Source organism: Uloborus diversus, chromosome 4 (assembly GCF_026930045.1).
Source record: "Uloborus diversus isolate 005 chromosome 4, Udiv.v.3.1, whole genome shotgun sequence".
NCBI classification, from domain to species: Eukaryota; Metazoa; Arthropoda; class Arachnida; order Araneae; family Uloboridae; genus Uloborus; species Uloborus diversus.
Genome location: NC_072734.1, coordinates 150,926,775 through 150,998,863, shown reverse-complemented (window position 1 = coordinate 150,998,863; position 72,089 = coordinate 150,926,775). Strand labels below are relative to the sequence as shown.

The following is a 72,089-nucleotide window of genomic DNA, read 5'->3' as shown; positions in this document are numbered from 1 at the left end:
CTCATTACTCTCAATTTTTTGCCTAGAAACTTGAAATTTTGGCTATAAGATACTCTTTACCATAGTACACTGTGTACCAAATATAAACATTTTTGATTAATTATTTCATAATTCCGACCGAAGAGCTTAAAGATATGAAAAAATAATAATGTTACAACATCATATATTGCTTTAATTAAATATTGAGTATAATTTTTCAGTATTTCAAAATTAAAGATATAAAATGTTTGAAAAGTCACTTTAAAATTTTAAGTGAAGAGAGGGAGTACTAAAATCGTTTGTTGATGAGTCTTAAAAATCATAGCCGGAACCTGGTTTTACGTAATGTTACTTTTAAGTAATTTATTCTCAACTACTACAATGTACGCAAACATTTTCCGTTAAATTTGCCGATTGATTTTCGTCGTCTAAATGAAAAGTGTATAGTAAAATTTTGATTTTTTTTTTTTTTAATTCTTTGAAATGGTGAAAATTTTGATATAAGACTTGATTAGATCGCTTATAAGGCACCACGCCCAAGTTATGAAAACTTTGTGCCAGTTCTGTGACGAAGAGCATGCAAGCCTGATTTCATGTATTAATACATTTTAATGCATTATTACATTTTTTCACATTTTTGAGATGTCTCTGTTTTGTCGTGCTGAGCACGAAAATGATCTGTTGCTGGGATGAAAAGGTGAAATTGCTCATAAAAGTTTAACGCCTGATTTACTTGATTCAAATACCACTTTTCAGAAAATGTTTTTCAGAAAAGTAAGTTCAGAAAAGTAACTGTAAATTTGGAAGGAAAAAAAGATTTACTTTTGTTTGAAAATTTTTCTTCGAAAGAAGATATAAATGTTTCTAATTAAGATTTATAAGTTGTGTATTAATGTTTAAATAAAATCTTCAGATTCCGAAAAACTGTTGAAAACATTAATTTGAAGAGTTTTTTTTTTTTTCAAAACTAAGGGGAAAAAAAACTTGTAGTTACCTACTTATAGTTTTCATCATATGATGAAAACTTATGTAATTTAGGTAAAATATATTACAAAGAACCTGGCGAAAATAACTCTATTTTTCAACCAAAAAAAATAAAAACGTGGATTCGACTTTTATGCTTTAGTAGGACAGTTCTGTCGCCCGTAAACGATATTCCAAAACTTCCAACAGGCATAAATGCCGCCTATTAGCTCTCTCGTAGAAGTCACTTTATTAACATTTTTGTGCAATAGTGTCTTCATTAATAATTTAAGAAAAAATCTAGTCTCTACGGCCAAAAATAATAAGTTAGAAGTTTTATCAAACGTGTACTCGTTAACTGCATGAAAGGAGAAAATATTTCCCAATTTTACCTCGGTCTAATAAATAAACTCGTTTGGAAAACTTCAAAGAGATTGCCGCGAATCGAAAAAGTTTGGAAACCGACGAGATACTCTCGTACATTCTTTTACGCAACTACAAACAAGGTCTGATTAACCTGTGAAGTTAGGGTCAAAGCAGCTTTCGACCCCCCTCCCCCCCTTCCTTTTTTGGAAATGTCTCAATTCTACGTACCTTTAAACCAAATTCACTATTGCAAAAAATAAATGTGTAAGCCCCTTACACATTTGTCTTTAACAACAACAAAAAAAAAACATATTTCGGGGGTGTCGCCCCCTCCCCCCAACTACAGCACATAAAATATTATAAAAGCACAGTTGAACTCGCGTTTAACGAGCACAAAGGGACCGCGACATTTGTTCGTTACAACAGACTGCTCGTAAAAAAAATTAAAAAAAAAAAACAGTTCGTGAAAAGAATCTTTAAAATTCATCATAGTTGTCTTTTTTCTTTTTAATCACTGTGTTCCAAAGAAATTGGTTACTTTTCTTTGAATTGAGCTTCTTGAACTTCTTCGAACTGTCTGAATGTCTCTTTATGTCATTTGTTTTTCAGAAATACAGTAGACCCTCGTTTTACGCGGGTTTATTTTACGCGGTTTCGATTATACGCCGTTTAGGATTTGACACCTTTATTTTATTTTACGCGGATGAGTTTCGGTTTTACGCGGATATGGCAAAGCAAACATAACATTTTCCCTTCTTTCAAAATCCCAACTCCTAAAAATTGCAGATTACGCGTAATCAACTGCATTTTGGCGTGATGATAACCGAACTTGGGCCACTGGAGACATCTTGTGCAATTGGTTCGAGAGCTTTTTCTAGAAGCAAAGCTATTAAACTCGCATAGTTCAGAACTCACTGGAAGAAGAGCTCTTAGGAGTGACAATGGAGGCCAAAACCAACGAGGATACAGACTTCGGTGACACACAGCCAAAAACGTTCACATTGAAACTTTTGAGCCATTCCTAGACAATAGAAATGTTTCTTATTTGTTAGTGAAGGAAGATTCTATCATGGAAATAACGCAAGTGATTATGAATGCGTTAATGCTTTGCAAAGAATTAGATAAAAATTCTTAATGACTAAACTGATCTGGGAGCAAATAGAAATTTTATGAATCGCAAAAATATTGCTCGCTTTAAGTGGCATTTTTCTCGTTAAAAGCGAGTTATGCAGTCAAACTTAACATTGTACCAACCAAGTATTTCTGATTTCTTCGCTAAATCCGGGCTCTCGTTAAATCAGGGCCCGTTATAAGAGTTCGACTTCATTGTAAAAGAGTGAGACAAAATTACATATTTTCTTAAATTGTCCCAAAGTTGGAACTTTTTAAAAATCTTTCAAAAACTTTATTGAATTTGTTCTCATGTTTACATTTCCCTCAGAAAACATTTAAAAACAGAAACTTAATTTTTTACCACTTTTGTTTTTTGGCCCTCGGGGAAAATTCTGAGGCTAAATTTGAAAGCTGTCCAAGTAGCATTTTCTCCTAAATTTTTGTCCTCACAAAATCTCGTCAACCATAACATTACCCGAGCTCCGCTATATCCTTTTGTCCAACACTATAGTACTGCATTTATATATTATACTTTAAGTAATCGTCAAATTTTGCCAGGTTCCAATAAGTTGTAAACATCAACTTTATATTACATAACTTTTAAATGCGATAATTGTCTAAGTCTGTAGAAACTAGGGAATTTGCGAATAAAGACTAAAATTTTGTGAAATAATTTTTTGCAATGCTCAAATTCAAAATCTTTTAGCAACAAATTTAGTGACCTAATATTTTGGTGCCCTGGGACCGTGCTCCATGCCTCAATCTGGCCTTGATGAAACCCCAAAATTTTATTACTCGCGCACTCCACAATTTAACAAATTAAGTAGAATAGTTTTCCAATGATTTTTTATTTTTATTACAACTAAAGCAGTACAGTAAGCAGCATGCAACGCACATTTTAATCCGTGTATGAAAACGTTAAAAGACCTTTAAATGCAAAAGTCTAATTTTTCTGGGGTGTAAACCCCCCCCCCCCCCCCCCAGTTTACGGGTTAAGGGGAAAGCGGTTGTATACTTCATAATTATTAGTGTGATAAAATTGGTAAGTCTCAAAATGATAAAGCAGAAAAAACAACTCTCCGAATAACTTAACATTTTGTCTTCTAATTAAAAGAAAGTAAATTCCATAATTTTGCATTATAGATTTTCTAGAATTTGTATTCTGTAATATTGTTCCTGTGCATTTCCTGTTTTCTGAGGAAACTTTTGCTTGTAACAGCTTCAGAAACGTTATTTAAAATCAAGCTCTATCGTGTAAAACAAGAAAGATCCGCAATTATTTGTGAGGTAAATTGGAAATTTGTGCATAAATTTCACGTTACCACTACGTGAATGATACATTCTGGAAATATCCTCCTGTCTCGTTTTTGAAGAAATTTCAGTTTAAATCAGGGTATTCATGTCATCAAAGAAATCATCTGAAATTTCAAATTAACTCTTTAAATTCTAAGATCAGGTTAGTGATTTTAAAAAAAATAAAATGGAATAACATAAAGACAAAATCACAATGGCTGGAGTACTATGTTTTTAATTTTAAATTGCACAGCATAGAAAATAAACATTATTCAATTCTCACCTAATCATTCTTGTGTTCATATAAGCAGTGATACTTGGATATTGCTTACCAGAGGAGGGTTGCACTTCATATTGAGATTTTTCTCGTGGGCCAAATCATGTATAAACTTTCAAAAATTTTCTGGATAAGATGGAAAACATGGTTGCGAAGATTTATCATTACTTGATACTTATTTTATCCATACGAAGTTTGCATCTGTTTTCCTGGCACTAATTTCAAAATGTCTCAAACGTGTAATTGTGACTTATCTTGGTTTTAGATTTGTAACATTCAACAAAACTGACCGGAGGTGACAAGTTACCGGATCCAGTTCAGCATTGTCACAGTAAAGCTTTTCCCTGCATGTTGAACATTACCAAAACACATTCTCAAATTAGCATGCCGTGGTGCGAGTTTTATTGTTGAAACACGCGCGTTACTCGATCATTAGCATTATATATGTATGAAGATTACAAAAGCAATGCTTTTACTCTAGCAAAAAAGTCAATGGGTAAAATGTCACAATAAGAAACTTATATCCAGCAAGTGAAATGCATAATGATTTTTTCCTACCTAGTAATATCGAACAAAACTGCGCAGTAATTAAGCAATGAATGGAAATTAAGAAGTCAACAAATCAAAGGGGTGGGTGAGGGGATAATTTGTAGTTAAGTTTAAAAAACACAATACAGCTGATGAAAAAGTGGAAGTAACTAAATTTACGTAACCAATCATAAGGGGGGATCTGGATTCAACTCGGTGAAAATACACTTTCTTGTTTAATTTTCATGGAATCCTATTCAAAACCCTTAACTACCCCAACGTTCGTTGTATTAATTTAAAATATCATTACGGTTTTAATTGCCTTTTTTTTCCAGGTTCTGACACTTTCTGCATCCAAAGTAGAAAATATTCCTCAACTTGATGTGACTTGTGACGTTACTGGAATTTACTTGCTTCTTACTTTCGAGAAACCATTTGAGGGAGTCGTATATTCGCTGAATCACTTCAATGACGAACAGTGCAGGTAATGAATGTCAAAATATAAAATAAAAGAGCGATTCTGGAAAACATGTCATGTGCGTAACGCTAAGTTTTTAATTTTTTTCCAGCTAGCCAAAGCCTTTAAAAAAGGATGCTTTTGGGAATAATACATGCTTTAATATACTATCAAAGCACAAGAGTTTATCCCACATTTAATTAATAATTACTTTAATAAAATAAAACACTTAGCGTTACTCGCGGGACATTTTTTCGAGAATCGCCCAAAACTATTTTTTTTCTGAGAGATTTCTCAGTCAAGGAACAGTTTCTGACAGATTGTGAAAACTTTGAATTTGTCAGAAACAAATTCTTTTTGAAGCATTCTATTTAGTTCTTTTCTAATTTCCGTGATCCGTAGTAGGCTACTCAGTATTTGTAAAAGTTACAATTTTGTATTAATTTCAGTATCCTTTCAAATTTTTCATTCATAATGTCATACAAAGAGAACTTAAGTAAATCTCAATATTTTAAGTTATGCCACAATATATGCAGCAATCAAAATAAAATATCTATGCAGTAGGGAATGTGTGCATTCTAATAGGAAAGACAAGATATATTGTATTTAAAAAATACTCTATTCAAAAACGGAAAGTGCTTTAAAACAGATAAAATGACGATGAAAGAAAAAAAAACTTTTCAAACCAATTGATTTAAATGTCTTCGATTGAAGAAATCAAGTTTAATATGATTTAAAGAATAATAACCGCATCTATACATTTTAAGTAGCACTCAATATTCTAAAAATGTGCAGAAAAATAACAAGTAAAAAAATTTATCCAAAAAAAATTGGCAGAAAAATAGTTTAATGTGAAAGAATACGATTATAGTTATTAGTAGAGACGCGACCCCCCCCCCCCCCTTTAGCTTTTAAAATTTTCATGGGTCACCAGGGATTAAAACAGCTCTCGGAAGCTTAAGTAAAGCCTTCTGACACCTTTTCAAGAAATGGCGAAGGATCATACGACTCGCTACCTGGGGCACCAGGAAGGAGGTCACGGGAGGCCACCGTTACTTCTCAAAATTTTCCTTAAACAGCAATTTTGGAGACAACAGCAATATTGCTGATTTTAAGTGCTCGAATGTTTTTTTTCTCTTAGATGTTCGTATGTGTGCACAGTATATTAGGGCGTATCGAAAAAATCGAACTTTTCCAGATCCTTTAGCGGTAGTGCGGAAAAGTTGTGAACTGCTATCATTAAATTGAGAGAGAAATCTTAAAATTCTGGATTGATATCTTCTGTCGCCTCAATGGGCCGAAAGTTTCAAAAAGGATCGTCTCACCCAAGAACAAAAATGCTGCTTAAGTCATCCTGTACAGCATTTGTTACGTATCCGTGAAAGCTGTAAGATATATCAAAACTGGAACGAATTTTCAGGTTTAACATGCTCACTGTACGTGGAACCAGACTCCGATACAATTGTCATGTGCTTCTACAACTGTTCTTTGAAACGCTTGCGCTCGAGGGTTTCTGATATTAAATCAATCTCTGGAGGATCTGTCCATCGCAATAAAATCCAGATAAAGTGGAATAATGCAAAACGGTGAGCTTCTCACTGTTTTGCATTGAAAAAGGGTTACCTGAAACACGTGTCTATGGAATCCTCAATTTGTGCTATCTAAAGTTGCTATTTTTTATTTTACCAACTGGAGCGTTTCACATTTTTGGCAAGTTTGCCTTGATTGTGCATTATGCAAGCAGTAAACAGTTATGCAATAAAGTACAAAAATGCATCAAAATTTCCAAAATTTGATGCCGATGAGGCGGTAGAAGATGCTAAACGGCGGTAGAAGATACATAACTCTAAATATTTTTATACTTAAAGTTGTTGAAAATAAGCAACTTTTAAGCGTTAGCACAAACTGATCGACATTACCTGGTATTATTTATTAATTTTTGAAACTTTAATCATTTTTTGTCCAATTTTTGAATTTTTCCGCCCATTAAGGCGACAGAAGATATCAATCTAGAAGTTTAAGATTTCTCACACATTTCAATGTTGGCAACTCGCAACTTTTCAGCACTATTGCTAAGACATCTGGGAAGTTCCGATTTTTTCGATACGCCCTACTGTATACTCAAGAGCAGCTTGGTAAAACAGAATTGAGCAGTAGGAGGATAAATATTAAGTAGAGTCAAGGAATAGATATTTAAGAGCATGCTTACGACATTATATATGCTGGCAAAAAAAGATTGATTTTGGACGAACTCGTCTACTTGGGTAGCAAGCGAAAGAATTCTTGGATCCAATGTAATTGAAATGAAATTTCTTAGTTAAAAATCTAACAAAACTACGGAAAGAACAAATCAGATCAATCGAGGGCATCCAGAGCGGAAGTATTTCTGCTTAAATATACTCGGGAACATAAACAAACGCAGGGGAAAAAACACAAGAGTTCAACGAGATCCATAGCAGACATAAAAAAAAAGTACGAAACAAAATCGCACGTTAATAGAGGTCATCCATACTGGAAGTAATTTTTCTATAAAGTCAAATGGGATCAAACAAGCTGCACCACCGCAACCACCAACAAAATAGCTCAGCGCGGAAACTAGTTCGTAAACAAGTGTATGATCAGCCCTATAAAAGTCTGATTTCTTTTATTTTTTTTACAACAGATCAGCATCATCAAGCTCGGGAAACACTCAACTTCTACTCCAATTGCCAATCGATAATTGCGGCAACGTTGTAACAGGAAGCAGAACTCAGTCCATATCGAACACCATTGTAGTTCAACAACACAGCCTACTTCAAACTATGCACGATTTCACTCAAGGTATAATGTGTGATGTGTTTCATCCAACGAAACGAGTCTTCATACCAAAGATTTCTAAAAATGGACCTCAAGAACTAAAGTTTCACGAATTGGAAATTTGGGCAGATTTTAAGCTGGACTTAGATGGAATATCCACAGATAAAGTAAGCCTCGGAACTCGAATTTTATTTGTAATCCACGTTAAAGACGGTGGTGTCCATAATGGGATGAGTGTCCAAAATTGCTTGGCGCACGATCGTGACCCAATCAACAATGCTTCCAAAATAGCCAGTCTTAATAATGAATATGGTTGCCCAATTCCCCTTTCTATTATTGGCAGATTCAACTTTACCAAAGAAACCCATAATGTTTCAGACATAATGGCTTACGCAGAGATAAAAGCTTTCAAATTTCCAACGCAAGGAAGTCTCTTTCTCACTTGTAGTGTAAAGTTGTGCAAATATGATTGTTCTAATACTTGCAGTGAAAGGGAATTGTCTCTAACAGCTCCAAGAAATCTGGCTAAAAGATCCATCAAAGGAAGCCTTCCATTGATTAGAAGTTTGGAAAAAAGGAATAGCTTGATGAAAGCGACAATACTTGCTCTAAATTCAGCCCTCATAAACAGCAGGAGGGGGGAAATGGTTAGCAGTAATCAATTGGAAAAGAGGATCTTCGATTCCTCATTCGAGAACAGTAACTATTACGACATCGAAACTGAAACATATTATGACGATTTGATTTCCTCAACGTTAAGCGATAATGCCGACTTTCTCGAAGAAATTGATACTCCTACCACAGACTCTGACATCGGCGTCTCTGTGAACAAGATGTCTACAGAATTTCAATCTGAAACACTCCCTGTTGAAAATTTAATTCTGAGAAAGGAAAGAAATTTGATTAATGCGCCAAAAGACATTAGTACTGAAGAAGACTTAAACGACATCATTTATTTTAATGTAACCAAATCCTTTTCTGTTGCATCGCCAATTGCGGTCCCTCAAGATACTGTTCCAGATTACGTTTTGATAGAAGATACCGATTCTGACTGTGTTCCAAAAATAAGGTTCTCTTTAGTTACGGGAATACTATCGGCCATGTTGTTTTGTTTACTTCTTACTTGTTTTGCAATGATGCTACACATACGCAAAGAAAGAAAGAGACATCTCATCGATAACTTTTCATTGTACAACTTTTATTAATCGCACGATATGAAATTTCGTTTATCGATCATTTTAATTGTTGGAAGTTTATGAACTTGACAATCTGCTTCAAGCATTGTGACGTTTTTGAATTTGTACATTTTTACCACAAACTTAGCTTAAAAGCTAAATAAAATTATTTACAAAATTTTTTGAAAAACTTTATCTACACATTTTATGTAGAAAACTTATGATCTTGAGTTGGGCATTTTTTGAGCAATCACGAATTGCTTATTATTTTCACTTGATAGTTGAATGACGTTCGTCTTTTTTATTTTATTATGCTTTTAATGCAGTCGTTCATGTGCCTCGGAATAGAATTATTTATAAAAGACCTCCTCTATAATTTAAACAATCTGTTAATCAACAGTACCCAGCACATATCCAGCTCCTGGCATTCATTGAATTTTGCAATCTTGAATTCAAATCATGGTTGCGATAAAATCAATTAGTAGAAACAAGAAGCCCAACGAGTAGGGTTCTATCGCAACTCGTTATTGCGAAAAACATAGTTTGAACTCTGAGATCGAAAGTTCAAATTGTTTTTTTTAAACAATCGTTCATCTTAAAAATGTTTATCAATAAATTAAGTACGTTCTTTGTGATTTACAAAATGTTTTTCTCCCGACCATATCGCGTCTTATACATCGACGCCATTCTGATATGTTAAAGCAATATTAAAAAAATTAATTGTTCTTCACACAGAGGAACATTTAAAAGGTCGTTAAGGAAGAGCAGGAGTCGTAAAACAAAATTTTAATTTTGGAGCTCAAATGAGATTTTTTTTACCCCTTTTGTATAAAAGGGGGTGATATGAAATTTAATCATCAATTCTTTTAACATATTTTTGAATTTTCCAATGGTATCTCAATATTTTTGCTTTTGAATTTCAACAAGACATTAAGACATTCATTAAGATATAGTTTTACCCCCCCCCCCCCCCTTTAAAAAGTTCTGTTTAGATTAAGCCTAGAATGAACGCAAACGATTTGTAACCATGGCGACAAAAATTTACCCTCTTAATGAACATTAAAACAATGAGCTGAACTTTTTCTCGTTATGGTAACCTGAAAAATCAGAGGCATCAACCTCGGTCCGAAACTTGATAAGAAATTCGCGATTGCTCAATAAAATCGAAATATACCATATCTCATAGACTAACATTAACACAATCCTAGAATTTTAAGGCCTCGGACTCCTCTTAAAGTGGTTAAAAAAATATATGTTAAAAAAAAAAGTTTCTCCTAGATAACGGGACACCTCAAGATTTTTAGACTTGTGGATAGTAATATGATGAATTGAATTTTAGCTTCCTATTTCAACTGATAGAGGGTGCTCAACCCCCTTCCCCAAACTTCATACGTATATGGGGAGGGGTTCAAAAAAGCACATTAAACTGAAAAAACAATGCTACATATCATAATATACACTAGTAATAGCTATATTATATATGTAAATAGCTATTTACAAAAAAATAGCTAGGGAAATTAAATATTTCTAATATTGTAGCATTTTCTATACTACGGCCAATGTTAAATTAAGGTGTCATTGAGCACCCTCTTAAAATTTGAGTAAGAAGCTAAAACTTTTACCACGTAATACTATTAGTAAGTCTAAAAAAAAAAGGTATGTCCTGGACTTCAGCTCGAAAAAGAAAATTTTTGAACCACCCTACACTCCAAAATGACTTCACTGTTACGTCTCAGTCCACAACTTTGGCAGAAATGACTTAGACTTTTGCAATTTGAAGTCTTCAACTTTCCGACTCCTTTATCCAAAAATCAGACACTCTTACTCCGGGAATTTTAGAACCACCGACTCTGAAAGCACCGGCAGAGTTGTGGATTTAGAAGGGGAAATGACAGACTCGAACTCCTTTACCAAAAAATCAGCCAGATTTTTTGACTCGGGCTCCGACGCCTCAGCCCTAATTTTGACTGTGAAATAATGATTTTTTTTATTGTCATTCTAAGGTTTGAATTTATTTATTCTATTATTAAAGGACTCGGTTATTCTATTTTATTTCCAGTTATGTTTTAACAGAAATAGCTGTGCTGACGATTTTTTTACAATGCAAAAGATTTAAGTGGACAATTTTTTATTTTGAAAATTATCATTTTTGGCAAACCGAGGAAAAATAAAATCATACCCTCTTATATTTTACCCGGAAGAAAGGGCTTACCAAACTATTTTTTTCTTTCTAATCTACACTAATAATATAAAGCTTAAGAGCTTGTTTGTTTGAACGCGTTTTTTGATATTTGTTTAATCTCAAAAACTACTAGTTGGAATTGGGAAAATTCTTTTTGTGTTGAATAGTCCATTTACTGAGGAAGGCTATATAGCATTACGCTATGATTAATAGGAGTGGAGCAGCAATAAATTGTAATTAATTATATTTTATAATGCATTTTTTATTGCATCAATAGGTCGAATATTTGTTGTCGGGATAACTCAGTCGGTAAAGCACTTGGCCAGCAACCCTAGTGCTTCGGGTTTAAACTCGGCTACGGGCGGGAATATTTTCAGGGTTTAATACTGGTTCATTTGCCCCAGCACTTTTTTCTTCAACAAAGATTGCCTCAACGATAAGATTTCAATTTCAAAACATTCTGGGTGAAGTTACCCGAACATTGACGTCACTACATACCGTTAAAAATTTCAGTCTTAAAACTTCAATTTTGAAAATTTTCCGGGAAAAACAAAGATGACCAAAATTTGCGTTATAAAGACTCCAGTCTAAGGAAAAAAAAGAAGAGAACCCCCCCCTCGCTAGCGTAAAACTGCGTTTTTAAGACTAAAGTTTAGAGAAAATAAATCCGTAGATCTTTTTAAGTCTCCAAAGGAAGTTCAAGACTGAGTTCTTAGGATTTCATCAGTTAAAAAGAAAAAAAAAGAAAAATTAATTTGAATTTTGTCATTTTGAATTCAAATTATGTTTTTCGCAATCACGAGTGTGTATGTAGGCGTGTGCGCCTGTGTGTGGAGGGTTTGTGTGTAGGGGGTATGTGTATATGTGTAGGTATGTGTGTTTGTGTCTGTGTGCAGGCATGAGTGTTGGGTAGGTGTATGTGTTTGTGTATGTGTGTAGGTGTATGTATGTATGTGTGTAGGCATGTGTGTTTGTGTATGTGTGTAGGTGTATGTATGTGTGTAGGCATGTGTGTTTGTGTCTGTGTGCAGGGTATGAATGTGTGGGTAGTTGTGTGTGGGTGCGTGTGTGGGGGGGATGTGTATGTGTGTGTAGGTATATGCATTTGTGTCTGTGTGCAGGCATGAGTGCGTGGGTAGTTGTGTATAGGTGTGTGCTGTATAGGTGTGTGCTGTGTATGTGTAGGTGTCTGTATGTATGTATGCGTGTGTGTATGTATGTGTTTGAGTGTGTGTATGTGCTTGTGTAGGTGTATGTATATGTGTAGGCATGTGTGTATGTGTGTAGGTGTATGTATATGTGTTGGCATGTGTGTTTGTGTCTGTGTGCAGGCATGAGTGTGTGGGTAGTTGTGTGTATGTGAGTGTGTGTTTGTGTGTGTATGTGTGTAGGTGTGTGGGTGTGGTATGCGTATGTGTGCGTAGGCATATGCGTTTGTGTCTGTGTGCAGGCATGAGTGTGTGGGTAGTTGTGTGTTGGTGTATGTGTGTGTGTGTGTGTGTGTGTGTGTGTACGTGCATGTATACGTGTAAGTGTAGAATATTGACGCAACCTGGAGACGGTTTTCGCTACAGGAGCAGCATCGTCAGGCGGCCGGTCGACGGTGGTGCTGCAGAGGGTACTGGTGGGAAAATAAAATCATAGGATCGCCAAAAACAGTCAAGTGAGAACAATAAGCAATCGTGATTGCTCAAAAAAAAAAAAATACTGGGAGAACTTCCGAACCCTATCGTTCCTCCTTCTGAAATAACGTATTAAAGGACGTTCAAAAAATGTTTTAAACTTTGCAAAATTTCAGGGAGAGAACCCCAAACCCCTTGCTATAAGTTTACTAAAGATGACTTTAATTTGCGTCTATAAGATATCAGTTTACGATTTTTTTCCGGAAAGAGCCTTCCTTTACCTTACATTGCCAAAGATAGTCCAAACTTTTTTTTAAATTATTATTATTAATTTGTTTTTATTTAAAAAAAGAAACATTAGGGGGACAACCCTGGAAACTCCTCTCCATATTAAAAACGTTGACAAAAACTTTACTAAACCGACGTTTGTAAAACTACAATTTCGAAATATTTACGCGAGAGAACATCGTCCCCCCCCCCCCCCTCTCCAGTCACTTAAGATAGCCTAAAATGGTCTTTAACTTCCTTAGAAAAATTTGCCCTCGCTCTTATAAGCTCCACCAGCTCAATGAGCTCCACTCGCCCCATCGTTTGCTCACCGTTAGTTGCCAAGCCAACCCACCGGTTTCTACCGTTAGCCATCGTTGGTCAACTATCTCCCCACCGTGCTTGCTTGCGACAGACGAAACTGCAGTCTCTGGATGTGACCCGGCTGTCTGGCATATTGCATGTGATTCTGCGTTGACCCTGGCTTGGGAGGAACAATACCTTATTGCTAATACCCATGCTTTGGCTTCAATTTTTGAGTCAAACTCCAGCTCGTATGTTGCTAACGAGCTTTTTTCCTGTATTCAGCTTCTCCGCTACTCAATCCAGTGCCGGATCCAGACGTTCTTGTTGGGAGGGACGATTGATTAATGCACTCTAGGGGGTGATGGGGGGGAGGGTGACTAATGAAAATAAAATTTTAAACTTGAGGAAATGAAGCATGATGGGTTTTTTCCGAATAATGTATCTTTTCCAAAGAATATGAATGAAAGTTATAAGTGTTTCGAGTACCACACACACAAGAATAAAAAATTTAATTCACTAAAAAAATTCAAATAGAATTTTACTTCCATAACTCAAAATAATAATGTAAGAAATGAAATCCAGAAAAAAGCTCTGAAAAATATACGGAACAATGATTAAAGAAACTGAAAGTAAAAAAAGCGCAAAAATATATTAGAAAAAAAAAAAAAAAAAGATTTATCTGTGTTACTATTATTTTTCTTTTTTTGTGTGTGCACCGGAAGCGGAAAGGAGGGGGGGGGGGGTGCGTAAAGTTTGCAATTTTTCCGGAGGGGTCTGCGGTGATTTGATGTTTGAGAACTTCTGATTTAGACTATTTGTTGGTAAATAAGAAAAAGGGAGGCTTGGTTAGGTTGGAGGTCCCCTTCGGAATTTTTTTTTAAATTTAAGGATATATTTTAGAAAAAAAAAACAAACAATTGTTTGCCATCTTTGGTTTCTTGAAGCGAAAAGATGAGATTCAGAAATTCTACCCAGTCGTTTCTTGATATTAGAGCTTCAAAAACGCAATTTTAGATATCTTTAGTGATGCTAAAAACTAGGGGTTTCGGGGTGATCCCTCCGGAAAAAATTTCGAAATTGAAGTCCTAAAAACCCAATGAGGAACCTGCATGCATTTTTTTTATTTTTTAAAATGAAAATTTAAGCCATTTTATAACGATAGACACCGGTTTCAGTTCATTCGGACTGCTAGTTATTTTTTAATTAATTTTTAAAGTCTCCCGATTAGCCCCGCCCTCTTAGTTTCCCCATCTCCGGTGATGACGTCAAGATTCATTCCCGCTCCTCGCTCCTCTAGCACTGGACGCACGTGCGTGTATAGAACATCGCTATCATTCTCAAGATGGCTCCACGCACAAACTGCCGAACTACAAGTACTAGATTGTATCTCATTGCAAATATTCAGAATCGTACATAACAAGTTGAATATTTTTAGAGTACAAAGAGATAAAAATAGTGCAAGCCATCAACACTATTAAAAAGAGAGAGAGAGAAAACTAAACTGTGTTATTCACTCTTCTGTTGCAAAAGTTACTTAACAGAAAATAACAGAATTGTATATTAATTATATAAAATTGTTCTACTTTTTACAAAAGCTATCCCTGATAACTTCTCCTTTTTTTTTTTTTTTTTTTTTTTTTTTTTTTTAATTCTTCGAATTGAAACGAGTTTATTTTCTTTGAGGATAGAATGTTATTTTTCATGTATTGATTTATTTCATTTTGCTCTGCTTCAACTATTGCATTCAAAACAATTATTGAAATCAAAAGTCTCGATTTCAATTTTGAGTAATTTTTAAGATTTAAAAAAAATGAAGAGGCTTTTTGTATGATTTGCATCTCTAGTCTGCAAAATTCATGAATAAAAATAACAATGAATAAATAAAATACTTTAGGAGCAAACAATAAAAATGAGGAAGAAACGTATTGAAGAAATGATAAAATTCTCAAAAATTTTAAATTTAAAATCATATTTCCTTTTTACTTAAAAACATATTGAAAGAAGTAGAAAATTCGAAAGAATTACAATAAAGATTAATATAGTTTTCCTTTATTAATTTGTATTACTTTCCTCTGCTCTAACTTCTGCGTCCAAAACCCGGGTAGTACGAAGAAGTGACGTTACACCCCCCCCCCCCCGCCCCTCCATGCGACCAGAAAAAGTAAGCCGTTTCGTTGTAACTTCAATGCACTATAGACGAACGTCTTCGTAATTTAATTGTTAATGAATAAAAATCTGAATTATATAGGTAGTTAATATTAAAAAAGCAGCAAATGAAACTTTTATTTATATGTATAAAGTGTTAGCTTTTCAAAAACAATTTTCGAAAAAAAGGAATACTGTTAAAAAACTAAATTATATTTATCTGTAAAATGTCACTACATCAGATAAAAAAAGAAGCAATCAAAAATTAATTCACTACGCATTTAAATCCATCTGAAAACATGTATAAGCATTTAAAAGCACAGAAATAATGATTATTAATTGACGTAACACATTACGTGTTATTTTTCAGATCAATAATATCAATTTGAACTGGCCAAAAAAAAAAAAAAAATATAAAGAGAATGGAGTTGTTTCCGAAATTTATAAGAAATATTTTTTCCTGAAAGAGCATGCTTAAAAACATAGGATTTGACCATTTTTAAAATAATTTGCCAAAGTTTAATATTCTTAAAAATTATTTTAATCGGTGCGCAGATTCAATTTCCTTTTTTTACACTTCTGCACATGACATCACAAGTGATGAAATATCATTCACTGATGCCATTACCGCAGAGCACAATATTTAATTCGCTTCTGAATTATCATAAACTGGAAACGTGCTAGACAGCAAGCGTAAACATTCAGCGCGCCAAAGTTCATCACTTTTGATGTTATAAAGACTACGCCTTGTTTTAAAAATCGGACGTTTTGAAATATTAATTAAAAATTTAACGTTTTAAAAATAAAAGATTTTCCCGGCTCCGTGTTATTTCTTTTTCGTTCTATAAACTTCAGTTATTAAAAGTAGTACTTTTGACTGATGGAAACAACCTCATTAGGAAAAAAAAGCGCGTAAATTTGACAAACAAAGATAGAAAACAGTAAAGTTGATATCTGCTTAATGTTATAAAGTATTAAACTAAGAAGGTTTATTCCCCCATATTCCATGCGGGGAGAGGTATCTGCCTAGCTTGACACTCGCAATTTGTTTGATATCTTCTTAATTTATTTTTTGAGTGTCATTATTTTTCATGGCTAAAATGGCAAGTAGTGTTAATTTGCTCTGCCTCATTAATGATCACAAATACTGTTTAATGAATGTCAGCATCTTTTGCAAGCTGTGACAGTCACTCAGGCCTGATTAAGGCACATGTCTACTAGGCCCTGGGCCTGGGGTCAATCCTCCTAAGGGACTTCAAATTTTTAAAAAACCAATGACAGCATTAAAAAATCATGTATTTTTGTGAAAAAAAAATCATCAATCATGCTTTAAGTAAATGTTAAACATTATTTTGCGTTGACTCAATGTGATAGAATAGAGGGGGGGGGGGGGGCTTCCAAAGCATTGTAGGTCTTGGCCTCAATTTTAGTTAATCAGGCCCTGCAGTCACTGGCACTGGTATAGTTTGTAAAATTCTGAGTGGTATTCATAAATATGGAAATAAATCTTTCATTTTTGTTTTCTTTATTAATTTTTAAATTTTACTTTAAAGTGATTTTATTTTGAATTAGTTAATGATGTACAGCTCAAAATGAATTTTTCAAAGGGAGGGGGGGGGGTTGTGAATAAACCGTAAGCCCATGACATATAGAGGGTCAATAAATGCTCTGTATTTAATTTATTGTGTAAACAATTTGAAGTAATTTACTTGTGAATAAAATATTGATGTTCAATTCAAAGTAAGTTTTCTTGTTGTCGGAATTTCGGGGGTTGAGGGTGGGTGATTCAGCTAAGATATACACCTCTTCCTCTTCTGAAGATCAAAATAAGAGCACATTTGTTTTCAACAAACAACGGCAAACCACGCTGCGCTCCTATCCCCTTCGTTTCGACTCCTTTGGAACCGGTTCTATTGTAACCCAGGGACTGAATCTTGACGTTGTGCATGCTCCTCCTCTTTTTGTGTCACGTGAGCTTCGTTCCGTTTTTAGCTAATTTTAAGCTGTAATTTTGAAGAATCCAAGTTGATTTTTTAAAAACTGAGTTGATTTTTGGGAGTTTTAAGTAAACCCCCAGGAACTTTTCGATCAGAGAGTTCCAAATACGCTGTTTTAGACGATCTTTGAATGATGTTGAAAGATGAGGAAAGAATGACACGGGGTCTCCTCTCCGGAAATTTTTTGAAATTAAAGTCTTGAAAACGCAGTCGTAAGCAATCTTTTATGACGTAGGGAGGAGGAACGGGGTTCTCGGAACTTTTCCTCAGAAATTGTTAGAAATTGGAGCCTTGAAATGCGATGGTTGGCCATCTTTGATAGTGTCAAGGAAAAGGATGGGGTCAGGAGCGATTCCTAGACTTTTCAATATTGAAGAATCAAAAACGTTTAGTGGATCTTCATTGATGTTAGGAGCATAGGCGGATTTATTCCGAAATATTTGGGGGTGCAACAATAACAGGGATCTCTGGAGGGGGGTGGGGTATTCCCGGAATAACAAGGCAATGGCGAAATCAGAAAATAATTTTAGGGCGGGACACACTTTTAAGTCTAAAAAACGCGTGTAAACCATATTTAGTAAGATTAGGGTATGGGCAATTCTTAACATTTCAAACTGCAGAAAAAAGTCTTAAACGAAAGTCGATATTAGAAGCAATGGGTGAATCTAGCTTCTGGTTTGGAATTTGATTCACGCGCCAGAAAAAATTTGAAATAGTTTTGAAAAGGCAGTTTTACAGTTCTTGGTGATATTTTAGAGTCAAGAAAGGTACGTGTGGCTCCAAGGCTATTTTTAGAATTTTTAGTCTTATAATTGTGATTATAGTCCATATTTATACTTTGGGTTATGAATGAGACTTATAGACTGCCTCCAATCGATTTTTTTTAAAAGCGGATAGAAATACGTAACCCCCTCCCCTCCTCCACGCTACCTCTTTAACTTTTCATTATTATAGTTCCAAAAAATGCTACGGAGGACAATTTTTGATGCTGTTACCGGACGGGGTGTTCTACAGCTCTCCCCTGGAAATTTTTTGAAATTGAAGTCCTAAATATGAAGTTCTGCAATAATCCATGATATTGAAAAAAAAAGGATTCTCCACTTAAATATTTCGAAATAGTAGTTTTCAAAACCAAAATATTAACACTCTTTGATGATAATAGAGAAAGGGGGGTCAGAGGCCTTTGTTCGAATATTTTCCAAAATTAAAGTCTTAAACACATGAGTGTAAGACCATATTTGGTAACGTTAGGGACACTGCAGTTTTTCAAAACTGAAGCTCCAAAAACGCAATTTTAAACGATTTTCGATGTATTTAGGTGATTAGAAGATCTTCCTTGGAAATTTTGCGAAAGTGAAGCCCAAGAAACGAAATTTGAGGTACTCTGTAATAACTTTAACTAGAGGAAGGGCTTTGGAGAAGAAACATTTTGATGACTAATAGAAAAAATGAAAACGAAATAGAAAAAAAAGGGAGGGGGAGATATGAAAGAAAGAGGATTGTGCGAGAAGGCACACAATCCACCGCCAATAATCTGAATCTGTTGAAAAATTTATATGTCAATATTTCTTTTTGAAAGAGAAATTAAGATTTTTTTCCCAACATTCTTTTTTTTTTTCCTAAAATAACTGCATTTTCCTAAAATGAGATCTTTTCTTCTCTTCAATAATAAAGAATATTTTTTTTAAACATCTACTCAGCATTTTGTGGGGAGGGTCACCAGTCTTGTGCCGCTTCCTCCCCTGGATGCACGACTGCAGCAAAATGTCCGGAAGTCCTCCTTCAAAATTTTTTGATTATTTACCTTAAAATTGTTGGTTTTCGGTTGATTTCTGTGTAGATTTTATTGATCAAGTTTCTTGCAATAGCCATGTTTTTTTTTTTTTTTTTTTTTTTGGACTTTATTAGCCATTGTTGTTTTAAAATAGAAGAATTTGTATTGATATACGAATAAATACCCAATTACAGAACATGCAATTATTCTATACAATAACACAGCACTGAACAATAAATTGTTTGAGAAGTTTCTTTATTTGCATGAAATTATTCATTAGGTTTTTTTTTTTTTTCCAAATGGATAAAATTACTTTAATTCTTAATATGAGCACAGTTATGTTTTTCTTGCACTAGCGACGTGTGGTGATACACTGGATTCAAGTAAATTTACTAGTATAGCAGCTATGAATTTTTTCCCCCAACTGCGTTTCTGAGTGAAATATACTAAACTAATTTTTTTTCAAAACCCAACCAAAATTTTTGGGGGTGCGGCGCACCCCCTGGCACCCCCGTAAATCTGCCTATGGTTAGGAGAAGGGCTCGTGATTGGGGGCTCTCCCCCGGAATTTTTTCAGAATTGAAGTTTTAAAAATGTAGTTAAAGTGCCTCATCAACGACATTTTCGAAAAAATTTCCGATTCCGCCGATTTTTTTGAAATTGAAGCTCTAAAAATTCAAAATTTTGGCGATCTTCGATGACATTTGGAGAGAGGGGGATGAAGGACTCTCCCCTGGAAAATTTTTGGAATTAAAGTCGTAAAAATATAACTGTAGGTGATTTTTTGTGATGTGTTGGGGAAGTTTGGTGACTTTTTCCCGGAATTTTTTCGAATTTACAAGCTTTTTTTTGGGGGGGGGGGGAGATCATCCCAATTAATTTTAACTAATACCTTCTACAATGAATATTACAATTGCAAATACGTTACATTTGTATATTTAAAGCGTAATTAACTTCCTATGGGCTTATTTTTTTTACGTGGAAATGTAAAAAAAAAGAAGGAACCATTTCCACCGTTCTTTCCTCTGTCTTTTTTTTTTTTTTCCATATTTATGTACTCCGCATCTGGCAACAGTCCAAAGTTATTGTTATTCTTTTCTTTTTGACACATTTCGCAACTTTTTGAAGGCCGTAGCTCTGTCAATTCTTTCAAACTGTTTTAGAAATAACTTCGCGACAGTTAATTTAAATTTTGTTTTTGTATAATTTAGTTTTGTTCCAAAGCATGGCCCAAAGAAGAGCACTACATTTTGTTTTCAAAATTGGTGATCGGAAAGAAACAATCAAATTTTACACTGAAATTCTTGGCATGAAGGTAAACTGATCTTTTCAATATAAATAAATAATACTACAATTCCTGTCCCTCTGTTTAAGGTTCATGACTTTTAAATTTTATTTTTGCAGCAGATCTCACAGTTCAAACTGATATTTTATTTTGTTTCTTTCTACCGAGTAGCACTTTGGACGCGTAGGCGAGTACCGAGTACTCGGCCTTTCATTACTCGGCGGAGTACCGAGTACTAATTATGTTTTAAGAAGAACCACAGACACACACTTAATGAATTTCGAACTTATTGGAATAGTAGTATAGACCTCCATCTTCATAAAATAGTTCTTAAAACAAAATTCTTGCTGAAATTTAATCGCGCAGAATTTAAAAGATTTTGTTTGTGTCAAAAATTTTACAAAAAAGCTATTTTTGAAATTAAAAATGAGCAAATATATAAAAGGTATGATTAATCAATTTGGAATTAAAACATATTATATCAATCTATTATAGTTCTAGTTCCCCAAAATTTTTAAAACAAAATAAAGCAACATTAAAAGCATAAATGTGCCGACACGTGTTTCTGCATTACAAGGAACATCTTTTTCACTGCATAAAATGTGAATGAATGCAAAGACGTCCGACAAAAAAATTCAACTTTTGTGGGATGTCTTTTAATTGATAAGCTCACATTTTGTGCATTGAAAAATGCATTCCTTGCAAGGGCGCCCATATGCAAAATCATAAGGGAGGGGGGGCCTCAAAAATGTTCCCCATGGTTTAGCAGAATATTTTCTCCATGGAAACCAACTTCAGTACAGATTAGAGATATTAAATTTGACATTTTTAATAACTTATTCATTAATGGCTGGAAAAGAAATTTTTATACATTTTTGCAAAGAAAAAAGCACTAAAAGCAAGGAAGTTCTCATTTCTATATGGGCACCATTGATCAGGGTTGTTTGGTTTAAACCACGTTGGTTTAAACCATGGTTTAAACCAATTGGTTTTTTTAAAAAAACCATGCGGTTTTTTTGAAAAATGGTTTTTTTTAAAAAAAAGCCAAAAAAAATTCCATTTTACAGGTTTACATTGATTTTCCCACACATACTATTGAATAAGAAACAAATTAGGATTGAAAAAAGCTTCAAAGCTAGTCTTTTTGTTCAAGGCTTTCAACTAAATGAATTTTTTCTAAAGACTGTTGGAGAAAACAACGGTTCTTTTGGTTTAAAGTAGTGATGTGGATCGGGTAAATACCCAGCGGGTAGGTAAATATTTTTTGGGTATTTACCCGGGTATTTACCCAAGGCCTGGGTAAATACCCAAAAACTGGGTATTTTATAAAAAATGCAAAAAAGTGAATGAGAAATTTTTTTTTTAAATCTAAATATGAAATAATTGGTGAAACTGATATATACATATGTATTACACAGTTTATAATTTTTTTTATTGAAAGACTTGATGAAATCATGAAAGAAACATATCGTGAACCAAAGAATCTTTCTTTTCAATGTCATAATTGGAGAAGTATAAACAATTCATTATGAACTTCAGGATTTCAAAATCACAATCTAGGTTAGTCATATCCAAAAAGAAAAAAAATTAAGCATGAGGGATGTTTGGAAGAATAAACTGAAAAGTTATTAAGACACTGTGGTGTTATTTATTTTATTGATATTGAAGTGATAACATGGAAAATATAGAAACAATTTTCACATTAATAAGCAAAAAAAAAGCAAAAATTTTCTTTTCTGTTGCCTTGCTCATTTGCATTTGCTCCCCTGTAGGGTGGGAAGGTAAATATTTTTTTGGGTATTTATCCGAAGGCAATGTAAATCCCCTAGTAATTGCTCATTTTTCAAAATTTTTTTAGGTAGTATTAAAAGATGACTATTTTCTTTTTTAAACATAAACCCTAAAATAAAAGATTAAAAATTTTAAATGTTTATGTATATTATGTGTGTGTATATATATACATATATATGTGTGTGATACAGAATACACCTGAACAATTGAACTAAGTTTGGAGGAAATTTCTGCATAAGATATAGGTAAATAAATAGTAATAATAAATTGAGCAACATTTCGTTACATTTTGGTGTCATGCAGGGACATATTACTGGATTATAAAAGACTAGGACCTTAAAAAATTGATGTTTGCTTTTTTGGTAACCAGTTAAGCTTTTTTCTTTTTGTAGAATGGCTTTTTATATCTGAAATTTGACTATCAACATTGATTACGCGTATCCAACACATTTAATGTGAATATCATATTAGATTGCTAAGCTGTTTCACACAATAATTCTTTAAATATGTGATCAAAATACAATTTTTGGGCAAAAATTTATTGTTTTGTATATGGTTGGTTGTATATATACATAATGGAATATATACAGAAAAGTATTTTAGTTGAATATAAATTTTTGAAATAAATACCCGGGTATTTACCCATTTTGGGTATTTACCCGGGTATATACCCTAGGTATTTACCCCTAAAAATAAATACCCGGGTATTTTACATCACTAGTTTAAAGCAAAATATTTTTAATCTGTTACAAACAAAAACTGTAAAAATACATTTATAAATAAATATACAGGGTGTCCAAAAAGTCCTTGACACATTTAACCTAAAGTACCATTGTTATGTGTCGAGGACTTTTCAGACACCCTGTATATGTAATGTATTCAACTCATTTCAGGAATATGTGTATAAATCATTTTACAATTACATAAAATCAACTTTACACCACAATAACATATGCATAAAATACATAGCAACTTTTACGTTATAAATTAATATTATTTTTATGTTATTTAGTACTTTGAACAAAGAGCAAGTTTTGAAGCTTTTCCAGAGCCTAATCATTTTTTGAGTTATGAATGATATCTAAATGGCGAAAATATATGCACTGCACTTTTCTGAAGCTGGTTTTAGTAATGTTGAAGACTTTTAAAGACAGTTGCATTGCATTTTTCTAATTCTTTTTCCTGGCTTTTCCACCACTCAGTCACTGTTGCAGAAGCTATAACGTTTTTGGCAAAAAATTTATTTGTTCTAAAGAGTTTGCATTTAATATTTTTTGAACTTCAATGCTGGATGCAACATGTATGCCAGTAAATAAGCTGTAATTTAAGCCATGTTACACCAATTTTTGTATTTTTGATTTGGTTCTCTGTTTTTAGCGATAGTCGATATCCTTTCCAAGTCTTTCCAAAATAAGAATGGAGTCGAATATAGAGCAGTGCTTTTTTTTAAAACTTTGTCAGTACAACAGCAATCGATTTTTTGACTGTTCAATCATGTACTGTTGTACATTTTGCTTTACTTCAATATTTGCGACATTGTGTATATAAAAATTAGCGTTATGTAAGATCAGAAAGAAAAAATATGAAAATTGTTCTTTTGAAAAGATTATGCTTAAAAATATAACTTTTACCTTTATTCGATAATTATCCATATTATGTTGGTTTTATAAAGTTTTTTTCTTGGATCTTCATTGTATTTTATCTTAACCCGCATCACAACCACTTCTTGAAGTATTTTGTATCATAAAGGGTCTATATATACATGCATACTAATATGTTTATCAAGTCAAACATTTCAATCAATATTTCCCCGCAGAAAGCTATTTTAATTATTTAATTTAGTTACAAGATTTTTTTCTTATCTCTTTAATTAATCAAGAAATTAGGTATAATGTGACTATTGAATAACTGTTAATTACATGGAACCTTAATTACCTTCCGAAAATTAATTGTTTTTCTCGCAAATAGTATTTAAACCAAAATAACCCGGTTTAAACCAAAAAAACCTTGTTTAAACCAAAAAACCCGGGTTTTTTTTTGGTTTTTTTTGAAAAAACCCAGTTTTTTTACCAATCCTGCCCTTGATTCCTTGTAATGCCAATACACATCAAGTCTGCAGTGTTCCTGCCCATTTGTGCTTTTAACGTTATTTTGTTTGCTTTTATTTTTTAAGCAAAGATATTTTTATATTTCTTATTAATAACTTTTTGTTTGTAGCAAAAAACCATATAATAATTAAATAATTTCATATTTTCTATACTTACCTTTTTTACTCCATTTTTAATAAATAAGTTTATTAACTTTGGAGACATTAAAACGAAGATTTACTCCATTGAAGCATAACAAACTTCAATATTCTCAAAATTTAAGTTTGACTTGTAAACCTGAATTGTAAATTATTGTAGTAGATTATATGCTTGTCATTTTTTATTAATTGTAAAATCTGTCTTGAACAATATTTAATATTTTACAACTACTTGATATTGACCGAGTATCTCTTCAAAATGTGGCCGAGTAGTTATCGAGTACTGGGTACGTCTCTATTTCTTTCCATTTCATGCTCTTACTTGAATGAAAAATGAAATTAAACATCTAACTGATTAAATTTCTTTTAGTGACGCATCAGAAAACAAAACCATATTCATTAAAAAGTTTATTTATATGTGATACAGTTATGAATGAAAATTAATATGAACTGGTATATTTTTATTAAAAGATTTTGCTGAATTTTTTAATCTGGAAGATGTTTATTACCTTTAAATTTATATTTTAGGTACTGAGGCATGAAGAATTTGATGAAGGATGTAAAGCTAGTTGTAATGGGTAAATGTTCTTTTTTGTCATCATAGATTGGTTGTAGTTTAAGAGAATGCTATAGTACTATTTGGTACTATTAGTCAAAATATCCACTATATATAAAATGTAGGCTATGTTGAAGTGTAACAGCAGTTTTATGGTAAAACTCAAAATATTTATAAATTCAATATTAAAAGTTTGAATTGTTTTATATTGGTGGAGTCTGGATGTTGGACCAATTTCAATTGCTATTTTAATATTTTTGTAAGATTTTTTTTAGTTCATTTTATGACAAGGAGTTGGTTCTAGTGGTTCTTTTAAGAAATTGCATATGTAATCACTAAAGTTAAATGAAGTTATACAACACTAGCTTTATGATAGCTATATTATATTATGTAATATTTTTTTAAGTTTACTAAATTGGAATTTTTTACATAGTCCTTATGATGGAAAATGGAGTAAGACTATGATTGGATATGGGCCTGAAGATAATCACTTCGTCGCAGAATTGACATACAATTATGGCATCAAATCTTACAAGCTAGGAAATGATTTTATGGTACTCTCCTTTTTATATTAATTGTTATTTTTTATACTTTTGATCAGAATCATCTTAGACTGATTTTATCAAAAGCTTTAATTTATTCTCTTATTCTGGTTAATTATCTTTATGAATCTTGAATGCATTAATGCAAATACAATATCAAAATCACGTTAAAATTTAATAGCAAATGCTTTATGTATTCTATATCATGTGTGCAATAATATCCAATATCTATGTTAGTAGATAGAGACAAACAGCAATGTCAATTTCAAGGAGCTTTCACTTTGAAGGTCCTCTTAAACTGCTCCTCCAAATGCTACCTTCTGCTATCAAAAGAGAACTAAAAGTTACTAATACAGTTATACAAAAGAGACAATCAGCAACAAGCTCCAGACCTAGCTAGGCTGGCCTTAGTCAATTTTTCAATCCCTGATGAAGATCGTTAGCTCTTTTTAAACTTCACTCCATTGTAACTGTAAGTAACAACTGCTTCCTGTAAACAATTAAAAATGCCTGCAACTGAAATGAAGTAATTTTTCCCAATTTCAAGCTTAAGGATTTTAAGAGCATTAAATAATGTGCCCTGGTTTTGCTATTTTGTTTGCCATCAGTTCCCCTTTTGATAAATTTAAATAACTAGATTGTCTCCTCTGTTTCTTCAAGACACATTTTAATTTTAGTATGAATCTCACCATCCCACTCTAAATTTCAGTTCCCGTTGATTTAATGCATAGTTATTCTTTTAGAAATACAGAGATATGGTAATTGTATTTTGGTAAAAAAGAAAAATGTTGACTAAAAATATGTAGGCAAAAAATAGATTTCCAAATTGAACCTTGCTTTAAGATACAGTATTATACAGTGTATTGAACAAATGGATTATGTTTACTTCAAAGAATGTCTTGATTTTCAAATATTATGTTTTAAAATATTTTATTGAAAGATCTAACACAACATAAATATGGACAGCTTTTTGTACAGATTAGTTATAAAAGTTAAAATGGGTACAAAAAGAAAAAAAAAAATACCTCAAAATAAATAAATAAATAAAGGTTTTTATTTCTTCAAAATGACCTTTTTTTATGCTAACAACTGGTCATCGGTTCGTTTTTACATAAGTTACTTTAAATTTTGTATGTTCTGAAAAATGTTTTAAAGACATGGAATTTTTGATTTTTAGGGCATTACAATAAATTCAAGTGAAGCTATTAAGAATGCTCGAAAGCATAACTGGAATGTAAAAGAAGAAGATGGGTTAAATGTTGTAGAAGCTCCTGGAGGTTATAAATATTATCTTGTAGATAAGCCTTCCAACAATGGTAATTAAATGAAATTACTCATTTTTTAATTTGAACTCATGCAATGAATGTTAGATTTTTGTTTTATTAGGCAGGGGTCGATCCAGCGCGAAATTAGGGCCGCTTTGCGGCCCCTTCACAAAATTCCGCATGGCAAAAGCGGCCCCTTTCACAAAATTCTGCGTCGCAAAAGCGGCCCCATTCACAAAATTCCCCATCGCAAAAACGGCCCCATTCACAAAATTCCGCGTCGTAAAAGCAGCCCTTCACAAAAATTTATAAAAAGGCAGCCTTTTCACAATATTTTTTAACCGCAAATGTGTACGCATCTACGCGGAAGCCTACCCCTCTTCCACCTTCCCCCATCTTATCTTTTTGCCTGCTGCGTGAGGTGTTTTTACTTGAGAGCGTCAGAGGGGGGGGGGGGGGGACAAGAGAGGGACGCTTGTGATTGGTGGCTAGCGAAAATCCAAGAAAAATAATGAGCACGTGATAAAGAATTGATTCGATGATTTTCTGCTGTTCCACGAGTGCGAATTGAAGACTGACTCATTTCACGCCACGGCAAATTAATCGCCTATATTCTGTTGGTTTGATTTGCTTCAATGACCAAATACTTCTGAATTAAATATTCCTTTGAATCATTGTAACTTTCAATTGTGTCTTAGTTACACGCATCCTTCCTTTATCCATATTATTTTGCCAAATTATGCACTTTTAATTCTCAAAAGTAGTTTCAAATTGAAACCTTGCCAGTTGCAGATCTTCTAGTTTTTTTCCTCTTTCTTTTTTTTTTTTAATTTTTTTAAAAATATTCACCCGTTTTTTTTCAATTTGTTCCTATTTTCTTCAGTTTATTTTGAAAAAGTTTAAGGTTCATAGTTGGGGGGGGGTTATCTTACGGAACGAACGAGCAAAATTTCTGAAAATTATTCCCGAACGAAGGTTAAAAAGAACACTCGAAAAGCTTATATTTTCCTTTTTTAATCAATTGCATAGAAATTCGCATTGAATACTGACGCATGCTGATGCAAATCGTATTGTCTGGCAATTAATTAAATCCTGTTAGAGTATGAGTTACTACACGGGAAACGCCGAACAACCGATTGGCGAAAATCCCTGTAGTTTGTAGTTGATACTGTTCGTTCTCGAAAGTTCATTTGACACGATTGCATTTAACGAAAAAAAAAGGTGTGGTTAGGCCAGGGGTACCCACTTTTTCTCATATTCTTTAGTTTAAAGCAGCGTTTCTTGATCTTTTTTTGAATCTCGGACCGGTAGAACTTCGTCAAAAAATTTCACGGACCGGTAGAAATTTTTTTTTTTTTTTTTTCACTAAAATAAACTAATATGTTTTGTCTTTTTTTTTTTTTTAAACAAATGCCAGAAAGAAAACCCTTCTACTTAAAGTAAACTTACAAAAGTTAATTTTAAGATTTTTTTAAATAACTTACACACTTTGAATGTAAAAATAAGCGCAGCTAATTTGTGTAAATTTTCATAAGCGAATGAATCTTATAGAGAAACCACAAAACGTATGCAAAGTAATGGATATATTAATGCATAAAATATCGTATAAAAATAGGAATAAAATTAAAATAAGGAAATTTTATTTTATTGGAAATGGGTATAATTCTTCGAAGACCGGTCAAATTTTTTCGCGGACCGGTGCCTACGGAGAATTGCTGGTTTAAAATGCATTATTCATTTTTTCTTTCCTGCTATTTTTCTTGTAGACTGTACGCGTAAGAGCAAAAGATAACTTCCAAAGTCACGCTAGTTTGAGCGTACAGCATACAATAAACCAAAAGAATAACGGTATTATTTTTTTTGTAGTTTAATTCCTAGATTCCTTCTTTTATTGATAAAATACAATGCCAGCTGAAAAATATCGTCGGTCATTCTATTTAATCTTGCTGTCTTCTTAAAATAAATATGAAACTTCCAGATGAGCAATTTCGCAATTTTTTAACGCATGTCCGCTAATGGTGAGCAACGGGAACAGCGCGCAAAGGAAGTTTTATTGAGTGGGATTTTATTAAAAAGTGGCGGGAATCGCGTAATCTGCAGACGATAAATTTAAAAAATGTGGTAATTGTATATTATTCCAGTTCGTTTTCTTTCTCGGTATTAATTTTTCTTTTGCAACAGATCGTCTGCGATCCTGGAGCGCAGACGATATTTTTCGTAGTTAGCTTGTTCGCGCCTTCGCGTGTTTAAGAGGACATTTTTTAGGCGCATCAAAGAATAAATTGATATTCTATTCAATTATAATTTGTGTGCGAGCGGATAATAGATAATTTTAGCGGATAATGGAGCGCTGGAGATAGCAGCCGCAATAATCTCAGTTTGGAGAGATTGCTTGTTCGTTGAAAATTATTCTTCAAGAAATTAAAATATGAAACGAGGACGTCTGCAATGGGAGGTACCTCCCGAAATTGTGCGTATTATGTTAAAAAATTTCGCTCTTCGAACGTTCGGTCCCAAAATATTGTGAATTTCTTCAAGTCAGCAATTAACAACCCCGATAAAATTGCTACCACCGCTTCATCATGCAGTAACAATAACGCAAATGTTCCCGTTTTGGAGGGCTCGGGAAATGCGGTAAAAGATAGTACATCAAATGACAGTGAGGCAGTTCGCGAAAGTATAACGATTTTTGAGCAGAAAATACTGGAAGTGAATCTGGAGCAACTTCAACTGATGATGATATTGAGATTGAGCCATCAAATAATGATTCAAGCATTGTATTTGAGAGTACAAATGGAAATAAGAAGCATGCAATAAATAAAAAGTACATTGCAAATTATGAAAAGGTGTATAGCTGGCTTTACTATAGTTATTCAGCTAAGGGTTTTTTGTGCAAAATATGTTCATCTTTCATGAATGTTAGTGATTTGAACAAACCTTGAGTAAATATTGGAGTTGATATCAAGAAGAGCTGTCACCCTATAGAGTTTTAAAAAAAACATGAGTGCAGCAAAAATCACAGAGAGGCTGTCAATATACAAAAATCTAGTGCTAAAGAAGGAATTCTCAAAAAAATCTGAAAGTGAAGAGATTGGAAATGAAGCAAAAAAAAAAAAAAAAAAAAAAAAACAGAAAATTGATTGGTAAGTTTATTCAAATTTTGTACTTATAATCATGAAGCAATGGGCCATTTTTGAGAATTTTGAATCTCTAGTTAGATTTTTGGGGGTAAATTTAGATGAAAATGAAATGAAAAAACATTTGCTAACTTGTGGTAAGAATGCCACGTATTTATCCCACATTTCAGTTCAAAACATTTATCTTTGAAAATACCAAAATTCCGTTGTTTTCAGGAAAATCCTAAATTTTACTTTGATTACGTAATATATATTTAGTATTAATTTGTGTTGAGTTTCGAAATCCAATTCTAAAATAACTTTACTAAAAATAAAATTCTTTTATATGCTGTTTTTATATTTCTATTTCTTTCGAAGATCTTGATTTCCTTACATGCGTCATGGTAAATGAATTTTTCGCATTTTTGATGTTGACTGTACCTTGTTAAGTGGCAAACAAATAAAATTTCTTTATATATTTATTAACATCATTAAATTGCAAAGTTTTAAACGAAATACCTACTCTGTAAGAACGTCAAATGTCAAAAAATTAAACGCTGAATGCTGGTGCAGTATTATTTTGGGTTTTAATTACTTTTAAGTTTTTCAAACACATACATTCTTCTGTGTTAAGAAATATGTGATATCTTTGAGTCTGTTCATATTGTATTTATTGGGAGTTATCATTACGTTCAGCAGCATGTGCAATTTTCATTGATCTAAAAGTATTTGAGAGGGGCAAACAGTAAATCTGTTATGAGACTTTCACCTTAAGAAAGTGTGCCTTGCATATGTATATTTGTAAAAAACAATAAATGTAATGTGTGTCAAATTACGAATAAAATGTTAAGGGTCTTACTTCCCCCCTCCCCCAGCGCATTTTCTCTAGACGGCTTTCAGGTATTCTTCAAGAACTTGCAATCACCCCTGAAACCTGTCTAATGCTTTTCTATAACGATACGACAGCTAAAAATGCTTTTATATAATCTTTTCCAAGAAAAAAATCACAAGAAGTTCTTTTTTACAAAAATAAAGAAAATTCTCAAAAATATTTTGCTTTTTCACAAAAATAAAGAAAATTCACAAAAATATTTTGCTTTTTCACAAAAATAAAGAAAATTCACAAAAATATTTTGCTTTTTCACAAAATGGGGACCCAAAAAATAAAACCTGGATCGACCCCTGTTAGGAGAATCTTTCAATAAGTTTAAATTAATAAAAAAAAAATTTCTAAAGTAATTAAGGGGACATTTTTAAGTGAAATATGTGAAAGAATCGTTAAGCTAAATGCTCTCACTAAATTTCATATACTGAATAAAATGACGACTTAAAATGAAAATTTCACTATGTAACTTAATTAAAAGTGTTTTCTGGCCACTTGTTGTAATTTTTTTTTTTTTTTTGAATTTACAGGTCTGCAATTACGTAAAGAGTTCATTAAAAATCCTCATTTTTTCAAATGCCTTTAAAGTCTGTTAAACGAAAAAGTGGAAGCTCTCCTTTTCAGGGAACGTAGTGCTCAGTGATACTAACAAACTGTGGAAAAAATGAAAATTTTTGAAATTGACATATTTCAGAAAAATCAAAAACATTATTTTAAACTGTTTTTTTTTTTTACAAAAGACTGTGGGAAAAAAAACTAAAGCACATATTTCAAAATGTTGCCTATTTTTTTAAACAAGAAAAAATATCCTTTTAAATAAAACAAACCGCAACAAAATATGTTCTACCATTCCTCAGATAATGTACTTTAAAGATTTTGACGAAAATCCCAAGTGAAAATCATGACAGGACTGCCATCTTTGGTGTCCTGTATCTCGGCCTAGGAATTTTTTTGGGCGAAAAAAAAAAAAAAATTTAACGTATGTTAAATTCAAAACAATCCAAGACCATCATGTGACAGTCCTTGTTGAATTGACATGGATTCTACCAGAAGCAAAATATTTCAGGGAATGCTAACTAATTAAATCTTTTTTTAAAGTAACAGCTGTTCATTGGGCTAACATTATATTTCCATACTATTTTCTCGTTCTCTAACATATTCAATTTTAAAGATTGTCTATCCCTTGAATGTAGACATTTTTCTTTAAATGTACATTTCACAATTCCCAACAAGAGATGTAGCAAGCAATAACTGCCATATCGTTGCCTCAGAGCAACAGTAGGATATCTTAATGTCATTCCTGGGATTAGGTGTCTTACTTACTCTGAGGCGACGATATAATTTATGCATTCATTTAGTTTGGACAAAATCTATTTCTTTCTTAGTCTTTAATAGTTGATTTCATCCTAATATATGTGTAGGGGAAGTTGGGGCATGCTGGTCCACTTTTCTAGTTTTATATTTTTATCTCACTTAAAAAAAAAATGTCTGATATTTTACCATAACATAAATTACATATTTCTCATCATCTAAGATTATTTTTAAAAAATCATCATGTTTTTTTTTTTAAATCTAATTTTTACCTGAACCATTGAAAGTAGACCAAGGTGCCCAGTGTCTGGGGTACATTAGTCGTTGGTACAACCCTATGGGGCGCCTCAAACCATGTTGCACAAGAAATTGTTACAAAATTGCTGATAATTATTGTTTAATTTTGTAAAAAAGAATTTTTTTTCTTCTGTTTTAAATGAAAAGCGTGAATTTTTGGGGTCAATAAGACCTGCTAAATTAATTTACTGAATTCAAAAATTATCTTAGAGTGTAAAAAGAAACAAGGTTACAACTCTTTGAAAAAATGACAAAATTACTAAATATTATTTAAAAAAAAAAAGCTTCTTGCTGTTAACATTTATGATTTTAAGTGAAATTTAATACATATTTTAGTTAACTAAAGCTATTTTAATGAATATTTGTCAGTGATAGCCTGTCGATTCCTGGAACAGGCAGTATTCGGACGGAAAAAGGCTATATCAGGCAGCAAGAAGCAAAGGGATGTAAGTGACAAAATAAAAAATTTGGAGATAATCAGTACAAATAGTTGGTGAACCTCTCCTCTGTCTTGGGGCAAGAGATGGTACTAGTAGCTCTAGTAGGTGCTACTATTCAACATGATTAAAAAAAAAATCAATGAAAGCCTACCTAGAACCGGAACTTTAAATGTGTTTTACTCATAACAAGGAAATGTCCACTTACATCCCTTTGTTTCTCACTGCCTCATATGTACTTGACATGTTCTGTATCCTCACCAAAATGTTATTAAAGAAAAATGAAGTCCATGTCGGGGAATGTGGGGTAAAGAGAAATAGTTAAGATTACTTAAAATTTTCAAAATGAACAAACTGGAAATTTGTTTTAAAAATTACAATAAATATAAAGAGAATGATGCATTTTATAATAAAACTTGCACGAAGACATCATTTTCAATTTTTGGCAGTAAATTTGTCTCTAAAAACAGTGGATAATTTTTATTATTTTTTTTTCTGTGGAGCTAAGTGAAAAATAAAATATTTTAAGGAACAGTTTCCATCCAATTTTTCTTAATATTTTTTATCAAATGAATCAGTAAACAAAAGAATAAGAATAAATGAATAAGTAATGAAATGATAAACTGTAAAAAAGAAGTAATAAATATGTGAAAAAAAGAGAGTAAATGTTTTGAAAATTAGTGAATGAATGAAGTGAATTAATAAATGATGGAGTGTAAAGAACTTACTTAATAAATAATTGCATACATGATTTTGTAAATGAATGAATAACTAAACAAAATGAGCTATTTCAATTTACCCCATTCCCTTTATGCTGCATGTACCTGACAAATCGTATCCACAGTAGAATGTAGTTGTTTTGTTATTTTTTAATGCATATTGTTTTAAAGACAAAATTGATTTAAATTTCCTTTTATGGAAAATGCTTTTATGAAATGCATCTTTCTTTTTTGTACATTTGAAAAGACTGTTTTTCCATCAGAAATCAAAAACTATACAATCAAACTTTACATTTTTCTTTTTATACATTTATTTTAGACCCTGTGGAAAAAGTAACTTTGGCTGTCTCCAATTTGTCAAAATCTGTTGGTATGGCTTTTTCTTTTCTTTCTTTCTTTTTTTTATTATTATGTAGCTTTTTGTTAATAATTTTCTATGATATAGATATCTTTTAGTATAGTATTTCTGCTTGAATAAAGAAATTTCTGATTATTTTTTCATAGAATTTTATTTTACCTTAGGAAACAAATTTCCTGCACGTTAAAAAAAGATCTAGTCATATAAATTTTAAAAAATGCTAAACTATATACCAACTGAGAAAGTTTTAAAATTTGTTTGATTTTACTTTTAATATAAAATATTTTACTCAAGTTCTTAAGGCTTAAATTTTCCATTACAGTGTTAGAACAGCAATCAGCAACCTTTTAGGGATAATGTACCATCTTAGGGTTTTTAAATAATACAGTGTGCTAAAAACATGTATTCTCATACACGACAACTCATTATACTTGTTCTATAATATGTTTTATGTAATGGTAATATCTTACTATTATTATAAAAGTCTAATGTATGGCGTTGCAACGGCCTACGAAATGGAAGAAAAGTCATGACATTGAATAAAAGTATTGTGAAACCAAGGCTTCACTCGATGCACGTCTTATCAGGCTCAGTCATTTCTCAAAAGATCAAAGGCGCCGACTTGCCCGCAAGAGTGCGCTGTAGTATAATCGGGCGATCCTTTGTTTACATTAGTTAACGTATTATGCGTATTATTTCTGCTGCTAAACAGGACGTATTTTCTATCTTTAACGTAAAATTTCGTCAATATAGTTAACCGATGAGTAGTACAGGGCGAATTGATGCCGGAACGGCGTATCAGTTCTGTTTTTCAGGGGATTTTTTTTTTTCCTTTTCGGGTAAAGCTGGTCCCAACTCAGAATTCAACTATTTCTCATTGACGTTCACTTCTGGGAAAATACATCCCTGAAGCACAGGGAACTCCAAAGCATTGTGGGTCTTGGACCTCACTTGTAGTAAATCAGGCCAGGGATTACGTATAAAGTTTTTTTGAGGCATTTAATGTGAGTTGATATCGAGGAGGGTTCAAACATTACTATTTCTCTAAATAAAAAAAAAAATGTCTAGGAAGGAAACCTTGCTGTTTATAAATTATGTAGTATTTTACTGCATATTTAAAGGAGGTATTTAATGGTGCAATCGTCTAGATTTCGGCAAAATTGTTTTATTCTCACCATATCGGTTAAGACTGCAATACATATTTTCTCTTTTGATATTATTTCGTTATAGGTACGTTGCTTGGCTTGGTGAGTTTTCTCTTTACCTTGACGAAGTACGGATGTCTAAATAAATTAGACCATCGAAAGCATTAAAGTTTTATCACATATATAGTTTTATTACCTATATATTTATTAAAAGTTTCAATAATCCTCCCAGTAAATGAAACCACTCAGGAAACGGCATTAAAAGTTTCAGTAAAATATTTTTAAAAAAAAATCTGCTGAACAAACTATATTTGACAACAATAAAAGCTTCATTTTATTGAAACCAAAAAACCAAATACGGGGGCAACAAATAAAATGAAAAATAATCGCCACGATTTGAAATACTTCGTGACGCACACATATGTAATCCTTTGGCGTCACAAAATTTGACAGCATTATATTTCTTGCCATTTAATATTCACATTAAAATCAATGGAGAATTATCTCCTCGCGGAACATGAGAAGTTGGCGAAAACATTTTCTGTTGCTAAAATTACTGCCGCCAATGTTTGTTCTTCTGATACTTTGATGGAACTTTTATTGTTTTCAAATTAATTGATACATTTATTTGGCGAATTATTTTACACTTTAATTGATCTTTGGCTGAATACAGTAACGTGGTAGCTTCCTAATACTGTTTAGTTTTGATTTAGAGGATTACTTAATAACTTAATTTAATTTTCCAATATTTTTTTTTCATTTTAATATCCCTTTTTATGCTACTTAATGGCTTTTTTTTTTTTTTGAAATTGGATTTTTAGCAAATAATTAAAAAGTTTGTGGAATTTTTTATATTTTTTTGTTGCATAATTTATTTATGTGGCAAAATTTCTATCCTTTAAATTTCCTCACAATGCGTAAACATTGGAATACCATTTACCTTTTTAACAAATTTGTTTTTATTTTTTAACTGTTGTTATTATTTTTATTTATTTATTTTTTCAACAAGCAAAAGTTTTATTCTAAAAAAATTAGAAGGAATTTTTCTTATTATTTTTTCAAAGGCTGGAATGTAGGTTTATTAAAATCTTTAAATGAAAAACTACCATCTTATCCTTTTTTGCAATTTTTATTGGCATGTTTCTTCTGGTGAATTCATTATTGTTTCAATGTACTTTTAAATGATTTCAATTTCTTGTTTTTTAACATACGGCATACTCCTTAATGATATAAATTGTAATGTATAATGATCGATACTAACAATCAGTTTCATGGCAAAATTTTTATTTGATATGTTTTCTACATAATTTTCTTTAAAATAATTGTATCTCTATGCATTTTTTGTGCATTTTATTAGTTCTTATTGTGAAAAAAATAAAGATATATCAAATTGAACTATTCACCATTTTCAGAATATGTCCTAAAAAGTAACTAATTTTGAATTAAACTTTAAAGTAAGAAAAAAAATTACTAAAAGCTTTTTTAATGTTTCCATAAATATATTTATCAACTAACAAAAATATCCGGCGTTGCCTGGGTTAGTAATAATTTTGAGAAACAATCGCTACTTACATTTCTTTTCTCTTTTAACTCACAAATATATTTATCAGTTGTGCTTGATGAAGAATATATAATTAATTTTTGCGTAATAAAACTAAAAAAATATTTTTTCTTGATACAAATTATGGAGCATAGTTCATATGTTTAATAAACAGTATGGTTTCGTCCATAAGTTGTAATGTTTAATTTTATAATATTACGCATAATTTCATTCAAAACCAAATTTCCAATATTTGTTTTTTATTAATTGGAAGCAGAAATTAACCCCCCCCCCCCCCAAAAAAAAAAAAACTAAAAAAAAAAAAAACAGTATTTCAAAAACATTTTATTCATATACGTTTTCAAACAGAAAACTTCTTTTTAAGCTCATTTGAATTGTTATCTAATGAATAAATTGCAATAAATGCTAACTCCTATTTATATTTATTGAAGGTTTGCAGTTACATTACTCAAATAATTTTGAAAATGCTTCATTGCGAAAAGTTAGAATAGTTTATCAGAAAATTTTTTCATACACCAAATTTACATTGATTTAACTAGATAAACATCTTTCTCAGCTTATATTCATATGATTTTGTTACAAAACTTAATTTTTTTTGAAAACAAAGTTTCATATTTTTTCATTTTGTACCTAAAATATCTTTACAAACACTTTTCTTCAGGAAGAAAAATCCACTTTCAAATAAACTCAAATACTTTTCAACTCAATTTTGAATACCCATTCTCTTTTAAAATAAAATTATCTGATGCTTATATAGTTAAAAATTGCCACAAAATCCAATAGATGTCGCTGGAGTCTGACCGGGTTTTTTGTTTGATTGATTGATTATTATACTACAACTTTTATTGAAATGACTGAGCCTGATAAGACTCGTATCAAGTGAAGCCTTGGTGAAACAATGACTGCTGTTTCTAGTTGAAGGCTCACCTCCATTTTAGCTTAACATTAGTTTGAATCAATTATAATTCTTCTTCCGATTACCTTGGAAAATTCAAACACACAGAAAAATCAGCTTTATGTTGAAAAATAATTTTAGTATGTGTGAGTATTTTTATAATAGACTAGAACTCAATTTTAGTCATTTGGGGTCCTCTAAAAATTGAAGAGGGGGGGGGGGAGGCTAGGCCACAGTCTAATTGACTTATTCTACAATCAGGCTATGGACTGAACAACCTGAACTTATCAAAAAGCCTAATCTAATGTCTTTTCATTGATGTTATAAAATATACATATGGGGAAATAATAGTTAAAAACATAAGTTTTTTCTATTATAGCTTTTATTTGAATTTATTTCATTTTCCCAATAAAATGTGTGAGGTAATTTGTAGGTCTGAGTTTATCCTCACAGCTGTGTTTCATTTCAGTGTATCACTGAATCAACACAAGTGTCCTTTTATTGAATTTTTCTATTTTGATATTTATATGAAGATTATTTGGCTTGACTAAGCCTTTTATTTGCTTTTTTTATTATGAATTTCTTTTGAATACTCTCATCCTAAGTGTATGACGTGCTGTTTAATTCTTCATATAATTATAAGCAACTAGCAGTACCCACACGGCAAAGCCTGTGCTAAGAATTTAAAGTAAGTCCCTTAAATAAATAAAAATCCATTCCCCCCCCCCCCCTCTGATGTAAAATGATCATTTTTCTTTGACTAAAATCTTTTTGCACACCCTTAAAAAACTGTAAAAGTTTCTTTGGAATTAAAAATAATTTGCCAAAACATACAATTACATTTGCAGTTGCTTTAAAATTTAAAATAATGCACCAACTGTATTGTTTATCATCTAATGTGCCAAGTGACCACGCTACCGTAACCCAGCCCTTTAACAAGTGAAGTGGATTTTTTTTTTTTCAATTTAAAATGTTTTGCCAAATAAACAAAAAAACTTTTCAAGAAATAAATAATCTCTTTACAATAATATTCATTCAAAAGATTGTTCTATAACTATGCTCAACTAAATACTAAAGGTTATCTTTAGAAAACATACAGATTGTGTCCCTTATCAAAAGAAAAAATAATCGAAGTTTTTTCTGCAATGTACCTTAGCATTTTATTTATAGAGATATGCTTGGTAAAATTTTAACAAATTTAAATTTTTTTCCCTGAGGAGATGTTGAATTTAGTTATTACATTCTTCATTCAACTTGAAATTTAGCTGCATGACACTGCAAAATTTAAAAGAAATTTAATTGTATCTATTATAGTTATTATACTCTCCCCTCAAAGAAAAGAAACTTTTAATTTCAATTAGTTGATCATATGTAGCAAAATGTAAAGATATTCAAAAATTATAATTACCATGATTTTGGAATTTTGCTTTCTTTCATTTTATCATTATTATTTCTACAAAGCTTTTTGGGAAAATCTATGTTTCTTTCTTTTTTTTTAGAATATTGGAATGGTCTCCTTGATATGAAAATTTTTGAAAAGAAGGATGATGAAGTAATTCTTGGGTATTCTAATGAACAAGTAATTATTATTATTATTATTATTGTTTCCAACATTTTTAATATTTATTATCTAAATTTCTCATTAAATGTCTTTTGCACATTATACTTAAAGGGAAATATGACATTTAGCTAAATATGTTCAATTATAATTATTTCATGCTGATTTATTACGCACTCATGTTCTTTATGCAGTGTAAATTACATTTGAAAAGTATTAATGGACCTGTGAATCATGAACAAGCTTTTGGTAGAATAGCATTTTCATGTCCAACAAAAGAGGTAAATAATTTCACTTTTAAGTTTATACTGTAAAATTAATATAGTTGAGTTTCAATATTCCAACATGTATGCAATGTTTTTTATTTCGATACATTTTATTTTCTTTCTTGTGATCTTTTTTTTTTTTTCGACATTTATTTAAGATCAATTTGATTTTTTTCTGTATTTTATTGTCATGGCATTCAAATTAATTTCTTCATTGTTTTTAATGAATAAATAAATTTGATTCAACTCATGTCCAACATTGATTTAAATTTCAATCCAGACATTTGGATTTTATTGTCATGGTATTCAAATTAATTTATTCATTTTTTTTATTAATTATAAGTTAATTTGATTCGATTCATGTCCAACATTGATTTAAATAATGTCTAACCAATCTAACCAAAGAGGTAAATAATGTCACTTTTGAGTTTATACTATAAAATATAGTTGAGTTCCAGTATTCCAACATGTATGCAATGTTTTTTATTTAGATAAATTTTTTTCCCCTTTCTCAATGATTATTTATGTTTTCAACATTTATTTAAGACCAATTTGCTTTTTTTTTCTAGATTTTATTATCATGGCATTCAAATTAATTTATTCATTTTTTTAATGTGGTTAAAATTCCTAGTGGTTGCTATTTTTATCACTTGTGAATATCTTTTTAACTCTTCCAAAATGATGATAAACTAAATTAAAATTGATATGTGTAACATTATACAGCTGCCTCAAACTACTTAAAATGTTTTGTTAAAAAGTAAACTCACAAATCTTTGTCAAAAATGTCTTTGACTAAATTTTTATTTAATGTAAGTAAAAGGGGGAAACATCATTTTTGTGTTTTGAATTCATCCAATAACCAACTAAAGCGTTGAGTAAATTTTAGTTCTCTACAAACATGTTTTGCTATTTTTTGATGGATTGTAAGATTGTTGGAAGACAAATTGTACTGATGTTCAACTTATCAAGTTGGCAGCTCTGTGTATAATTTTATTTGTTAAACTTATAATCTGTCCAGAATTTGAGTAATGATGCATATTAGTTCAGCTGGGCCTCTCTGGGAATATTGAACAAACTGAATTGCTAAGTTTTTCTGAGATTGCTGTCACATACAGTTTAACCTCGATTTAATGATTGTCAAGGAACAGAAAAAAGTTATCGTTAAATATATGTACTGTATTTAACTCATATATACTGTATATGAGTTAAATACAGTATAACAGTTCTCATACACAGAGTATAACCTCGATTTGATGATTGTCAAAGAACAGGAAAAAGGTTTCTTTAAATCAAGGAAATCGTTAAATTGAGGAGCATAAACATTCAATGGAGTCAAATCCGCACCAGTGAAATGTATCCTTAAATTAAGGAAATCATTAAATTGAAGTTATACTGTAAATATCCATCGTAGTGGTACATTTCAGGAATCTTGCTACTCATCACACTATAATCACTTATCTAATGCTTTTCCGAAGAAAAATAAAATGTTTTGTCCAAAGCAGAAAATTTGCTAACATGGTTAAAAATAATTTTCTTTTTCTTATTTTTTGGGTGGTATTATGTCATTCAGGGATGCATTACAACTCATTGTGCATTACAACTCATTTTTGAAAGAAGTAGAACTGTAGACTAATAAACAGTTGAATGGTCCACATTCTATCTTTGAACATTGTCGTAGAGTACGTAACTCTGCCTAAAATATGCTTATCAAATATTTTTATATTGTATCAATCTCAACAGCTACAACTTATGCATTTTGATTTCTTAAAAAAATATTTTAAATAATTAGTTTATAGAAATATAGTGAAAAACTATTTTTTATCAGTGGATTACCCCCATAGAGAAACTTTTACTGTGGGATTTTTTCCTGTTCTAAATTCCTACAATAAATTTAACATGCAGCAAAAGCAAATCCATCAAGTTTCATTTTACATAAAATTTTTATTACTTGAGTTCAATCATGGCAATGTTGAATGATCCAAGGAATATAAGTTTATCTTTATAGAAAATTTTACTTTCTACATTAGAAAATGTCATTAATGTTACTTGAAGAAAAAAAAGTTTCTTGAAAAGTCTAATATTTTGATAGGATATTGTTCTGAACTAAGATAGGCTAAACTTGAAAACAATTATGAGTAATTAATACGTATAATTTTTGAATTGTATTGTGTTTCATAGAATTCTTGTATTCTAGCTTGCTGGTATTGAACATAACATTAAAGAAGCTGGACATAAGATTTTAACACCTTTAGTAAGCTTAGATACTCCAGGAAAGGCAACAGTACATGTTGTTATTTTAGCTGACCCTGTAAGTACAATTTGATTTTATGATTTTGTAAAATCACTTTCTCCCATTTTACACTTCTTTTTATGGTCCTTGTAATTTTGTTATTTAATGTAATATTTTTAAATTTAATTATTACATTGCCTTTCCACAAGCATATCCTATAAATGAAGTAAATTTACTTCATTCACACCTCCCCTTTAAGTTGTAATAAATGTTGAGTGCATATGCTATGAAAGATTAAAAAATATTTAACATATTGCACCCCAGCAAGGAAAGTGACAAAACTCAAAATTTGGGGAAAAGATAAAATCTAAATGAAATGCTTTTTCTTGCCACAAAGCTCGCACATAGTTTGCTTATATAATTGGTACATGGTGGCATAAAAACGATATCTTCAACAGTGACACATTATTAAAATTTCATAACTTAGAAAAAAAATTTCTTAACTTTAAGTATGCATTATTAATTTAGACAAAAAAAAAACTAACCAGTAAACATCACATTATAAATTTTTTCTCGTATTCTAATATTTGAGGCTAAATCGCTTAAAACTACTACTGGGCCATTCCATCATCATGTGCGGGACAATCCGACTTGATAATTTCACCAACATTTTATTATAGATCTTAACATCTTAATTAAACAGGAGTAAGCACATTTTTTAATCTTTATATTTGATACAAAGATACTCCTGACACATTGTAATTTTTAATAAATAAGTTTGTTATTTAAAACTCAATTAACTTGCATGTGTCAAGTGTGGGACATCCAAAGTCAACCTCTTGTAGTTTGCTGTTGCATTACTTATTATTTTTGCTCTAACAATATAACAACGACAGAAAAAATAATAGGTTTTGAAAGCTAAAGTTCTAACGTCAGGGAAATATACCTCATTTCTTGAAATATAGTAATATTAACTGTTGAAAAAAATTTATGTATATGGATATTCCTCTGAAAACACATGTTTTGTGACTTCTTAAGCACTAAATTTTGTTCATTACCCTTCTAACTTATTATTTTTAACGAAATGTATAAAGCGTCACGTGTGATACAAAATAATTATTTTCCCCCCTATGGGTAAAACCTTGATTTTCTCCACTGCTGCTTTTTCGTGTTGTGTCACTTTCCTTGCCGTGGTGCGATATGCCCAACACATTTATTTTAATCTTCATACATATTCCATAGGATAATTCTGGGAGAGGTGGACTGCTCTTTCTTCATTCTCTGAAATCTGTACATTTATATATAATTAACCTTTCGTTGTATTTAGGTTTTGTGCATGATGTTTCTTATAAAAATTCAGATGTAGAAGATTATATCTTTAAGGGAATTTCTGTTATGAGTTTTTAAAATTTTTGCTATGCGGACCATCTCACCCAAAGTAGTCTGGGTGAGATGGAAAAACTGAATGGAAGAAAGGGATCACGATAAAGTTATGAAATAATTGCACATGCATTATATTTGTAAGTGTTTATTTTCATTACCTGAGAATCAAACTTATAAGTAAATTACTTAATATTAAGTTTACCTGTATTACTTTTTAAATTTTATTATGTCTAAAACTTAAGTTGTTAAAGTTATTTTTTGAATTCTTGCATTCAAACACTTAATGAAAATATTTTATGTACCATGAGATAAGATTTTTTTGTAGTAAATTTCTTGCTATTTAATTTCTGTAGTTTTTGTATCTGTAAAATTTTTTTGTTTTGCGGTTCTTATTAATTTACTAGGGCTTAGTTTTTTGACCATCAGTCAAGTTAGATCTGAATTAAAAAAAGCTGCTCTTTCCAGTGGTGTCAAAAAGAAAACTGGGGGACAATTCCTTCACTTTTTATTGATAGATTTGATGAAGAAAGTAGTGCCTAAATTTCTGCTAAGTCTAAAAAAACATTCGAGCTAAAAACGCATATAACTCCTGCCGTAATTAAGTTAGAGCATTGAAACAATATTTCCAACAATATATAATGTAATATGTGCAGTAAGTTTCACCCCTTTAATAGGCAATTTACTCGAAATTTGAGTTTAAAAATTGATTGCAAAAAAACTAATTCGAAATTTAAAAAACAAAACCCAAGGTGCAAACCACTTAGGCTCAAAGTAATTTCATACAAAATTTCAAGACTGTAGGTGCTATGGGATCTCCTGGACGCAAGTCCACCACAGACTTCCTTTCAGAATTTCTTGGACCTTACTTTTTTTTATACATAAAGAGAAAAAAAAAAGAAACATTTGTTAGGCTTACTAGATGTTTCTCATTCATTCATTACATACCTTTTGTTACGGACGTTTGCATTTGTTATAGGATGAATTGATTTATGTCACCAGTGTAAGGAAATTGAACCTGTCTTGAATAATTTTTCTTATATCATGTGCATGAAATTTTCCTAATTCTGCAAATTTTTTAAGTTTGAATGGTTGATTTCATAACATATTTGCATAACTTGTTTCAGACTATGTTTTAGATAATTATTTAATTCTAATTTGAGATATCATTGCAAAACAGCCTTATAAGCTTTTACTACTCACAAAACAAATTAAATTATTTAATGCATTTATATTAGGTTATTATAGGTTATTGCAAAACAAGGTGCACTGATCCTCCAAAGAAGCCTTTGACAATTCTATCCTTTCATTTGGCTGAACTCTTATCTAAAAGATATGCTTATAGATTTATGCAAAGTGTGTCTTGTGCCTCTTCTGACATGTATTACCCCCCCCCCCCCCCTTGTTAGACGGGACGGGAAACCTCCCAGACTTTCCTAGAAGTGCAGCTGTAGCACTTTTTCGTCTTTCTACTGGACACTACTATTTGCCTGCTTATTTACATTGGCGTAAAGTTTGGAGTTCCCCCTTTTGCCTTTGATGTGAACTAATTCAAATATTTGATGCCTCACATCTTGACTCATGCTCTGCACGTTTGTTTTTATCTTGTAAAGTTCAGAGGTATTGGAAACGAGAACTAATGCCATCACAACCAATCTTCTAGTCATTTGTAATAAAGAAATTTTATTGATTTCTTTTTACTTATCATATTTTCTGTGCATCCGTTCTGATAATTATTCTTGTGTATTTGGTATTCCAGGATGGGCATGAGATATGCTTTGTTGGTGATGAAGCATTTCGTGAACTATCTCAGGTAGATCCAAAGGGTGATGCTTTATTAAATGAGGTGAGTTTCATTATGTTTTAGAAACTTGAACTAGATAAATTGTCTCTATTTATATAAAAGTCAGTGTCCATCTGCATTGCTGTATTTGTCTGTCACATGTCATGATATATAAATTAACTTATAATCATACTTCACAGTAGCGAAAAAAGTAAAGTGAGATTTCTCTCCTTGGCAAAAATTTTAAGTGACGTTTTTAAAACTGAAATGGGAGTTTTTTTTCTTGTAGTTTAGTTTATTACTTGAAAATTTTAGATAATTATTTATTTGAACAAAATGCAATGTGTCATGTAGCAGAAAACCTCATTTAGTTGCTAGAACAAAGGTGCATCTTATTAGGCAATATCGGCTTTTTTTTTTTTTGGAAGAAACATCAACATTAAAATCTTTCAATTTCCTGTAATGCAGGCAAGATTCTTTTTTAAAATCAATTATTTGCTAAATGGTGCTAATGAAGTTCTCATTCAAAAAAAAAAAAAGGTAGCAATGCGAACAAAAAAAGTCTGAAAATGGTGATCTTGCTGACGAAAGTCATTGGGTGCAGCATTGGTTCAAAATGTGATTAAAATACATTTTGTTACAACAATTACGAGCAAAAGATTAACTCAAAGTTCCAAAGATGTTGGATCATTCAGCAAACCAAAGGGAAGAAAAAGCTGTTCCTGCTTCTTTGTGGCTAAATTCCTTGACTCTTCTGTTCATTGGTAAAAATAAGGTGGCAGTCGAACCCTGTTTATAATATACTATCAAAAACTCTACTATACTATTAGACAATGTCTTGGAAACTGAGATTCCATAAACGTTTCTTGTAACCGATACAGCTTAAGCAAAGTTTAGTAAATGGAGGGAGCATGTCCAATCATTGGCTTAGCAAAAGCTGACCCAAAGATCCCAAGTCATGTGACTCAACAACAATGAATGGTTGGCACGTTTTACATGAAACAAGTGAAAGAAACCTGATTTCTTCAATGCTTTGCTTTAAAATCTATCACATGACTTGGGGTCTTGGCTTCACGACTGAAAGTCTTCTCTCCCTGTATTTTATCTTTTCTTAGTGGTTGTAACATCACTTAACAAGAAGCTATATTGGTTGCTGTATTATTCTTATAAAGCAAAATCCATAAAATTTATTTAAACATAACCATTTTCAAAAACCAATGTTGTAAAGAGTATTGTTTTGAATGACAAGAAATATTATCTGCCTTTGAGAGTGAGTTAGAATATGTAACTTGTCAGAATTTAAGAAGAATTTGATTAAGAAAATATTAGATTCAATTATTGCAACTTTTCATAAATCTAATTTTCCTTAATAGCCTTTAATTTTATTAATTCTATGAAAGAATCTCTTGTTTCATATCTATTAGTGAAAGTATTTAGATGCCTTGGTTCATTCATATTAGTCTTGGAAATTTTTAGAAAATCGAGAGCTTGAAAATGATTGATAATTAAAAATACAGGGACACACTTATTAAGTGATTAAGTTGAGAAATGGTTGCATATTGTTTGTTTGAAGCCTAATACAACAATAAACACATGAAGCATTTTTTTAAAACTTCTTAGTATATGGACCATTTTCAGTACAATTTGTTAAATGCCAAGGGAGGATCCGGAAAATTTTCAAAGGAGGGGCAATTTAATTTTATTACTTACCCTATACTACCTATTCTGGTTTACAAATGTTGATCACAAATTTCTTTAGACTTCAGTTCCAAAACAATTCCGTTGTGAGAAGCCCCATGCCGTAACTTCCCTTCCTCTAATATCATCAAAAATCGTCTGAAATTGCATTTCTTGAACATCAGTATAAAAAAATTACTCATGGAGAATCCCTCAAGGGAGGGGCGATTGCGCCTCCTTGGTTTCTGCACCTGGTAAATGCTATAATGATCAGTTATGAAAAATGTTAGGATTTTTTTTTTGTTTGAATTCAAACACTGAAAGGGGGTTTTCTGTTAACTGAATGTATTGTTGAAAACTTTAAAAAAGAATTGATGATAGTACAAGAGATAGAATATAATGCAGTAACAAATTATAGAAAGACCTATTAACTGTTGAAATCAGTTTAAGTGTGATACTCTGCAAAAGTACTAGATCATGAGTTGCTTATAAGTTATCATAATTTAATTAAGAGTACTTGAGTAGTGTTTATGTGCCCTATTATTTTAGAATTTGTATGTTTCATAATGACAGTAGTAACAGATTTGTCGAGAAGCTATTGAAACTAAATATCTGATTTCTGTTCTGCTAAATGTCTCAGTTATGTATTTAAAAAAAAAAAAAAAAAAGTTTTTGTAAACCAAAAATTGATTGTGTGTTGAAATGGGCATTTGTAACTTCAATATTTTTGTTGTTAAATAGATAGTTTTACTGTAGCCATGTAAAGCATTCCTGTATCTGACTCTGTATTGATGTGTAATTGAGTTAATACAGTAAAACCTGTAAAGTTGACCACCTCTCTATGTTGACCACTTTTGTCGGGAACAAAATTTTTCCTATCTCATATAGCGAAGGAAAACCTCTGTAACTTGACCACCTCTGTAACTTGACCACCTGTCTATCTTGACCACTAATGTACGCCAAATTTGGTTTGGAGTATTGTAAAAAACCCTTTGTAAGTTGACCACTTGGTTTATTTTTTTCAACTTTCTTCAGCAAATTATTTTATTTTATTATTTATTAACTTATTTATTTATTTATTATTATTATTATTTTTCTTTTGATAGCTTTCTAAGAATGTTTTTAATGCTTTGATGACAGACTAGCATTTTACTAACTAAACAGCAGCTTAAAGCTTATGCTGCTCTTCAAAACTTGTTTTTCATTTGTTGTTCTACTTGAGATAGCTGCTCAATGAAAATACGTGTCAGTAGTAAAGTTCAAAATCTTTTCTTTCAGTTGCAATATGCTGTGGCAACACAGGAATTGTGCAAAAAGAGCTGGCCTGGATCTATATATTTTGGGTCCCTCTGCAACAAAATATGTAGGCCCCCCCCTCCTGGCCAGCAGTGTCTATTTGTAAAGTGCATAAGTCTTAGTGCTAGTTTTTTTCTATTTTTTCTTCAATTTCTAGGGCCGTTAGCCCCTTTAAGGACGCGGGTCCCTCGCACTGCGGGTACACAGATCTGGGCCTGCTAATGAGTAAAGTTACATGTTTCTGGTCCAAGGATTAAGAGATAGGACATTTTAATTTCTCCTTCATGAACTGGGAGAGTCGGGCTTGTTACTCTTTGTGCTATACATAAAAAGGCTTCAAAAAGAAAGTTATTTGAACTTGAGATTAATAAAAAGTATGAAATATTAAAATTAATTGAAAATGGAGAAAACCAGAGAAAATTAGCTGGTATATATGGAATTTCTAAACCTACAGTGTCTAATATAGTAAAAACAAGAAAAAAATAACAATATTATTTGAATAGTATTTTTAATTATTGTTTCACTTTCAATAATGTTAAACATTGAAAGTGAGTTGAACAGAAAGAGTAAGGGTGAATTCCTCAAAAAATGAATACATGGTGCAAGAAATGACAAAAAAAAAAAAAAAAAAAAAAAAAAAAACGCCCTTTATAAGTTGACCACCTGTCTAAGTTGACCGCCAAAGTGCTGCACCGCGAGTGGTCAACTTACACAGGTTTCACTGTATAAAATTATAATCATTTATTCTCTTGTACATAAAACCTGAAAAAACAAATTAACTGTTTAATGGTTTTCTTGTATGATTTGCTTGCAAGTTTTGATGCATTTTCCACTCTTAACCTCTTAAATGTCTTGATTTCCACTGAATGTATCTTGCATTTGCTTTTTCTAACTGTTTATTCGTATTTTCAGGCTTTAGCAGCTGACAAAAGTGATGAATGGTTTGCAAAAAAGGGAAAATCAAAAATTAAAATGTAAATCTGAGGAAACAATTTTTTTTTTTTTTTTTTTGTGCATAGCTCATGATATGTTTATAAAATAAATATTTATACACTTTTTTGTATTTTCAACTGCTAAAAAAGTAAATTGAGACTTGAACTTGGTTGTAAAAACATTTTGAAAAATGTTTGTTCTATTCTGAACTTAATTCATTCCTAATATAATAAAATGTTTATTTTACAATTTTGTATCTCATTCATTCCTTGTTTGCTATTTTGATGCAAAATTTATTTTATTTTAAAGTTACTTTTATCTTTGATAATACAGCGGAACAGTCATTTTGGTGCACAGGTTTTTGGAGCTGATTTTGTATGAATTTGGTACTCTGAGTTTTAAGTATAGTATTAGTTTTTGTACAGGAGCTCAAATTTCTGAGATATAACAGTTAAGTATATATTACCAGGGTTTAAGTTGCATTCATAGATCAAATAAAAAACGAGACATGGAATTTTTATTCCGATAGTATTATACAAATAAATCAGAGCTGACCAATTGAGCTGTAGGCCATGGGTCCCAGATTTTTAAGGGTCCCAAAAAGACTAAAATCGTAAGTCTATTATTTAAGAAAATTAAGGTACTCTCCTTTATTTATTTACCTTTATTAGGTGTTCAAGTGTGGGATGCTCTGCCTCTCAACAACAAGTAATTTGAATGAGTGGTTCACCATCTCAACACCCCTAGTCCTCCATTGATGCTTATGTTTATAAAGTTTCACTGCAGAGGACTCTCAGAAAATATTTGTTTAGGGCCGCCCACTATAATAATAGGGCCCTAAGAATATCATATACAAAGATTCAACTTTTCACACATCATGCAAAGCAAGAACTTACAGGTTGACCTTAACTGGCTGAAGCATTGTTACTAAACTTGCCAGATATTTACAACATGTAGTAGAGCTGGGCGATGTAGGAATTTCAACATTGTGATGCATCGCCAACCTTATGTAGCGATGCATCACGATGTAAGTTTTTTTTTTTTTTTTAAACTAAACTTGCTTGTTTAAGTTTGACAAAATATATGCTAGGTAAAAAATTTATATATCATGCTGCATGCGAAGCAACAGATTTCAGCACCAGAAATAAATTCATTATATTATAAAGCAGTGCTAACAGCTTAAGCTAATGGAAAATATGGAAGACTGCTATGAGCCTGTTTTTTCAATGCAAAAAGGTATAAGTAAATGGATGCAAAGCCATGCATTCCATTCAAAAGCTCACATGTTCTTGCATTGTAAAAAGGTTCCTTGTAATCCGTAGCGGGAGAGGGGAGTCGCACCAGGTGGAGCTCAAAGAGGATTTCCGAGTTTATTAAAAATCGAAATATTAATTCTGAAAATTTCCACCAATATATCTTAAATTATATTTAATCTAACAAATTTAACAAAAATAGAGTGCCCAATATTGTAGGGAAGGGGGTGGTTACATATATCATCCAGGACAAATTTTGCATAAAATGGATTTGCAGTTTGTATTTGTCTTCCAAACTTTTTTTGTACCACAAAAATAAAACGGAGATGTTTCTGAAAATTATATCAATTTCATATTTATGTACAACATCTCTAAAGTTTTGTTATTTATTATTTTTTTGAGGGGGGGGGGATCGGTGACATTACGAGTTACCGACCTGTGTGTCATCTGTGCTAGTAACTCCACTTCTTGTAACCCCAAAATACATGTTGCATTTTTTTGTTGCTATTTTGCTCTTTAAATTTTGCTTTTTTTCTGCCAAGTGTCTTTATGATAAACTTACTATATCATATCTATTAACATATGTTTTGTCTATAACTAGGAACACAATTCTTACATGTTACACACTCTTCTAACCTTCATTGTTAAACCAGATTGGATTGGCACACTGCTAATTAGCATTAGCGTGAAAAAATTAGAGATTAAAATGGCAGCACCATTGTCTGTACATCGGAGCAGTATCAATGCATTGGTTTAGAGAAAATTTCTAAACCGGTTTTACGATGTAGGATGCACACCAGTTTTTGGCGATACATCAATGCATCGCCCAACCCTACCATGTAGTGAATTTTCCTGAATGTAACTGGACTGCAGACTGACAATAGAGCAAATATGCCGGAAGCAACCATTGTTTCGGAAGCCTATAGTTGTTTTGGAAATGCTCAAAATTGAATTAAAAGCTTATTTTGGGTAAAACAGCAGCACTTTTCTGAAAAAGTAGAGCTGTTAAAGAAAAGGGGTCTGGGCACCAAAGAAAAAACTTTTTTTTTGTTTCCCTGTGAAAGTGCTCACACAAGCGATGAATTCTAAAACTTTAAATCCGAATATTTTTTTTAAAAAAGCTTTGAAAGGAATGTAATTCTATGCGTTTTAAAACCTCTATCAACTAGAAAGCAAACGTTTATTTTCAAGAGTAATCAAGTTATTAATTTGACAGTTAGGATTTAAATTCTTCCATCTATCAGTAGATGTATATATATATATATAATATGAATGGCAAGGTGTGGCATGTTGCAGCACTTCACCATAATGAATATAATAGATAAATATTCTTTATATGCATATCCTTTGCTTAGAGCAAAACATTTTCACTCATTTTGAAGAAATTTACGTTTGCCAGGTTTTGGTGCCTTCTCCCTAACTCTCTCATCAAGTATAAATTTCCCAAAACTATCACTAGTCAAAAAAAAAGAGGATATTTGTACAACTTGGTAGAATTCGCAAAAATAATCCTCTACGATTTATCGTAGGTTGCAAAATTGTCTTTCCATTTATATTGACCGAAGAGCCGTTCGTCTGAGATATTTTCTATCTGCAATAAGAAAATTTCCCTTGCTTAGAAAAATGAGTGGTTCATTGAAAGATTTTAAAACTACTCCTTACAATGTGCAAAATAGTACTGCAGTTTGGAATGTAAACGCCTTATATCATAATTCCCAGCTTGCTGCATTAAACTAGCTTAATGCTTTGTGCATTCAAGAACTTTATCACCGACTGAACATTGCAGGCGGTGGGAGAAAGAGTAAGAACTTCCATTTCAGAACACTGCTACCACGCTACTAGCACGAGGCCAAATGTAACATGCAACAAGTATTGCTTTTCTGTCTAGTGTACAGTTAAAAGGTTTGATTCTTTCTAATTTGAAGATATAAGCATTGCTTACACAAGTTAGCAGATTTTATTCAAGAAATTAAATACATATAAAACTTTACCCAAACTTTTCTCAAAAAACATCCCCAATACTTAAACTAGCTGCTGTTCTAAAAGAACTCAATTTTTATATTGCTTTCACTAGGAAGGCCTAACCGATTTAGATGTTATTAAGTTTTAAAAAATACAGTAGACCCTCGTTTTACGCTGGTTTATTTTATGCGGTTTAAGATTTGACACTTTTATTTTATTTTACGCGGATGAGTTTCGGTTTTACGCGGATGCGGTAATGCAAACAAATAACATTTTCCCCTCTTTCAAAATCCAAGCTCCTAAAGATTCTGCATGCCAAAATGCAGTTTATTACGCATAATCTCCTGTAGATTTTGCGTAATAAACTGCATTTTGGCGTGCTAATAATCGAGCTTGGGCCAGTGGAGACATTTTATGCCATTGGTTCCAGAGTTCTTTCCAGAAATAAAGTTATTAAACTCACATAGTTCAGAACTCACTGGAAGAAGAGCATTTAGGAGGACAAAATCAACAAGGATACCGACATCGGTGACACACAACCAAAAACATTCACATTGAAAATTTTGAGCCATTCCTAGACACAAGAAATGATCTTTCTGATTTGTTAGTAAAGGAAGATTCTATCATGGAAATGACATAAGTGATCATGGAATCGTTTATGATATGCAAAGAATTACAGAGAAAAATTATTAATGACTGCCAAAAGACTATTGTCGCCAGTTTTTCTGTATAAACAAAAGACGAAATTAATTTATGTTTTCTTTATGCATTTTGTGCATAAAAATCGATATAAGTACATTAAACTTATACAATTAGTCATCACTAGAATGAAGTATTTTTTTAATCTACGGAACCTAAGCCCTATTTTAACACTAGTAATATGTCTCGAATTACGCAATTTTCGATTTATGCAGCATTTCCGTGGAACATAACCCCCCGCATAAAACGAGAGTCTACTATATTTATTTGCTCAAAATAATATTTTTAGTTGAATTCAAAGAACTTTTTTTAAGAAATAATACAGAAATTTCAAGTATTAATGATAAACTTATCAGCATAAAAGATAAATTATAACCTTTTTTCCTGATGTTTTAAAGAAAATTAGAGGGAGAGGATTTGAAAAGAAAGATGGCAAAACATTTGTTAATTACAATCAAAGACTGATTTATACCACAGACTGACTCAGCAGTAAATTTAGAAAAGCAGCAAAATTCAAGTTCAGGAATATTTTTTAATTTAAACAACTTTATAAAAGCCAAATTAATGAAGTACACATAAATATTCAAAAAATATCTTTTCTATTTAAACACAGAAAGAGATAAATTAATATTTTTTATATGAAACATATTTCTCCCAATAGCCAAAGGAAATGCAAAATAGAAGCTTGCAATGAAATAAAAGAATAACATTGCAATAAATACATCTCGGATTACCACTAGCAGTAAAAACTGCATTTACTAATGAAAAATGATGCATTAAATTGAGCTTGCAACAAGTAATTATCTTCCAAAACCTTCACTGTAACAGCAATAGGGATATGAGAAAAACACAGTTGGCTCTCTGTTTAACGACTTACAAGGGACCACAAAATATCGTCCTTAAGTAGAAAGCGTCCTTAAATAGAATGCTTTTAACACTATAGTGGACCTTCTGGCAGGGCCGGATTTAGGGGAGGGCAAGCGGGGCAACTGCCCCTGGGCCTCCACAACAAAGGGGCCACCACAATAAATTTTTTCCAAAATATCCTAATTTTCACGGGTCGAAAATATGGGATATATACATATATATCAAAATATTCGGATATATATCTAAGTATTGGATATTTTTGAAAATATGATGATCTTTTAGAACCTTGATTAGGGGCCTCCACACTTCAAAATCCGGCCCTGCCTTCTGGGACTGTGAAAAGTCGTCGTTAAATAGAGAAAGTCGTTAAGTAGAGCATTATTAAACAGAGAGCAAACTATAGTATATTTATATTTTTCACCTCAAAGGTCTATTACTGTATAAAAGACATTGTCTGTCAGTTATAAAAAAAATATTAGAGAATAACAAAATGAGTAAAATAAACACACATAGAACATTTTACTACTCAGTTTCAATCAAATTTTTTAATAATGAAATGCAGTTATAAGTCTTTTTAAAAGTTAAATACAGTTTTACTGAAATATGCCCTAAATGCTTAACTATCCATATCTTTAGATTCCTTAACAGTTTTTATGATATCGGCAATAAGAAGCTCCCTGCACCTCTCTAAGGTTCCGAGTTCACACCAACCGTCTTTTTCAAGGCAAACTTGTTCATGGCCATCATTCTGGTGAACCAACTCTTGAACAGAATCAAGATAGATATCACACAGCTGGAAAAAGCACTGTCTGGATACCGGCAATTTCCCAGGGAAATATTCATAAGGTAATACTCGTATTTTATCATCAGATTCATCTTCTTTAGTTGATGGAGCGGCTAGCAAATCAGTTCTTATTTTTGGAACTTTAATTGCAGCAGCTGAATTTTTGTTGGGCAAAGTATAGTACGCTTGCCTTCTTCTGTTTAATTTATCATCTACAGGTATGTTTGGATTTATTCGCAAATCCATAATTTGATAGATTTTAGCAGCAATGTCTTTCCGTGGATTGTACCCGAATTTTACCCATGATGCTCTCCATGGTCCATTGGTAAAATAGTAGGCAGTGCAAGGTAAAGCGTGCTTCAATCGATTTCTATCACATTTTAGTTTAGTCAAAAGACCATTTCTAGTCCAAATAGGACGCTCATTATTAAAAAGAACTTCTAGTCTTTTCTTGATGTCAATTTCGATCGGATACAGCTGCAACTGCTTAATTGCTTCAGTTTGAGGCTCATTGCAAGCGTCTGTACTTTCAAAAGTTGTAAAAACGGCAAAACCTGCTCGTCGTTTCCTGCTTCTTCCAATGACATTAGCAGGAATTCGGGCTTCGACAGAAGGATCAATTTTAGACTTGTTAATAATGTCCATATAACCATTTTGCGGCAAGTCAAATCGTGAGTACATAAGAGGTGGCAAAAACAATTCAATGTCTTGATCAAGCCATGAAGCAGGATGTAATTTTGTTGGAACTATATCAGAAAGCAAGGACTTAAATTCCTGTTTATTTTCATCGAAAGCTGCTGGAAGTACTTGAAAATCAACCAGAGTTTTAAACTTGTAAGTTGTACAAGCAGCACCCAGAAACTCAACTTCGAATTTGACATTATCACTGGATGCTGCTGTATCTTTCTTTGATTTTTTTGTTTTCTTCACTATTTTCAACAAAATATTTGTAGTGTTAAATCTATCCCCATGAACGCATTTGCAATAAGGATCCTCTGGTCTAAATTTCAATTCCAAGCGTTTAGTGGGAGTATTAAACATCGAAAATAATTTGCTTTCACCTCCAAGTGTTTTCGTCATGTTCTCAAGATTGACAACTGTGCCAGGATACTCCACAGCAATCAGCTGTTTAGTGTTATATTTAATCTCCATTTTAATATTTAAATGAAAAATAAGAAAGAATTTAACATTTGTCACGGAATCGGATCATTTTGTTTTGTAAGCAAGCTCCTTCATGCTGCCAAAAATGAAAAGACAAAATATAGTTAGGAGATAGATGGAATAAAATTTCAACACAGTTTATAAAGTGTGTAAAATTGCTTTTAAATTTGACATTTTAAATAATAGAAGTGAAAAAGGGATAATATTACAATACGACATTACCTCCGTTCGAAGGGAGCTCAATGAATCGGTGATTTGTATTTATTCATTGAAGATGGCAACAGTGCTGTGTCAATTTCAAAACAAATCTCGAGTTAGTGGGCTCGCTTGTCACTGTTCAGATTTTGTTTAAGTTATTTTGTTGAATACTTAATTTTTTTTCATTAAAACAGTATTTTTGCCCAGGCTAGCATCAAATTTTGAAATGTTGCTCATATTAGATGACATCCATAAAAAACATTTAGAGCTTTTGAAAGGAATTGATAATAAAGGTGTGTATAATAAGATTGTAAATGTTTAGAATAATTTTCCAGGCGCTAGGTTAATTGCATTGTTGTCAACAGTTTCAAGAGGTTATGTGATTGCATATTTGTTGATAAATATGGCATGTTACTGTCTGTCCCTTTTGCATTTGAATCGTTCGGCTATTTCATAGTGTCCATTGATTTAGAGTGGGGGGTGGGAATATTGTCGCATGGACACTATATGTTTCTCTGATAATGAACTTCTGGGAAGATTTCGATAATTGGGAATCTGGCGATCTTTCTTCATTGACGTGAATTTTCGGCTCCAGTACCTGTGCGATAGGTATTTTTCTTTGCAATTATCTAAACAAAGCTACATCTATTCACATAAGGTTACTATAAATCAGCAGGGTTACCAAAATGAAATTATTTACGCCAAAAATGGGGGGATACTTCGATAATTGGGAATCTGGCGCGGTCGTTTCATTTTTGACGTAAATAATTTTATTTTGGTAACCCTGCTGATTAACCCTATGTTATAGTTTCCCATCTCTTTGTTTTGATTTGCAATGAAAAATGCTTCTCGCGCAGGCGCTGGAGCCAAAAATTGATGCCAATGAAGAAAGATCGCCAGATTCCCAATTATCGAAATATCCCCCGAAATTGAGACGACCGTGCCAGATTCTCCAATTATCGAAATATCCTCTAACTTCTGTCTGGTCAACACCAGGTGTGCAATTAACAGAGGCAAATGAAAAGTTGGATTTCATGGAAGCAGCTCTTGCACAAGCAATGTTTGCAGGAGCTGCAAGAGTTTTTGAAGAGGCCATGTTTAGAGGCAGACTAAAAAAAAGGGTTCAGTTTTCTGTTGAGAAGAAAATATCAAAGATTTTTGAGTTGAAAAACCTAATAAAGATTTTCCCAAGCCGCCAAAATCAAAGATCAAATCACTATTTGTGCTGTATATTTGTAAAAAAATACTAAAACTATGCGTTTTTACTTGCCTACTTCCTGTTTGTATTTCATTGCAATTATAGACAAAAAAATATTTTACACTTTACTAATTTCTATATAATATTTAAAAAGAATACTAGTATGCCTTAAGTAGAAAGAGTGAGGACAACAAGGTGACTATTTTCCATTGGTTGAAACCAAACATTTTATCTCCGGCCGATATCAAGTTTCTGCTCTCAAAGACTTTACATGGATCTTTGTGCTAGTCTGTAAAATACAAGTCTTCTCCTCATAAAAAAGAAATGTACCTACACATTTCTATTTCTTATTTTTCTGTTTGTAAATGTTCAAAGCTTTTAACTGAGTTCTTGTGAGTTTGCTAGGATATCAACAATGAACTTCTCATCGGAGACCCATTTTTATTTATTAATAAAACTTACTCTTCACTTTAGTCGAAGATTGATGGTAATTAATTTGAAAAAACATAGCTAGAATGTATAAAAAAGAACTGGTTTTTCTTGGCGTTGTTGACATTTCACTAAGTGTGGGGTTTAAATTGCCAATGCTTACTGTTGTCGGGACTCGGCTTTACTTATTTTTTGAAGGTTGTTTGTAATTTCTACTCTATGTCCACATTGAAAGTATATTAGTGCGTTACAGTTATGTACATAAAAGTATCTTAATTGGTCTCAAAGAGTCCTAAAAACTTTCAAATGAAAAGTCATGCACACTTTGTTATGAAACATTGTGTAGGAGGGAGGAGGTGCATTTTTCAATTTCCAGCCCCTCACCCCCCCCCCCAAAAAAAAAATCTGTATCTGCTGCCCCTGGTAACATATACAGTAAACTCCTGATTATCGGTGGTCAGTTTATCCACAGGTCTTTTCACAATTTTTTTTCTTAACAGTCATAAAATTTTTTTAACTAATGATTATTTTATTGTTCGCTTTTTGCTTATATATATATAATTTACATTCAATGTTAGTAAATGCAACATAGCAATGTTTTTAGCTATAGTTTAAATGTATGTGTGGGTGTCATTCAGATTTTTTAACTATTGTATACCCTAGTATCGTTTTTTACCTGTTACTCAGACTATCCTCGGTTTTCGCTTATCTGAAGTTATCAGGCCACCCTTTTCCGCGGATAATCGGGAGTTTACTGTGATAGGTTTTACGTATCAAAAGTGTCTGTCACATTTTTCTTGTACACATATTTACTTTTTTCTTGCATACATGGTCATTTCTTTTCACAATTTTTAATTTTTTGTCACTATTCAGAGGATGAAACCTGCTACAAGTTCTGCATTATTTCTTATGTTACATTTTCTTTCAGTTGTAAAAGAATTCTGCCGAATATCTGTTGAGCATCTTAGAAAGGGGAGCAATGTAAAAATATACCAAAGTGCTGCACGTATGTTACTATGCTTTTATTGTTTTTTTGAAAGTATTCTTTTACAGAATCTGTCGTATCATTAAAAATTATTAGTATAGATGCTAAAAATTGTTTTTTGCTGTTGCGTTGTGTTTTTAAGCATATGAACTTGGAATAAAGGGCATGTAACTCTCTGAAATGAAAAGGCAAGTGAAAAATAGTGTGTTTGAGGAAAGATATAATTGATTAAGAGAAACAATTTGTTTATCAGGGGCTTCTGAATAGGGTCATATTTAGAAATTTTGAAACTGTCACATCTGTTTGAGCTTTGAATTACAAGCATTGAAGCGTTCTTATATTCCTATTTTGTCCTATAGATCTGAAAAAAAATTCCCTATTTTACTGTATATGCTATATTTTTTAGTCTTTGCTTCCTCAGAGCTCCTATTTCCCCTTCCTTGCAGATCTAATTTAATTTTTTTTTAAAAATGTCTAATAATGTAAACTGTTAAGTCCTTTTAACTTGGTTGGGAAAATGTCCCAAAATTCTTGAAGTTTTTTTTAAAAACTAAGTTAAGAGCTTCATACCAAGTGGAATATCTTTGAGATTTAAAAAGGATTACCAAGCTCATTATTACTTACAATTTGTTGCACTGAAAGATATGTTCTACCACATAGGATAATAAAATTGCATTGTTTTTCACATTTTACTTCAAGAACAAAAAAAAAAAAAAATACAAAAAATGTTTCCATTATCAACACAATGAATTTAAATTACTTGTAATTAAAATACCGATATTTACTATTGAAGGCTTTTTGAAAAATTTCTATAGTGTCCTATAATGTTTTTGGCAAAGTCAACTTCTAAGCCTGGAGTTACCCAATTGAAGTTGTGTAGAGTTGTAGCCAGGGGCGGACTGGCCAGGTCGCCTAGTCGGGGATCCCCGACTGGGCCAACCACCCAGTGGGCCACTTCAAGCAATTTTTTTTATTGAACTAAATACATTTAAATTCACATCTAACATTTTTTAAAGTGTCATTAAAAAATAAATAAATATAAACATTTAATTCGTTTAGCCTTTGTAAAAAAAGCGTTTGGAAACAGGTTTTTTTTTCCACCCTAAGCATGGACCAAAGTAAATGGCTGAAGTTCACCACGTGCGAATGCTTTCCTCTTTTATCAACTTTCTCTCAAGTTTTTAGAGCTCTGGGGGCCATGGCTCCCACATTGAGGAAACGGGAGGGGGCCAGAGAAATTGAGAAATTGGGGTCCGACCCAGCCTGGGAAAGTGCCCAGAACGAAAAAAGCGGGTTAAAAACTCGTATTTGTACGTCTGTTAACAAAAATTGAAGGGGCCTGCACCATTAGACAAAGCGGCCCCGGCACTGCTATAAATGTGTGGATCATGCTTTGGGGTCTTGATACATGAGCACGAGCAGGAGAATACACGGGGGGGGGGAGAGAAGGGACAGCTGCTGGCCCGGTTCCGATCCTGAAGAAAGCCCGAGATTTTTTAAATGAGTGGTGAAATATATGTAGGGACGTATAGGGGGTAAACAAGGGTAGAGGGGGGGGCCCGTAAAAGTCATTTGTGACATGCTCCAAAATTTCTGTGCATGCCCCGGTATTCACTGGTTGTGACAGATTCAACTAAATGCTGTCAGTTGGCAGGATATTTCATAAGTCTATTGCAAATTATCGCTATACTAGTATTTTCATCTCCGAATTGCATACGTTAAAGCTAAAGCAAGTCTGGACTACGATAAACTGAATTTAAAACAGAACAAAATTTCGATTTCAATAAAGCTCCTGAATACAGGCGGATTTAGGACTGAGTTCCGGGATGCTGGGGAGGGCAAGGTTTCTTCTCTTTCTTTTCTTTTCTTTTTTTTCTTTTTTTTTGAGCTACATTAGTTGAGGAGTAATTTATCAGAAGGGAACATGTCCCATTTTTAGAAAAATTCCTTTTATGATATTTTCTAAATCTTTCAGACGACCTTTATCAAATCACTTACTCTCAAGAAGTCCAAATGTGGAAAATCCTATTTTATTTATGGGTAAAGTGTGGTATTTTGATCAAAAGGTAACAAATCCGTCCTCTGCACGTTTATTTTGAACAAAAGGGGACACATCCTGAAAGAATCTGTAGTACGAAGACTTTTAGGTTCAAAGGAACACATGTCCAAAATCCTCAAATTTTAATCCACTACTTTTAGGTTCATGTACTTCGATAAGAGAATATTAGAAGGTGAAATATTAGAGTTTTGTTGAAATTGGAATTTTCAACATTCAGGTTTTCGTTCAAAAGGGCACATATCCAAAATCAAGATGGCGATATCTCCTTGTTTTTGTTTCTTTTTTTTTACAAAAACATTTCTTACTCTAGTCCTTGATTTGCTGTGCTTTTGTGCTCAATTCTGTACCCTGAGAAGTTGATAAAACTCTTTTGCTCTTACCTTAACTCGTTTTCCTCACCTCCTGAACATTTTTGGAAAATAGATATGTTTCCTTTTGGTAAATTAGTCCTCGGTTGTAATCAGGGCCAGATTTATACTTAACGGGGGTACCTAAGGTATTTCAGATATAAGGTCCCTGTGTAGTCTAAAAGTCTCCAACGATACTAGCCTTAAGTCTACAATTGAGGACTTTGATGCAAGAACCAGTTCAGTCCAAACTTTTTTTTTAAATTAATTTTTGCAAGTGGCCGATAGTATAGAATTTTTGATTGGTGCTACAACGGGAACCAAATGTAAGATCTGACCTCTGCTTTCTATTAAATAATGTGTATTTTAAGTACCTTCACCCGATTCTTTTCTCCTTATGCCTATACAGATCAACCAATTTCGAAAAATTTCCGGGTTAATTTACCTTTCTCGTGTCCTTCCTATGTTGTCAGTATAGAAGCCTAAAGATGAACCTTTTCAGACTTATACCATTAGTATCCTTTGAAGGCACATAAAAAAATGTGTCAGTGTTAGCTTTATTTTACGTTTCACAATTTTTTTTTTTTTTTAGAACTTTAAAACTTGATTTAGAAACTTAAAGAAAAAGAGGAACTATAGCGGTAGTTTAATTTTAATGTCTTTGCTCGGCTCGGAAGAATCAAGATCCGGTACTGGTTAATTCAACTTTTTTAATTTACAGAGGTGGGCCAAAATACTCTTTTGCCGACTGGGCCAAAGTCAGCCAGTCCGCCCCTGGTTGTAGCCAATCATTTTCCCCTCAATATAAATGCACAACTATGGGTTGCAGTTGCAGTACACTGAGAGTCTGCCTAAACAAATGATATTTAACCAACCGTTATTTCGACTTAGGCTGCTGCACATGGCTTACGTCATACAGGCCATAAACTAATTGGGCAACATTTTATCTATATATGGCCAACATATTTTTTTTTAAAGATATATATCATTTAAACATGATTAGATCTATAAGTATTAAATAATGAAATAAAATATTTGTAGTCCTATGTAGTGTCTTTTGAAAAAAATGTAAACTGTAAGTAAGCTTTAAAATTTTTGAAATAGTTTTCTTTTGTTCTCCATGCAGTTGCAATGTATTTTAAAATTCTATTCTATATTAATTGCTTCAAAAGCTAATTTGGATAAGTATTTTTTAAATTGACGAAGTTTTAATTTTATCTCTATAGAGAGGTTGAATGTAGAGACTGATGTTGTACAAAATGCTGTGATTGGTATCATGCACCTTCTAACTGAGGCATCAAAAATGATGGTAAGTATTATAGACTTTAACAGCATAGTAAAACCTTGAAGTTTTGTACGAAAAACCCTCCTCCCCAAATTTTTTGGATGTTTGAAAGTTTTCCTGGCTTTTTGTCAGAAGTATGTGTGTGACCTCTGCTGTCATGATTTTTTTTTTTTTTTTGCTTTTAAATAGCTGGGCTCCCAGCCTAATCAATGTGTTTTATAATTTAACGGTTATTTTAAATTAACCTATCGGAATCAACAGCTGAGTTCTGTGTGCATCACATATTGCCTAGGTATTTAAAAATGACTCCACTAACATTGCAAATGCAAAAACATAAATTTGGTAAAATAAAAAATATCGAACAAGTTGATTTTTGTAATGCAAAGAATAAAAAGTTTTTTTTTGTTTTGTTTTTGACAATAGTTTTACCCAGTAAAGTTTCAAAAGCTTGGCCTATTTTCCATATAATGAATCAATGAGCTCTGCCACTAAATATTAACTTATTTATGTATAGTATGAAGTTGTTACTTAATATATGCATTTTTTGCTTGTGATAGAGATAATTTATTTATAATGCAGTGACTCTGGGGCGATCACTCTCCATTCCTGAAGAAAGTGGTCGTTGGTGGAGACTGGTCACTCTTAGAAGTCATTTTTGAATGTGCAAAAAATAGCACCAATAAGAATCAATTATGTTCTGGTTACAGTATATTAAGTACAGTATGACAAAAATACATTTGAATGGAGAAATTAGAATTTTTTTTTTTTTTCAAATTTCTAATTCAAAATATATATTTAACATTATCTGTCCATTTAGAAGCTAATTTTGTTTTTTAAATGTGAGGAGAGATTTGCCCATTTTGATTACTGGATTTTTCTGAAAAAACTGCTTCTTGTTTATATTTTAGGTGCCAAAATAAATTATTTATGTATTTATCATTAGTGCAATCACTAGCCTTTTTAGACTCCATCCATGAGCCTATCAATTTCTCATCTGTTCAAGCAAAGAATATATTCTGACCACTAAAATAACCTAGTAATGTCCCCGTTCTATTCCCTAGCTGTGGTGTACATGTATCAACTTACAACCAAACGGCACGACTTTGAGCATCATGGATCAAGACGAAATTCTGAATTTAGGTCAATTTGCATTAGATATGAACTCAGATTAAGCGATTCGATTGCATAGGCCCTAGTTCTGCAGCAATGGGAGGGTCCAAATATGCTAGTTTAGCTTCAGAAAGGCAACGGTTTTTTCCTTTGAAATGAAATTTTTTTTTTCTTTTTCATCCTATTGCATTGCAGTATCACCCAGCTAAATGCTTTCACAATATAGAATAAATTTCCCCGCCAGCTATGTTGTAATAACAAGAGACACGAAAGATGTTAGGAGAGCAAATATTGCACCAAAGCTTCAAACTCCAAGGAAAACACTATTGCAGTTCTGGAGCCAAACAAGCAAATTTAGACTCTCCTTGCAGCTGAACTAGAGCCCATGCACTAAAGTTATTTTACCAGGCCTCATATCTAGTACAAATTGACCTGAATCCAGAAGTTCATCCAGATTCATGACCCTCAAGTTTTTGCTGTCTTAACCAGACCGAGTTCCAGGGCTGCAGATTTGCTATGGCGTTTTCATTGGAATTGGAAACTTTAACATAGTATTTGCCCTCTGTATACATTCGGGGTCTCTTGTTAGTACAATGTGTGAGGGGGGGGGGTATTCTATGTTGTCAATGCATTTGGTTGGCCGATACTGTAATGCGATCACAAGAAAAGGGTAAAGAACGTTTAATTTCAAATTAAAAACCATTGCGTTTTTGGACTCAACTAACAGCTTTGGACTCCCATTGCAGCCGATCTAGGGCCTATGTAGTCAAAGCGCTTTACCCAATTTCATGTCTAGTGCAAGCTGTCTCTAGCAAGCTGCTAAATCGAGGATTTCATCCAAATCTGTGACCCATAAGGTCATGCCATTTGGTAGTTAGATTCTTAAGTGTTCAAAAAGCTATTTGTCCAGTCAATGAACACATTGTAGTGGGCATGGAATATGCGATAATTTTTGACTTCAGTAGCTGCAAACATCAAGACCTATCTCTAACTCTGCCGTACCACCAGGTACACCTGTAGCTAGGAACTTAATGGTGAAGTACCGGATTGGGGGTTTGGGAAAGGAGGAATGACCAACCTGTGCCGAAACTCTCGGAATCAAATGTTGCTACTGATGGAATATTGAAAATGATTTTGACCAATTGCTTTTCTACAAGTGACCGGAAGGTCACTTGTAGAAAATCATTGTTAATGTACTCTGTCGCAAGCTTGCATTGCAAGGGCAGTTGATACAATGGAATCAAAATATTTATCGAGGAAAAATTAGATGACGATGACATCAATACATTACTAATATCTTAGAACAACATTTCCACTGCTGGTGACATGACCCTTCCACCTTAGAATAAAACCAAGATGTCACCTTAAAGATGATATTTTCATTTTCTAATTACTGTCAGTCCATACTTCATATAAACACTTTCAAAATATGATTAGTAATAATGTAATGAAAGCTAGAATTACAAAAAGGTGCTGCCGGTCAGCTACATTTACCTTTTTTCTATTATTACAATTTTTATTATCATGCTATAGAGTGACATATTCATTTCAATAAGAATAACAAAATTTAGTACATGCTAGAACTTCAGAGTTTTCGATTGCTTGTCTGTTGATGGGTGTCTCAGTGATTGGGCATAGGCTTCGTATTTCTTTGGTATAAGCTTTTAATATGCAGTTCAAGTGTTCAGCCGGTGGATTTTCAAGACACAGAAAACCGTCAGGGTCCTTGTCACGTGATTGCTGCACAAGATCCCTTGAGAGCCTGCTTGGCACAAACACTCAGAGACAATAAGAAGGAGATAATATTTTTTCCATCAAAAAGTATTAATTTTCAAGAAGGAATACCTAAAAAACCACTGGAAATGTGACACATATGTATGGAAACATTTTCACAATAAATTTAGTTAACTTTCACATTTTTTCGGAACACATTTTTCCTGCCGTTTCCAAGATATAATCGAAAATCACAAAATTTGGCTCCCCCTTCCCACTTTTAACTCCCCCCCCCCCCAAGGTTCAGGGACCTTCACTATGTTTACTTATTAATTACTTCTAACAAATTTCTTACTGAGGAGGTGCTGGCATTCTACACTTCCTACTTCGCTTTCGTTAAACAATGCCATGGGTATGGAGCTAATTCATACTAACATATAAGTAGTTCTGCAAATCTCCATCCGATTTCTTGGTAAGGGACTGTCCTTAAATGATGTTACTCTTTTTCAAATTTTTTGATCCCTTTCTTGACAAAGTACTTTTCATAAACTAGTTTTTATAAACATATTCGTATTAAAAAATGCTTGATGTCATACTTCTTACTCTTTCCTTCCCCTTTGTCACAAAGTCAATTTCATGACCCTTAAATCATAATTTGTTTTCTAGGAATCCATAACTCCTTTTTTTTTTTGTCCATCAGGATTGTCGAATTCATTGAGGAAAGAATGTACGCTACACCCCTGTTTTGAGCACTCATTGACTGGACTATTTTTTTGTAATTTTGGGACTCAAAACAGATGGCAAGGGGGTATGAAAGGAATTCGTTTGAAACAAGCAGAGGAATTATTTTTACCTCTTTGGTTTTTTTCCTTTTTCTGTACTTTTTTCCTTGTTTTTCTTTTCATTTTCTCTAACTGAAAAGTCCTTCATTTGTTAGTCCTGAGTTTAACAATTTGCCGGTTGTTGTCAGAAAACTGCATGGTCTTTCCTACAGGATTTTTAACACAGGGTACATAGAGGAGAAAATTGGTGCCTAAGAAAATTGGTTGCTAATGTAGGTGGTCGCTCATAGAAGTTTCATTGTGTAATCTAAAGTTTTCTGACACATAAAATAATAGAAAAAACTATTAAATTGCACCGAGAAATTGATTGTGACAGGTTGACTCATATATATGGGAAAAAACTTGATTAGTGTTAGGCTCATTGACTTTTTAGTTGTCCCTTTGTATTTCAATTTATTTATGACATTGTGTGTGTATGTTTGAACCCTGAGCAATGAAAATAAAAATAGGATATTTAGGGGATGGACGTAAAACACAGTTTCATCCTATTTTAACTGAATCCAAAGGCTATCGAAATACTTTTCTGCAACAAAATTAAGTGAAACCAATGTTGACATTCTTCCTATGTAATCTGTGTTGAGAACTACCAATGTCCTCGCTAAAACAGGATTTTTGCTGTAAGAAACTTCGTTAAAACAGGATTAGGCTGTATTTTGTTTGATTAAACATAGCATATTTGTTTAGGTAAAGAGGAAGAATTCTTTTTAAAAATATAAAGTAAGTTTGATCAATAGACTATTTCTTAATTTGGGAATGAGAAAAATATTTAATTTTAGGAAACAAAGATTTGTACTATATTTTCTTGCCCTTAACTTACAATTTAACATGTACTTGTAGTTTTTTAGTTTATCATCTTATTTTCTAGTATTTCTTGGAGCCTCTTTAGATTTAACTATTATTCTAATGTTGGATTATCCTGCAGATATTTTTTTTAATTTGCTTCACAGACTGTTAAAGAATATTCTGCTTGCAGGCACACACAAGTCTATACATAGTTCTGCATTGCTACAAATTTGCTGCTTTTAATAAAAAATGTTTTTTTGCTTCCTTTTCTTACAGATATCAGAACTTGAATTCAGGGATTCCATCATAGTTTTAGGCTTTAATGAGCAAAGTCAAGAAGAATTGGTGAAATGTTACTTGGAAAACCGTGATGATATTCGACCGCTTTTGACTTCATTTATGGTTGGATTGCCACATTATCATAACATGGAATGGAGAATTGATGTTCAAGTAAATACAGTTGCAATCTCATGCTTACATGTAGTAATTTTATTAAAGCTCTAGATTAGTGGTCACCAGTTGCCAAAGGGCAACCATTTCACTAAAAATGGCTACCAAAAAATCAAGTCCCAGTCGCTAAAAGTGTTTCTTTATTTGCTAAAATAATATCTCGCTAAGGCAACTCGCTTTCAATCATATCCCTGATGTTATTGTCTCATTCAGCGTATCAGTGGACCCTAGTTGACCCCACCTAGGGACCTGAGCAACACATTTTTTTTTTTGTTAATTTAAGATTGAATGTTTTAATTTAAACTTTTTTAAATATGTTTTTTTTTCTAATAAGTAAACCAAGTTGAGTAGTATGATTTCTCACACTTACTTTCATTGAGTATTTTCAAATACAGTTGTGTGTTTACAAAATTTGTAAAATATTTTCTTTTGTTGCACACTTAAATCTATATATTAAAAAATATATCCACTGAAATTTAGTGTGTTTTTGCCCAGTGTCATAATCCCTTAATTTGTTGCTAATATTGCTATAGAAAATAGGTTATTTACTTTTTGCTGTGAGTATAAACATTTTTGAAAATGGCTGACAAAATTGAAAAAGTAACTACCATTTTTTGTGACTTTGGTAGCCAGTGGCTACTATTCAAAATTTCTAGTTTAGAGCTTTAAATTTTATGTAATTAATATATTCCACTCATTTAGTTCAAATGTTTTAGCTATGCTTTTTAAGCAAAAATATATACTCTCAAAAGGTACTTAAGTGTTTCCCATCATGAATTATGATAATTGTATCATACAATTTCTTACTGTTAAGAAGTAGTTAAACTGTTCATTTTCTCTAAGTTTCTACAGTAGCGTGAAATGTAACTCAGTCCTTCATGCTTTAGCATACAGTTGAATTTTGTTTTAAACAATTATGGTTGATACAAAATCAAGGTGAGAATGTGTTTTTTTTAAATTATGTTTGGGTTATTGTTGTTTAATTATGTTAAATAAGGTCACCCATATAACATAGATTAAAACAAAGGTTTTGATCTAGATGAAATAAACTTCTGACCTTTTTACAAATAGTTTTCCCAAACGAATACTGTAACTTTCTTTTGCAGCAATTTTTTGTATGTAATAAGTGCTAAGTTGCAAATTAGAAATTTCAAGTGCTGCATTAGTTTTCTCATTAATTAAAGCTATTTTCATGGCATTATTTGTCATGACTCTATATGTGTATATCATGTGAGAAATGTACATAACCAGTACAAAGCCATTATTTTTTTCTTATAATATCAATTATTGTACTTACATTGAGTTATTGTCATTTTTAGTATATACTTTTGTAGCCATGTTGGTCCTGATTAGGCTTTTTTTAATGTATAGCTTGCCAGTCGCTGTCTTCGTCGACCAACTGAGCCAACTGTATTGATGAGGCTTCAATTAGAAAATGATCATAAACTAAATAGTGTCATTTTAGAAGCAGATCCTGTTAATATCCTTCATATGGCAGATGTGTTGGATCAAGCACTGCAGGAAGCCAAATCGCATCATTGTCGTCGAATCATGAGAAGCATTAAATAAAACACAATGTTAAGTGTTGTTAAGCTCTTGTTAAAACTTGAAATGAAGTTGAATTATTTATTTGTTGATTTTTATGTTTTTAAATATTAATTATCATATTATCACATTTTATATAATATAATTATATGAAATTAGTTTTGTTTTATTTAAGTGCATTATTCCTATAGAAATTTTTTTTTTTTAATCTTAAGAGTTTGACAAAGAATGAAATTTATATTCGAAATCATGTTAAATATTGGTTTCTGCTGTTTCAAAATAAATAATATCTTCAAGATAGCTTCAAATGATTCTTGAAATATATTTTCTTATTAAGTATTCATTTTGTAATTTTATCTCATTATTGTATATTTGTGTATATGCTCATTTGCTACTGTTTTTCCTGCATCTTATAAACTGGGTAAGCAATGAACTTCACTGTGGACAATGTCTATGTGTATGTGTATGTTCATGAGTATCTCAAGAAATAATGTGCAGATTCAATTTTGACGCTAATAGCTCAAAAAGAGGGGGGGGGGGAGTAACCCCTTTTTTTTATTCTTGTGATTGCTATATTTTAAAAAGTGAAGCAATGATACAAAAGCTGGCATAATTTTAGTATCAATTGGAAGAACTGTTTTTTCTGTATATGATGGAATTAGTTTAGAACTTCCAAGTTAAATGGAGCTCGAGTTTTAACCTATTAAAGCAAATTTTAAATAAATACTAATATTTTCACACAATATGATCGTTGACAGACGATACAATCAGAGACATCTCAATGATTTAAATTTTTCATCTGTTGCCATCTTCTATTTATTAGCAAATAAAATGTTGGCAACACACAAGTTGGCCGCAACATACTAGTTTAGAAATTATAATATTCATTTTCATGAAATATGTAATATCCTTTGAAATATTTGTATCTTTAATTTCATTCCTTGAGAATTGCTCCATTTTATTTTTTCTTTTGGAAGGAACTATTACGATATTGAAAGTAATTTTATACTGTCTTTTTGTTGTCCTCCCAGTTTTACCAACATGAAATTCACCCTTCCCCCTCCCATTTTCAATTTCAATCATACCTTTTGACACATTATAGGAGAGGACGGGGTAGAAAATTTGAAATGTCAGTAAAGCTGAGGATAAACCGTCCTTTTAGTTTTTTTTTTGGAAAATATTAAAATATATTTTTGTTTCAAAAAGAAATATTGTTCGAAGTAAATAAAGATCAAGTTTTAGGACCTTTTTCACTGCTTACACTGTTTAAAGTTGTAATGAAATAGCTTTGAAGGTTTTATATTGGGAGAAGAGAAATTTTGGAGACTTTCATAAAAATTTATCTCAGAAAAATAATCAGGTTCCTACTTATATTTTTGCTACTGATTTCTTAAGGTTTAATGAAATAGTTTTAAAGGTTTTGTTCTGGTTTCATCATGTGAAAGGAGAAATTTTAAAGTTGTTCATTTAAATTTATTAAAATATAGTTATTAGGTTCCTGTAATATTTCTTATTACTGCTGCTTTAATGTGTATTCAATCCAATGTCAATAATTCAATTTTGTTCTGAGATGAATAAAATAATTAATCTATGTATAAAAGATGTATTTTTAGCAATATGAATAAAATGACTAGAAATAATTTTTCCATACCAGGAGGTTTTTTAAGTTTATTTTATGTAACATATTAAACTGAAAAAGTCTTTCTTATGTAGTCTAAGTTTTGTTGTCCTCCTAAGTTTTAATACACAAAAAAGGCAATTAAAACATCCGAAACAAGAAAAAGAATTTATGAAGATGGTTTGGTATATTTGAGAAGTTGACCTGGGGAAAAGGAGTAAGTGCCAAATATCAAATTTTCTAAAAGGCATTTTTTCATCAAATCAAATTGACAAAATGTTTTTATAAACATTTTAAATGAGATTGAATTCTTTCAGTGTATTGTATATTATTTAGAAATCTGAAGGTAATTTTTTTTTTGAGTAATAGTGTGTGTAGGGATTAAAATAATAATCAAAATTTATATATTAGTATTTTTTTTAGGTCAATGCCTCCATTATTACCAGCATTTTTAATGAGTTTGTTTATCCAAACTCTTTTTCTATGTTCTCCTTGTATCAATTATTGGAACAGTATTAGTTCTAGCTTTTGAGAATGATATCGATGATAATTTATTTTCCCTTTTATTACAGTGTCAATGATTTCTTGTAATAATTAATAAAGAAATATTTTGGATGCTAAGAGATTATTGTTTCATTTTAATTCTTTCTTAGAAGCAATATTTCCCATATGCATAACTTTTTGACACTTTCCTGTACTTATAAAAGTGTAGTTAAAATATAAAAAACCCGCTTTCAAATATAAACATGGGGGGATATTTTTGTTATTGTCTGAGATCTGAGTTTGCTACAACAAAAACTAAACGGATTGTGTTGCAGAAACATTAATACATTATAATAGTGCCACAAAGTGAGCAGAATTCCTTTAAAAATACTACACTCTTACTTTGTTGCCAACCAATGATTAAAAGACCGTTATGAATGAAGAAATTCATGTTACTCACATCGACTCATTGATTTTACACGGCTGGATCTAGGGTGGGTGGGAAGGGGGACAAATTCACCCTATTTAAGTTCTTTTCATTGAAACTAAAGGTAAAAATTTGAAGGAAGAAAAGTAGAGCCGGCAGTTTTCAATGTTTGCCCCTGCTCGGAAAAATAGAAGATACAATTAATTCACATTCACTGTGCTTCTTCGGGACACTCGTTCAATATCGTCGAACGTTAGCATCATTATTTGACAGCTTGATTTTGTTGGCAACTTGGTAATCTATCGCCGAGCTGAAGACCAGAAGTTTAGCGATGATGCATCACCAAATGATCCCTCAAATTTTTGACCACTTCAACTTGCATTGAGATTAACTTTTATTTGCTACAAAAATCGTATAATGGCCATAGCTGCGAGCTCCACCGATTCGTTCAGACTCTCGAATCCCCCCCCCCCCCGCCCATCCCCATCACCGTAATAAAGTAAATGTCTCTAATTTTCATCAAAACAATGAAGTTCCCGGAAAAAGGGTTTTTCAGTAATTGGAATTTGGAGAAAATCCATACAAGGTTTGGGATCGACTGCAAAAACGAAAGCGTTTCAATCACGAACGGTAACGGATTTAGTCAATCGTTTTTGGAATTGGAGTTCGAGGAGCAAATATTATGATCCCTTTCACACTTACTAGAATAATTGATGGCGATCCGCCCAAAGAGGAGGATGATCTATCCTCCTTGGATCCACCACCATATGCAAGTACAGTGAAATTTCGTTATAACGAATACCAATACAACGAAATTTCCGTTTCAACGAAGTACATTTTCAGTCCCGATTTAACTGACATTACATTATTTGAATTCCATTACAACGAAATTCTCGTTACAACGAATAGAATTTGCGGTCCCTTGAAGTTCGTTATAACAGTATTTCACTGTATAAAAATGAAAAATGTCTGATCCTTTTGAAAAGTTTTAATTTCATTTTACTTGTTTTCAAAATTTTTAACTCTCAAAAATGCAGTAAAAAAAATCCCCTATTTTATTTTTCTCTCATAAGTAATAATTATTACTTATGAGAGAAAGCAAACTTATAGCTCTTTTACCCC

The 72,089-nt window shown here is 32.1% G+C and overlaps 3 protein-coding genes across 3 annotated transcripts; 2 read left to right on the top strand and 1 right to left on the bottom strand.

Annotated features, from left to right (window-relative positions):
- The first annotated feature begins 20,340 nt into the window (after positions 1-20,340).
- On the top strand, positions 20,341-48,988 carry LOC129221612 (glyoxalase domain-containing protein 4-like). The gene is made up of 10 exons (XM_054856132.1): positions 20,341-20,555; positions 25,090-25,139; positions 25,551-25,671; positions 26,837-26,975; positions 34,007-34,057; positions 39,146-39,225; positions 39,399-39,485; positions 41,665-41,778; positions 44,840-44,926; positions 48,749-48,988. Exons 1-10 carry the CDS (start codon positions 20,466-20,468, stop codon positions 48,812-48,814), a joined length of 885 nt encoding a protein of 294 aa, XP_054712107.1. The 5' UTR covers positions 20,341-20,465; the 3' UTR covers positions 48,815-48,988.
- Positions 48,989-51,979: 2,991 nt separating this feature from the next.
- On the bottom strand, positions 51,980-55,553 carry LOC129220141 (general transcription factor 3C polypeptide 5-like). The gene has a single exon (XM_054854493.1). The coding sequence runs from the start codon at positions 55,484-55,486 to the stop codon at positions 54,167-54,169; it is 1,320 nt and encodes a 439-aa protein (XP_054710468.1). The 5' UTR covers positions 55,487-55,553; the 3' UTR covers positions 51,980-54,166.
- Positions 55,554-55,823: 270 nt separating this feature from the next.
- Positions 55,824-68,940, top strand: LOC129220502 (COMM domain-containing protein 2-like). Its single transcript, XM_054854929.1, has 5 exons — positions 55,824-55,986; positions 58,249-58,326; positions 61,938-62,020; positions 66,721-66,894; positions 68,266-68,940. The coding sequence occupies exons 1-5, from the start codon at positions 55,920-55,922 to the stop codon at positions 68,461-68,463; spliced, it is 600 nt and encodes a 199-aa protein (XP_054710904.1). The 5' UTR covers positions 55,824-55,919; the 3' UTR covers positions 68,464-68,940.
- The last annotated feature ends 3,149 nt before the right edge of the window (positions 68,941-72,089 follow it).

Coding starts and splice junctions, on each gene's coding strand:
- LOC129221612 (XM_054856132.1), top strand. CDS start 20,466: ATGGCCCAAAGAAGAGCACTACATTTTGTTTTCAAAATTGGTGATCGG. Junction 20,556..25,089: donor CTGAAATTCTTGGCATGAAG/GTAAACTGATCT, acceptor TTTATATTTTAG/GTACTGAGGCATGAAGAATT. Junction 25,140..25,550: donor TGTAAAGCTAGTTGTAATGG/GTAAATGTTCTT, acceptor TTTTTTACATAG/TCCTTATGATGGAAAATGGA.
- LOC129220141 (XM_054854493.1), bottom strand. CDS start 55,486: ATGGAGATTAAATATAACACTAAACAGCTGATTGCTGTGGAGTATCCT.
- LOC129220502 (XM_054854929.1), top strand. CDS start 55,920: ATGTTGCTCATATTAGATGACATCCATAAAAAACATTTAGAGCTTTTG. Junction 55,987..58,248: donor GAAAGGAATTGATAATAAAG/GTGTGTATAATA, acceptor ATTTTCTTTCAG/TTGTAAAAGAATTCTGCCGA. Junction 58,327..61,937: donor AATATACCAAAGTGCTGCAC/GTATGTTACTAT, acceptor TTATCTCTATAG/AGAGGTTGAATGTAGAGACT.